Genomic DNA, 72,089 nt, shown 5'->3' with positions numbered 1-72,089 from the left:
GCGACTTGGGTGCCTGCAACCAAAGAAAAATCGTGAGTTTTGTAAAGGGGAAAGGTTAGTTTGTGTCCCCGCTGACTTTGCTTGCCCTGTTCGACTTTGATCTGATGACACGGTATGTATCATAGGGGTAGTGTTGCTGAACAAAGCGATTTCGATAATAAACATGCATGAGTTTGTTAAAGATATGACATAAGTATATATTTAAGAAATAGTTTTTAGATGAACCGATGACTATGACGTGGTTCAGGACATTGCAACCTCTCTTGCTTCGGAATTTTGAGGGTCCTCCTCAAACTTCTGCCCCAGTTTACTGGGCTGCTGCTTCTGACGGTTCCTTACGATGACTGGCTGAAGTTACTTCGGAATTTTGAGGGTCCTCCCCAAAATTCTGCCCCAGTTTCCAATTGCGGGGAGGGGGGGATGAAAATTTTATTGAATTGTGACCGAACCCATAAGGCTGCCTACACATCCTCTCTTAAACGGGAATCAGGTCAGACGTAGTTCAAATTACATCATATAGGAAAGCATAAGATTACACATAGTAACGCTTGACTGCATCTGAATTGATTGGTTTTGGCCAAACTTCTCCGTCCATTTCTGCAATTATAAGGGCTCCTCCTGTCAGAACCCGATGAACCATGTATGGACCCTGCCAATTGGGAGAGAATTTCCCTTTGGCCTCATCTTGATGCGGGAAAATTTTCTTTAACACCAACTAACCCAGTGTGAACCGTCACGGTTTGACTCTCTTGTTGAAAGCTCTGGACATTCTGTTCTGGTAAAGCTGACCGTGGCAAACTACATTCATTCTCTTTCCGTCTATAAGGGCTAATTGCTCTTAACGACTTTTTACCCACTCCGCGTCGTCGAGCTCAGCTTCCTGTATGATTCTTAAGGAAGGGATTTCTACTTCAGCAGGAATGACAGCCTCTGTACCATAAACCAGCATATAGGGGGTTGCCCCGGTTGATGTGCGGACAGTGGTGCGATACCCCAATAGAGCAAATGATAGCTTTTCGTGCCATTGCTTATGCTTCTCTATCATCTTCCTTGGTATCTTCTTGATATTTTTATTGGCGGCTTCCACAGCTCCATTCATCTGGGGCCTGTAGGTTGTGGAATTCTTGTGTTTGATCTTGAAGGTCTCACACATAGCTTTCGTCAAGTTACTATTGAGATTGGAGCCATTATCAGTAATGATTGACTCCGGGATCCCGAATCGACAAACAATATGGTCGCAGACAAAATCTGCCACGACTTTCTTAGTCACTGCTTTGTAAGGTGATGCTTCGACCCATTTGGTGAAATAATCAATTGTTACTAGGATTAACCTGTGCCCGTTTGATGCGGCAGGTTCGATTATCTCGATAACATCCATTCCCAAAGCGGCGAACGGCCATGGTGAGCTTGTTTCATTAAGCTCGTTTGGGGGTACCTTGATTATGTCTGCATGTATCTGGCAGCGGTGGCATTTCCGGACGTATTGGATGCAATCTGTTTCCATAGTCATCCAAAAGTAACCAGCCCGGAGTATCTTCTTGGCTAAGACAAAACCATTCATATGTGGACCGCAAGTCCCAGCATGGATTTCTTCTAGTAGTTTAGATGCTTCTTTCGCATCAACACACCTTAGTAATCCCAAATCCGGAGTCCTCCTATACAGGATTCCTCCGCCGTGAAAGAAATTGTTGGACAATCTTCGAAGGGTGCGCTTTTGAGTAGCATTTGCAAGCCCTGGATACTCTCCTTTTGCCAAATATTCCTTGATGTCGTGAAACCAAGGTTTTCCATCTGCTTCTTCTTCGACATGAGCACAATAAGCTAGATGATCATGGATTTTCACAGGAATAGGATCAATGAAGTTTGTGTCTGGATGTTGTATCATGGACGATAGGGTAGCCAATGCATCGGCAAACTCATTCTGGACTCTGGGAACATGCTGGAACTCTGTCTTTGTGAACCTCTTTCTCAACTCCTATACATAGTGCAGATAAGGGAGTATCTTGGAATTCTTGGTCGCCCTTTCTCCCCGTACCTAATGTATGAGTAGGTCTAAATCCCCAATTACTAGCAACTCTCGTATGTTCATGTCGATGGCCATCCTGAGCCCTAAGATACAGGCTTCGTACTCGGCCATGTTGTTGGTGCACGGGAACCTGAGTTTGGCAGACACCGGATAATGCTGACCGGTTTCTGATACTAGGACTGCTCCTATGCCAACTCCTTTGAAATTTGCTGCTCCGTCGAAAAACATTCTCCAACCGTCATAGGATTCTGCAATATCTTCTCCTATGAATGATACCTCTTCACATGGGAAATACATTTTCAGGGGTTCGTATTCTCCGTCCACAGGGTTTTTAGCAAGGTGGTCTGCTAGTGCCTGTCCCTTGACTGCTTTCTGAGTTACGTAGACAATGTCGAATTCACTCAACAGGATCTGCCACTTGGCGAGCTTGCCGGTGGGCATGGGCTTCTGGAAGATGTATTTCAAAGGATCCATCCTTGATATGAGATATGTAGTATAGGCACTGAAGCAGTGCCTCGGCTTCTGAGCTACCCAAGTTAAAGCACAGCAGGTGCGTTCCAACAGAGAATACCGGGCCTCAAATGGAGTGAACTTCTTGCTGAGGTAGTAAATGGCCTGTCCTTTCTTTCCTGTCTCATCATGCTGCCCAGGATGCAACTGAAGGCACCATCCAACACTACAATGTAGAGTAGCAAAGGTCTACCTGGCTCAGGCGGGACCAAGACTGGTGGCGTTGATAAGTATTCCTTGATTTTGTCGAAAGCTTTTTGGCAGTCATCAGTCCATTCGGTGGCGGCGTCCTTTTTCAACATCTTAAAGATTGGCTCACAGATAACTGTAGATTGTGCTATGAACAGGCTGATGTAGTTAAGTCTCCCCAAGAAACTCATTACATCCTTTTTGTTCCTTGGCGGTGGCAATTCTTGAATGGCTTTGATCTTTGATGGATCCAGCTCTATTCCCCAGCGACTCACAATAAATCCAAGCAACTTTCCAGCTGGAACCCCGAATGCACATTTCGCGGGATTCAGTTTCAGGTTGTACCTTCTCAGTCTATTGAAGAACTTCCCCAGATCTTCCATGTGATCAATGGCTTTCTTGGACTTGATGATGACATCATGTACATATACTTCGATCTCCTTGTGTATCATATCATGGAAAATGGTAGTCATGTCCCTCATATAGTGGCCCCTGCATTCTTTAACCCAAACGGCATCATCTTGTAACAGTACATCCCCCACGGCGTAATGAAAGCCATTTTCTCAGCATCTTCCTCGTCCATCCAGATCTGATGATAACCAGCGATACAGTCCACAAATAACTGCAGCTCGTGCTTGGCGCAATTGTCAATCAGGATGTGTATGTTTAGCAAGGGGAAGTCGTCTTTCGGACTGGCCCGGTTGAGATCCCGGTAGTCGACACAGACCCTGACCTTCCCATCTTTCTTTGGTACTGGCACAATGTTGGCTAACCATGTCAGATACTCTACCACCCTGAGAATCTTAGCCTTGACCTGCTTGGTGACTTCTTCCTTGATTTTCAAACTCATATCCGGCTTGAACTTTCTGAGCTTCTATTTTACCGGCGGACGTGCTGTCTCGGTTGGCAATTTGTGAGCCACAATAGATGTACTCAGACCAGTCATGTCATCGTACGACCAGGCGAATATGTCCTCATATTCTCTTAGAAACTCTGTGTATTCTTCCTTTTCTGATGGTGACAAATGAACGATGATTCGTGTTTCTTTGATGTTTTCTGCATCTCCTAGGTTAACAGTCTCAGTCTCGTCCAGGTTGGACTTAGGTCTGTTCTCAAAATTCTCAACTTCTTTAACAATCTCTTCCGGTATATCATCCTCCTCTGGATCTATGTCCGTTTGTTGCGTTGTCTCGTTGCATGTCACAGTCATTGGTTCATCAAGATAAGTAATGATGTATAAGTAAAGTAATGAGAGAAAATAATAAGAGTAAGATTTATAAGAAAATCGAAATGCTTTGATAAATTCCATAACTGTTTTTGAACATGGGAGCTCTTTCTTGCAGAAAAATAAAATGTGAAAGGAAAGTAAACTAGTAAAATAAAATAGTGCATGACGCTTGTTCAGCCTTGCTACCCCGAGGCTCGCCGGGCTCTGGTGGTTCTGATAGTCCAGCTATTGAGGCATGCTCCTCTGCTTACAGCCTGTATGGAAGGGCCTTCCTCCCCCTCCTCCTCGAAAATGACACAACAATCCATTTCATCGTCTTCTAAGAACAAATTTCTTACTGCTGCCAGTGCTTCCTCTTCTTCTGACCCATAGATAACTTCGGCCGGTTGGAAAGTCTGTTCCAAATGGGGTATTAGCTGCTCCAATGGGTAGTAAGGACCGCGCCATGGTGGCGACTAGTCGTTGAATTCTTTCCAGGTATACTCATACCCTAGCCCGAAAGTGGTGCCATGTTTCTTGAGCTTGATGGGCTTAGCAATTCCTTGAAGGTTTTTGCCAAGTCCCTTGCCAGGTTCATACCCGCTCCAGTTCAATATGCTTTGAGTCTTGTTATCCCACCATTTGTCTTTATCAACGACGTTGACTCGCTCGATGTGGTGGTAAGTTTCTCCGCCTATCATTCTTCTTCCTCCAAATGCTGGAATGGTCTGGCGACTGTATATGGGATTGCTACTGTCGCCGTGAATGATCACCTCTTGGTGATTCCACTCAAACTTCACTGCCTGATGTAGTGTTGACACTACGGCCCCAGCGGCATGAATCCATGGTCATCCCAACAACAGATTGTAAGATGACGGTACGTCCATCACTTGAAAATCAACATCAAACCAAGTAGGCCCCATTTGCAAACACAAGCTAATTTCCCCAATAGTAGACCTTTGGGATCCGTCGAAATCTTTGACGTTGATGGCCCCATCCTTGATCTCATGCAGCCCCTTTCCTAATGTCCTGAGCGTTACCAGCGGGCAAATGTTGAGGCTGGATCCTCCGTCAATCAGGATTCTGGTGATAAAATAATCTTCGCACTGCACGGTGATGTGCAATGCCTTGTTGTGACTCAACCCCTCTGGCGGCAGCTCATCTTCGTGAAAAGTGATCTTGTGACTTTCCAATACCTGCCCTACCATGTTCGCCATCTCTCCACCGGTGATGTTACTTGGTACATATGCCTCACTCAGCACTCTTAACAAGGCATTCTTGTGTGCATCGGAACTTTGTAGCAAAGCAAGGATAGAAATCTGTGCCGGTATTTTGTTCAGCTGATCAATGACTGAGTATTCTTTGGCTTGTATCTTTCTTCAGAGATCGTCGAGCCCAGTTTCAGTGATGGTTGGTCGACTAGAAGCCTGCTTGCTTGACTCAGCCAAATGCTCCGGGGTGTAAACTCTGCCAGTTCTTGTCATACCCTGTGCCGCAACGGCTTCCCCGAACTTGACCTTCCCCTTTCTTCTGGCTTCGGCTGTGTAGTCCCATGGTATAGCCTTTGTATGGAATGGTGTTATGGCTGACATTGCTACTGGAATTGGCCTGGCTATCTTTACTCCGATCGGAGCAGGCCCCTTAGGCGGTAAGACTGCAACTTCAAAGGGTGTAGGTGTGTTTGCCGGTGACATAAACTCAACCTCAATTGGTGCTGGCGTCTTTGCAGAGGGTGGTGCTTCAAACTCGAGTGGCATGGACATGTTTACCTCGGCGTCCCCAGAAGGCTGAATCTGGACCACAATCGGATTGAGGGTGACTACTGGCTTCTTTGGATCGTCGCCTTCTGTGATTAAACCAATTGATCCTTTGGGGTCCCAGTCATCCTCTATCTCGATCATGTGAACACCTCCACCTTTGTGGTCTGGTAGAGGGTTATTGTGGACATTTGGAGCAGGCTCCTTTGCTACAATGATCTTGTTGTCAATCAAAGTCTGGATCTTATCCTTCAGAGAGCGGCATTCATCAATGGTATGTCCTTTCATGCCGGAATGGTATGCACAGGATTTATTTGGATTGACCCACTGAGAAGGGTTTTCTGGGGTTATGGCAGGGATAGGGGTGACATAACCAGCAGCTTTGAGTCTTTTGTACAGCTGGTCAATTGGTTCAGCAATGGCGGTATACTGTTTGGGAGGTCTGCGGTCGAAATTTGGTCGAGGTCTAGGGAACCTTTGACGTGGGGGAGGTGATTGATAGTGGGATGGTTGGGTGTTGTAGGCTTGGTAAACATGTGCTGGTTGGGAGTATTTAGGTGAAGTGGGCTGATATGCGGGAGGTGGAGCTGACTGATAAGTGGGTGGTGGAGTATGGTAAGAAGGTGAGGGTGCTTGGTAATTTGGAGTGGGTTGATATGTGGGTGGAGGCATTGGATAGGTTTGGTATCCGATAGGGGATTTGGTCCTCTGTGCAACCATTACGGCACCTACGTCCCTTTTCTTAGACGTACCGCCATATTGTAAAGCCTTATTGGTAGCCTGCAAGGCTTCAAAGTTCGTAACCACACCACTCTTGATGCCTTCCTCGATCCTTTCTCCTAGCTTGATGATATCAGAAAATTTATGATTCTCGATCAGCATCAGTCTCTCATAATACTGTGGATCTTGGGCCCGAACGAAGAATTTGTTCATTTGCTCTTCTTCTAAAGCAGGCCTAACCTTAGCAGCTTCTGATCTCCATCGAGTAGCATACTCACGGAAGGTCTCTGTGGGTTTCTTCTTCAAGTTTTGAATATAGAACACATCTGGTGCATTCTCCGTGTTGAACCTGAATCTGTCCATAAAATCAGACGCCATGCTTACCCAGCTCGACCACTTCTTCGGATCCTGGCTAATGTACCAAGATAAAGCGTCTCCCTTCAGGCTCCTCATGAAAAGCTTCATGCGGATTTTCTCGTCTCTTCCTACTCCGACCAGCTTGTCACAGTATGTCCTCAAGTGGACCCTTGGATCTCCCGTACCATCAAACATCTCGAACTTGGGAGGTTTGTACCCCTCGGGCAGTTCGACATCGGGCTGTATGCAAAGATCTTCATAATTTAGCCCCTCAATTCCCTTACTACCTTCAACGCCTTGAATTCTGCTAGTCAACTTCTTAAGCTCTTCGGCCACATTTCTGATGAGCAAGTCCTTACCCTCGGACTCGGGTGTGCTTGAGATGGGTTGGGTGGAGTGTGGCACAGTCTCCACGTAGATAGGGGTATTATGTTGGGTGTGGCAGTGGTCATTTGTGGAGTTCTGGAGTTCAGGGATGAGCAGTGAGGTATCATTTGAGGTATGGCAAGTATTGCAGTGGTGGTGAGGAGCGGGATGGTTTTGTTGCTTTGGGATGTTTTGCGGAGGTACAGGATTCTGAGTTTTTGGGAAAGTAACCTCTGGAGTGGTGAGGGAAAATGCCAGATTTGCCAGATTCCGGAATTGATCAGGTTCAACCTGAAACTTCAACAACCTTTGTTCTAGTTGGGATGCATTTTCCTTGGGGACCAGAGTACCATGAGTGACCTCTACCCGTTCAGCTGAGTTGTTCGAATATTCCATTTTTCCTTTGTTTTTGTGTCTGACAGGACTAGGAGGAGGAGTAGGTGGAGGGCCCCTGGATCTCGTAAAATATGATGATGTTGCCAGAGTTCACGAACTAACCTTTGGGGAGGGGAATAAACAAAAAGTAAAACAAAAGGTAACAAGTCAGTAAGGATTATATATAAAAAAAATGTTGCAATATTTAAACACGTAGTGCTGAAATGTAAAGCGTGTACTAATTTAGGGACCTCTTTGTGCCCGAGTTAGGCCTAGCGACAAGTTAATTTGGAGAACTTGTAATGCTAAATGCCTCATTTGATTGATAAAAAGTAGACGAATCCTAAAACGATACTAAATGACAAGAAAATAAAAATCACTAATGGCCATTGGCCTTATTACATCTCATAAAGCGAAAAAATGAAAATTCCTATCTATTTGGTCCCGGAGGGACCTTCCCCAGACTCGGCATTGTTGGCTCCATCGAACAGCTCTCCCAGCTCGCGCAGTCCTAGTAGCAGGTAAGCTCTAGCCAGATGTCCGCCTTCATTTCCTTCAGCAGTCCGGCAATCTTCGACCCTCTTCAGAAACTTCTTTTCCAACTCTACTATACCTCGCTCCAAATAGACCAATCGCTTGTTGGCGCTGACAGCCATATCCTTCCACTCTTCAATTAGTTTTTGATTGGCTTCCTGTATTTCGCGGTGCTCGCTTTCACATTCCCGAATCCTCTTGCGCAGTTGGTTGTACTTGACCTATGCTTCAGCCTTTTCATCGATGATCCTGTGACCTCGAACAAACCCGGGTTGATCCAGACCATTGTGATTGTCCTCCAGCCAGCCTGAATAGTGTGGGTTACAACCAGCATGGTATCTGTCTGGTTCGATGGTGTCCCTTCCCATGACGATCTTGCAGTGCCACATATGCTGAGCTTGGCACTTGTAAGGACTATCGTGAGCCTGGAAGTCAGCCCGGAAATGACTCATCTTGTCGACCCTTGGTATAACCTGCTTCCTACCAGCCTGTCTCATAACTCAGAGAGGGACATAAGGGTAGGTTCCCCTCAAACCGATCAGTATCAGAAATGGCGCACCCCTGGATCGAACGATGAATTCTTCAATAGGGAACCACTCGAACATCCATTGTACTCGGTCCTCAGTCAAATTATCAAAGAGTTCGACCCATTCTCTAGTATTCTCCGGTTGGGCGAACATGTTGGGCATGTAATTCATTCGCTTTGGGTGATGAAAGGCGACTTGATCGTCCCAGTCTCTTCGATGGATTTCCTGTCGGTACTCACCCTTTTGGAGATATTCCATGAGTCAAAGTTGAAGTAGCAGATTACAACCCTCGAAATGTTTGGCTCCTTGTTGACACCTTTCTAGGGCTCGGTATATCTCTACAGTGATCATTGGCACAAGACTGAATGGTTGTCCGTCAATTCCTTCCATTAGAGTTTTGGTGACCATAGCTAGCCTGGTATGTATTCTTGTTTTCTTCATTGGAAACACTATCATCCCCAAGAAACAGAACATGAAGACAAAGACCCTTCGGTGAATATGCCCCAATGATGTAAGGGCGAACTCATCAGGATAAGTACGGTAAGATTTGTTGTGGCCGTACCTCTAGTACAAATAGCAAAAGGGAATATATGACTCCTTCAAACATGTCAAGTCTGGATTCTTCTTTAGACCCATCATTTTGAGAAAACCTCTACCTTTGCGATTTTCCAGCATTAACAAACCCGGAGTTTCCCACGGTATTCCAGTCAGTCCTCCTATTTCCTCGAGCAGGGGTGTCATCTCAATGTCTCCGAAGCGGAACACAGACCTATCACAATCCCAGAATAGGGTAGCAGCCTCTATGATTTTGTTGTTGGGTTGAATTTCCAAGAAAGAAGGTAGGTTTCCCAGGTATTTTCGGACAAGAGTCTGATCACTGGAATGAAGATCCTTCCACCAGCTCAGCAATTCTGGGTGGATGTTGGTGACCATGCCAAATCTAGGGACTTCGTGCCTCATATTTCTGCAAGACAAAAAGGTTAGGCCCTTACCCCCACCAGACTCGACTATTTAATATCAACAATTGGCATAAAAGCATTTTAGTTCTCCAAATAAATGCACAAAATGTGGTAGTGTCCATTTGGGTTTTGGGAAAACCCAGTGGATTTTGGACAAGGCTATCTTAAAGAGTCATTAGGTGGACAACATAACTGACTCGGCTAGGTTTGACCATGATGCATGCACAATTAAACAGAGTAAGGTTTCTATGGGGTTTCAGACTGGTACCCTTGAGCGGACAACTCAAGGGGGAAAGGCACGGAACCGTCGACTACACCGTTGATCGACTGGTTTTACCGCAAATATGTCGTTTCCGGATTTAGGGGGTGATAATATCGGAAGAGCGCAACCACTCATTATAAGCGTTTGTATGGTATTTTGTTTGGCACGAGTGGAATATGATGTTGAAAACATGCTTATGCAATAATTAAAGCAAGTTGTCATGTATTTGCACGTTCATAAAATAATAATTACAATGATTTAAAACAGTAATAAAGGAAGGCAGTAAAAGAAATAAGAGAAAGAAACAAAAGACAAGTTAGTTTTGTAATAGAAGAAGGAATTAAATGCTTAAACGTATTAAACAAATAAAGGCATATAAGAAATGTAAAGTCACAGTAACAGCTTGAAATGGTAAAAGCCTAAAAGAAATCCCCAGCAGAGTCGCCATGCTGTCGCGCCCCCTTTTTCTCGCAAAATCGGGTTTATGACATTTGGAAGGACAACTCGTTCCCTTTTGGGAATTGGGTTTAAGAGAATTGAAGAGTCGCCACCTAATGATTTAAGTGCATTAGGACACTAAGAAGGGTTTGAGTTTGGATAACCAGAGATAGGGTAAGGGCTTGAAATTATTCCAAGGGGAAGGTGTTAGGCACCCCTCAGAATCCACTAGTGTGGTTCCCGGCCAAGCTATTGTTGTGACTTAAGGTACAAATAACATATAGACAAGTAGGAATTCAAATAAGAGGGGATTTTTCACATAAAGGTTAGAAATAAACAAAGTTGGAAAGCATTAAAGAGAGTTGATTTTCTTAAAAGAAACGTTTTAAAAGATTTAAAAAGAAACAAAAAAACAAAGGGAAGGGGGTCCTAGGTTTATTAATAATATGGATCACCCCACACAACATCCGGTAATCACTCTTACGCGTGATGTTATCGCGTGGTCATCATATCCATATCTACCCTTTCCCACCCCTTTAAGGTATTAAAGCGCGGAATGGTCTCGTTTACTTATTGCATGCTATTACCCGCCCCAATCCTATCAGTCCCGGAGGTACTTGGGACTACTAATCCTAAAGGGAGGAGGTGTTGGGCTTATTTGTGGTTTCAAAAGGTAAAAATGCTAAGGCGACAAACAAAACACATATAGCAAGTTTGGGGGAAGAAGCATATAAACAAACAAAAGGCTCAAACAGACCTCCTTTAAGCAAAGAAAAGCACATAGTTTAGCATGTCTTACACGTACTGTTTAAGGGTCTGATTAAAACTTAAAAGCTGGGGCAGGCTGATTTATCACATATTTCCAGATAAGAAGTCCGAATTAGGCTTGCCTGCTGGTCGTAATTGATAAAGACTGATGCAGTTTAAAAACTTTACCCTAAGGCTTGCCTAGGTGTGGGACAAGAGCTCCTATAGACATGATATCTACTGATTTCAGAAAAGAATGAAATAGATTGAATACATACTGATTAAGAGGGGTTACCAGATTATTAAAGAAAAGCAAACTTTAGCAAAAGTTACAGGTTCTGCAAGCATTATTACTGGTTTTAGACTCATAAGCGAGTGGAAACGTTTCAGACTTGGTTGATAGTTCCTATAGGCATGCTTTCTACGCGTTGTTGATTTTAAACACTTTTATAGATATGAAAAAAAAGCAGAAAACCTACAACATGATATCTAGGTGTTACATTTTATTACGAACGTGACATCTGATTACATTTTTTGGTTATTAGGACCTATAGACAAGTTTGCCTAGTGAAAAGCGGGTATGCAAGAATCAGAAGGGACCTATAGGCATATTTTCTACATGCGTGTGCAGAAGCTATAGACATAATATCTACATGAAAGTGCAGGATCCCTATAGTCATGGCATCTAAATGAGAATGCTGAAGTTCTTATAGACATGGTAACTAAATGAGAATGCAGAAGTCCTTATAGACATGGTAACTATAGGCATGAAAAATGCAAAAATCTTATAGGCATGGAAACTACATGAAAAATGCAGAAATCTTATAGGCATGGTAGCTATATGAAAAATGCAGAAATCTTATAGGCATGGTAGCTATATGAAAAATGCTGAAATTAGAGATTCCTATAGGCAAGTTATCTACCCTTTTTACATGCATGGTTACCCCTCCCTTTTCACTAACCATCCCCGAAAGTTTATTACAAAGTTATTACAGTCCAAAGAAAATAAAGAAAATACATCAGAAATTGAAAATTACAACCAAGGAGAGCCTGATTCAGACTTCCTGTCTGAAGTATGAAGTAAACCAACTCCAAAGATCAGATTTCAAAGCCTTTCTCTCATTTGGGGTGTGTCAGAGTTCCCTAAGAGCCTCACATGAACTCCGGGCAGTGCTTACACCCCAAATACATTACCAGACTAGGACATAGTGCAGTGTGGAAGAGCCAGCCCTCAAGTGTCCAAGTTCAGAGGGAACTCAGGGTCCCAAGGCAAGGCTCACAGGAGGGGGGCAGAACCTAGGAACTAAGAGAGAGTGCAAGTGCAGGATTCTGAAAGGGGAAAGGGGAAAGGGAAACAGTTCACATTGATACACATAGGGGTATAGGGAATGGGGAGATAGTAAAGGAAAAGCAACGGCAGGCTGGTGGGGCATACTCAGCAATGAGGAATGCTGGCCTACCCCATAAGCCTGTTAGAATACATTGTTTAGAAGTTAGGATCCTTTAAGGGATCAAGTTCAAACCATAGACAATAACTTGCATATTGCCATGTTTTAAACTGCAACTCACAGCACATAGGGGGGATATGGAGCAAGGGTTCATAGCAGAAACAAACAGAAAAAGATTAACATGCTAGTTTAAATATTTAATTCAGAAGTAGTAAAGTAGGAAGGGATACAAAAGCTGTAAATAAACACATTGTGATGATGCTGAAACTTAAATTAGAACATACTAGTTCCAAAGGAAACAAACAAAGAGAAAGTGCAGTAGTCTTGTGAAAGCCACAGAATAGACAAGAAGAGAGTGCTAGTAAGAGTTCAGAAGAGATTGTAAAGTAGTAGTGGAGGATTGTTAATCCTGTCTGCTTTGTGAAAAAGGGTCGTGTATTTATAGTGTGAAAGTCATGAGGAAATAAGGTAAGAAAATAATTGAAGAATTGATTGTCAATCAATTACACAAGACTCCCTTTAATTAAAGGATTCAGATTCAAACGGGTATAAACCAATTAAGGAAAGAAATTAATCAAACACTTTGTGCAAAGTAGCCAATTAGGGGTGAATACATAAATGTTTTATTTAAAAACAGAATTTTGAAATACACGGTCGTGCAATTAAGGAAATAGAATCAATTAATAGCCAAGAAATCAGAGGTCAGAGATTTGTTATGAATGAATCGAGTCAAAAGATGGGAAAGGTTTTTAACTTAAAGGAAATTAGCAAACATGGAAAGGGAATCAATTAGACCCATATTCAGAGGGGAGTATGGACTAATTACAGATTTAAAAACTACTTTAGAGGGAAGTTCATCATATATAAGGAGCCTACAAACACATTAAGCATGAAAGAAGACTGTAGTGTCATTGTAAAATCAGTAGAAAATCCAGTATGGAAGAGTTTAGCAAAAGGTCAGAGTCATATGAAAACAAAGAAGTCCAAACTCAATTCAAGGACTCGAAGTCATTCTGAAAGAATTAGGGGTTTCGAAATAAGACCCTAATTCAAGCAAACCATAAAGCAAAGATGAGAGGGCAGGCAATTGAATTGAAATCATGTTTAGAAGTTTCAGAAAAGAGCAGGCTTCTTCAGCAACAGAACTCATGAGAAAACATGATAGCAAAGTAACATGCAATCACAGTAGAAGGATTTGATGAACATAATGGCAAATACTGATAAGAACAGTAGAAGAAGCATGCTTAAGAGGATCTTTCAGGAGAAATTCAAACAAGGTTCAGTAGAAGAAAAAAATAGCAAAACCTTAAGAACACAGTAGAAAAAAATATAGGCGAAACATATCAGAACATAGTAGAAGAAAGTACGAGAACATAGTATGGAAAACATGGTAGAAGAACATACAATCATGGAGCATATAAAACTCAGTAGAAGAGTATACAAGAACAGAACAGATACAAGAACATGGTAGAAAAAACACAGGAGCACAATAGAGGCAAATACACAAAAGAAAGGGGAAAGAGAGTCAGAGAAACACTTAAACATTTTTTCAGAAAACCCTAGATCGGAAAGAAAGATTTTAAAAAGTAATTTTCGAAAGAAAAGTTAGGGAAAATTTTTGAAAATTCGAAGAGAGCACAGATACCCCATAGATCTAAAGAAATCGGAGAAAACCTCGAAGGGTTAGGGTTTAAGAAGAACCCTAGAAATGAGAAAGGCTTTGAGAGGTCAACGATTTGAGTCGGAGAGAACGGAATCAGACTCAACAACTATAGTACGCCGGAGCAAAGCCGGAGATGACCAGAGAACCTTGAATCGATAGAGGTCTGGGTGAAAACCTTCGAAGTCAGGCCTCGAATCTTCAGGTATCAAGCACATAGGAGCAATAGGAGGCGAGTATAGGACTCTCACAGCCTGGGAAGCCATGGATTCCGGTGGGTTTCACGGGGGAAGATGATGAGAGGCGGCTAGGGTTAGGGAAGGCTCGAGAGTGTTTGAGGGAGTGAAGGGATTCAGAAGCGGCGTCTTAGGTGAGAATGATTTAGGGTTGGGGGGTTTGGGAAATTAAAAAGGAAAGAAGGGATCGTGGCTGTTGATCATTTTGATCAACGGCATGGATTTATTGGGGAGCTGGGCGGGTTGGATTAAATTGGGTCATGGGCGGGTAGTTTAGGAATTGGGCCGGTCCGATTGAGATTGAAATTGGGTTAATTGGGATGGTCGATTTGGGCTAAAATTGAAATCAATAGGGCTAGATTTTAAATAGCCACTTTTCTCTTTTTATTTTATAAAAATAGTAAAATGATTTCCGAAAACATATTAAAGGTACTAAATTAATAAATAATATATAAATATTAAATTAAAAATACTGGAATCAATTTTACAATTATAAACGCAATTAATTCTTAAAATAGGCTAATATTGCGATTACATGCAATTTAGCTTTAAAATACTAAATAATTTGTAAAAAATGTGCAAAAAATTATCTTAGCTATATTGGTATAAATATGAAAAATACAATAAACGAATCACAAAGATGATCATTGGGGAATAATCATTGATTTTATATTGATAAAATAGGGTAATAAATTGATTTAAAAAAATAATAATAAAACACCTAGGCATATGTATATATGCATACATATGCTATTTGAAAGGTATTTTGCATAAGAAAAATATACGGGGGAAAATTGGGTATCAACAGTTAATATTTCCTTGATAGTTTGAATATGTTTGCTTGATAACTGATGATTAACCCATGATTGCACTTGCAGTTGCCCCAGCCATGAGTAATTATTAAAATTCTGGGAATCACACTTTGTTTATGCAACTTTTCGATGATGCCAAAAGGGGGAAGAGATATTGTACTTTATATATTCTGAATAAGTGATGTTTATAACCTAATGAACCTGGTCCTTCATGATAAGTAAATTTTTCTAACTTTGTATTGATGAATATGCTGAGTCCTTGATGAATATGCTGAGTTCTGACAGGGCCTAAGTGAGTGAAAAGCACAAAGTTTGTCATCATCAAAAAGGAAGAATTTGTTGGCCCAAGTAAAGGTGAAGTTTTGAAGACTGACAAAGGAACTCAGACATGGACAAGGTCCATCTTGTGAAGCATAGTTATAATCAACTCAAACACGTGAGATGCACGTGAATGAGATAAACCTTACTTATAAGAAGTAATATCTCCTGATCATGATCGAAAAGGTTGCATATTGGATAAGGAGAAAGACTCCTTACACAAAGAGAAACACGGCTTAAGAAATGGATAGAATTAGAGGATGAGACCAACTAGAACTCTTCCACCAAGGAAGAGTAGCATCTATATTCTAGTCAATCTCGTTTTACTAACTCCATAAATATTAGTGTTGTTCTCTTTTATAGGTAACGCACATAAGTAGAAGTTAAACATGAACTGAGAGTAAAATAGCAAGGCAATTTTGCAAGCAATTCGTGTGTGATTCAAGCGTGCAAACCTGAAGCTACTTGAACCAGATAGAAGAACCAGTTCCAAGTGTCTATCTTTTATTCTAGTTCAATTGTAGTAGGTGATTTTACATTGTACCTTTCAGCTTATCTAGAAGCAATTATATTAGGTACTTAGAATTTTCAAGTTAGAGTTAACTTGAAGTTGTCACAACAGTTGAGGCTGTGTGCCACAACGGGATTAGAGTTAATCCTAGGTTTACAAAAGAGTTTTTGTAAATGCAGTTTTTGGCTCAGTAATTTTAGTGGAGAGTTTGGGAAAATCCTACTGGAAGGTAGGTCGTGGTTTTTTCACCTTTTGAGCCAGGTGTTTTTCACGTAAAAATCTCTGTGTTCTTTAATTTCTGTATTTATTATTCCGTAACAGTAGTAGTTGGAACACATAGAAGAACCACGTCCTTCTATAATCAAGTTAAGCGAAAATTGGGTACCACACAAATCACCCCGCCTCTTGTGTGGTATTGAAGTATAAAACATCAGCTCTCCTCACACTCCTCGGACCATCTGAACGGAGCACCCTTCTGGGTCAATCTGGTCATGGGTGCAGCAATAGATGAGAAACCCTCTACAAATCGGCGATAATACCCTACCAAACCGAGGAAACACTGTATCTCAGTAGTTGATGATGGCCTGGGCCAAATCTGCACTGCTTCGATTTTCTTCGGATCTACCTGGATCCCCTCGCTTGACACTACATGACCTAAAAATCACATTTAGTCGAGCCAGAATTCGCACTTTGGAAAATTTGCATACAACTTCTTTTCTCTCGATGTCTGAAACACAGTCCTCAGGTGCTGCTAATGATCTTCCTGGCTTCCCTAGTACACCAGAATGTCGTCAATAAACACAATGATGAATGAGTCAAGATAAGGTTGAAATACGGTGTTCATCAAGTGCATAAATGTTGCTGGGGCGTTGGTCAGCCCAAATGAGATTATAAGGAACTCATAATGACCATATCGAGTCATGAAAGTAGTCTTTGGAATATTTGGCTCCCGAATCTTCAACTAATAACACCCTGACCGCAAATCAATTAACACTCTAGCACCCTGTAGTTGATCAAAATAGGTCATCAATGTGAGGCAATGGGTACCTGTTTTTCACTGTAACCTTGTTCAACTGTCGATAATCAATACAGATGCGCATGGAACCATCTTTCTTCCTTACAATCAAGACGAGAGCACCCCAAGGCGATGCACTAGCCGAACAAAACCTTTATCAAGCAACTCCTATAACTACTCTTTTAATTCCTTCAATTCTGTTATGGTGGAATAGAAATGGGCTGAGTGCTTGATAACAAATCAATACCAAAGTCAATATCCCTCTCGGGTGGCATACCCAGCAGATCTACAAGAAACAAATCCGAAAAGTCTCGCACTACCGGAACAGAGTCAATAGTATGAGTGTCATCACCAACATCTCTCACAAAAGCCAAATATGATAAACACCCCTTCCCAACCATTTATTGGGTCTTTAAATATGAAATTACCCTACTAGGAACATAATCTAAGGCACCTCTCCACAATATACGTGGTATACCTGGCATAGCCAGCATTATAGTCTTAGCTTTACAACCAAGAATCGCAGGATAGGGCGACAACCAGTTCATGCCCAAAATAATATTAAAATCTACCATATTTAGCAGCAAGAGATTGGCTTTGGTCTCAAAACCATTAATAAAAATTAAACACGATCGATACACACGGTCAACAATAATGGAATCTCCCATGGGTGTAGAAACATATACAAGAACTCAGAGAATCACGGAATACCCCCAAGTATGGAGCAAAATAAGATGACACATAGGAATAGGTAGAGCCTGGATCAAACAAAGTTGAAGCCTCTCTATGACAAACCGAAATAATACATATGATAACTGAGTCAGATGCAACTGCCTCTGTCCTGGCCAGAAGAGCATAATATTTGTCCTATCATCCCCCTCTAGGACGACCTCTACCTCGAGATAGTTGTGCAGGTGGAGTGGTAACTGGTGCAGTAACCATGGCTTGAGAAGCCTCAGGGCCCTATGGAATAGGTGGGGCCTGAGAAATCTGTGAAGGTGCACCCATCTTGAGTCTGGGGCAATCTTTCACTACATGACGAGTGTCACCACACTCAAAATAAGCCCTCGGAGGACGTGGCTGCTGAGATTGGCTCGAGCCTGATCGGCTAGACTGACCGCTGAAAGCACTACGCATAGGAGGTACAGTACACAATGGCGGTGCATAATAGGGGACCTGAGGTCTAGGAGTAGTCGGAATATCGCTGGAAGCTGGAAGTGCTGAGTGAATAGAAAACTCACAATCTCTACCATGACGGGTTGCAGTTGGGGCACGGGAACTGTTATATGTGCCAGAATCTCGAGGCCTCTTAGCCTCCCTCTCTTCTCTCTCCCGGGTCCGCATACCCTCCAATCTCCTAGCGATTGCCACTACCTATTGGTATGCGATGTCCATCTCTAGCTCTCGAGCCATGCTGAATCTGATACTAGGGTTGAGCTCCTCGATAAATCGACGAACACGTTCTCTGATAGTAGCAACCAAGGCTGGTGCATGCCTGGATAAATCACTAAATCGGACTGCATACCCCAATATTGTCATAGAGCCCTGGCCCAACTGCTCAAACTCTGCGCACCATGCATCTCTGAGACTCTGGGGAACATACTCCCTCAAGAACATATTCGAAAACTGAGTCCAAGTGAGTGAAGTTGCCTCGGTCGGACTACCCAACTCATATGCATGCCACCACTGATAAGCCGCTCCTCTAAGCTGGAATGTAGTGAAAGAAACCCCACTAGACTCCGCAATACCCATAGTACAAAGGATACAGTGGCACTCTTCAAGAAAACCTTGGGCATCCTCTGACGTCAATCCGTTGAAAGTAGGAGGGTGGTACCTCTTGTATCTCTCGAGCCTGGGCCGCTCCCCTTCAGAAACTGCTTCTCTAACCCCAAGCTGTACCGGGACAACCGGCTGCACCAGGACATGGCCAACCTAGACTCGTGGCTATGGGGTATGAGCGGCGGGAGTCTGTGCTCCTCCCCCGGACTGAGATGTGGCAGGAGCAAGTGGAATCAACCCTGTCAGAGCTAGAGTTCTAAACACGCTCAAAAACTGTGCAAGAGTCTCGTGAAGTGCTGGAGTAGTAACAAGCGTCTCAGGTGCCTACTCTCCAACCGGAGCTACTAGTGGCTCCTCTACAGCAACTCGTACAGGTGCTCTGGCTGCACCACGCGGCCAAACCCAACATCTACCTCTGCCTCTGCCTCTCGCAGCTCTACTAGGAGGCACGGGTGTCTGATCATTGGATCCAGTCGTGCGTGTCGTCACCATCTACGAGAGAATATAAAGACATAGATTTAGAGTTTTGAGTTCAATCAATTCGCACGATACAGAATCAAAGAAATGAAGCTTAAGTTCCATATCCTCTCGAAGATAAGTGTAGACGTCTCCATACCGATCCGTGAGACTCTACTAAACCTGCTTGTGACTCATAACACCTATGAACCTAGAGCTCTGATACCAACTTGTCACGATCCAGATTTCCCTCCGTAGGATATCGTGATGGCACCTACTCTCTAAGACTAGGTAAGCCTATCAACATGCGAAATAATTAAAATAACAATAGATACTCTAAAAACTCAACAACTCAGTACATATAGAAATTCCCAAAACCCGATGAAATACAAGTCACAAGCTCTAAGAATTTATTCTGAATGTCTTTATACATTAGAGTCTAACGAAGATAAGGGAAACAACATAATAAAGATAGAGGGAGACTCTAAGGTCTGCGGACGCTGAAGCCTACGGACCTTGGGCATCCTCTAACTCAGCCTCGCTAAATGATAGAGGCTGAAGTCCCTGCATTACCTGCTCTAGAGTACGGACGGTGGGAGTCTGAGTACCTCCCCAGCCTGAGAAGTGGCTGCTGCGGCCAGAACTGAGACCATCTGAGAAAGGCTGGTGCGCACAGTCAAAACCAAAGCCAAAGCCTCCTGAAGGCCTGGAATCACAATGGGCATAACTGGTGCCTGAGCTGGCCCCACTGGCTCAACCGTATCTGGTACATGCTCCTGAGCTGGAGCGACCAGTGGATCTGCAGGTGCTGCTCTACCTACTGTATGAGCTGCACCTTTGCCCCTACCGTGACCTCGACCTCTCATGGCCCTAGCCGGTGGTAATGGTGGCTGTCTGTCCAGTCCGGTAGCATGTGTCCTCACCATCTGTGAGAGAATTGAATAACAGAAGTTTAGTTATCGGAAGCAACAAATCCGAACGACAAGAATACAAGAATGTGAAGATTCCTAAGGGTTCGGCAACCTCTCGAAGATAAGTACAGGTGTCTCCGTACCGATCAGTAAGACTCTACGAAACCTGCTCATGACTCGTGAAACCTATGTAACCTAGGCTCTGATACCAACTTGTCACGACCCAAAACTTAGCCTGTCGTGATGGTGCCTAACGTGGTATTAGGCAAGCCGACAATTCAAAATATTTCCAACACTTTTAAATGAAAATGAGGTAAAATAGTTTAAATAATCAAAGTTCTCATAAACTGGATAGAAAACCAAAACTCAATGCGGAAGTCCCCAAAATCAGGGTGTCACTAAGTACGTGAGCGTCTTTGCAACACAAGTTTGAAAATATTATCTATGAAAAACCGGAACGAAATACATAAAGCTAAAAGATAGGAAAGGAAAGTCAAGGTCTGCGAACTCCAGCCAGCTACCTTGAAATCTCCGGGTGATCAAGTTGTGCAAAGAATTAACACCCACTGTGTCCAAAAATACCTGGATCTGCACACGAAGTTTAGGGTGTAGTGTGAGTGCAACCAACTCAGTAAGTAACAAGACTAAATAATGGACCAAAAGTAGTGACGACCTTCACAAGTATAGTTCAAATACAAAAATTACACATAGGAAGATAGGCATGCTTTTAAGTTCGACAATTAAGGTCAAAGCAGTTAATTCATGTCAAGTTCAATTGAAACATGATATAATATCTCTCAAAAATTACATAACAATGATGTATGCCAGTCGAAGTGCAACAGTAATGAAATCAAGTGCACAATCTCAGAGCAGCAGTCACTCAGTCCTCCCATTCACTCCAACCTCACAGTCACTCATTTCTCCCAGTCACTCAGCACTCACACTCGGCGCACGACACTCGCACTTAGTAGGTACCTGCGCTCACTGGGGTTATACAGACTCCGAAGGGGCTCCTTCATCCCAAGCGCTATAATAAGCCAATCATGGCATAAATCAGTAAAACATGTTGCGGCGTGCAGCCCGATCCCATAAATATCCTCACAATCAGGCTCTTGGCCTCACTCAGTCATCACTCTCTCCAGTCTCTCGGGCTCTCAATAATTAAGATATTCTTCCCAAACAACAATGATATAATGTATCGACAAATAATAATAGAGACTGAGATATAATATACAAGTAAAACTGTGACTAAGTACAAAACAACAATTTAGCAAATAATTCAACATGTAACACGACCTCTATGGGTCCATACGGTACCAACACATAACCTAAACATGATTTCTAACATTATTTGCAGCTCAATTTCTATATCACATGGAGAATATACAGATAACAACAGATTATTCAACTATACAGTTCCATGGAATTGACCAAGTCACAATTCCTACGGTGCAAGCCCATACGCCCGTCACCTAGCATGTGCGTCACCTCAACACCAATCACATGACACGTAGTATGGGGTTTCATACCCTCATAACCAAATTTAGAACTGTTACTTACCTCAAGCCGTGCAAATCTCTACTTCAACATACCTTTGACTCGTGAAACGGCCTTCGAATGCCTCGAATCTAGCCACAAACAATTCGATACAATTAACACGAGCTAAAGGAATCAATTCTATAAGAAAATACTAAGCTCTTAATCAAACGTCAAAAAGTCAACTCAAAAGTTGGTCCTGAGGCCCACGACTCGGAATCGGGTAAAAGTCACAAAATCTGAACACCCATTCGACCACGAGTCCATCCATACCAAAATTACTCAAATCCGATACCAAAATCTCGATCAAAACCTCAAAATTCGGCGTAAGAACTTTCCTCCATTTTACCTAAATTTTCACCCCAAATAACTAATTTAATAATGAAATCAAAGACATAATCATGAAAATTAATCAAAACTAGGTAAATAATCACTTACCCCAGTCACCCACTTAAAAAGCTCTCCAAGAATCGCCTCCCACCAAGATCCCAAAATTAAATTTGTGTTATGTTGGCCCAAGTAAAGGTTAGTTTTGAAGACTGACAAAGGAACTCAGGATGAACCAGGTCCATCCCTCAGGTTCACAAAAACGGGCAGATTCAAGCATGCGGGATGCACGTGAAGGAGATAAGCTTAACTTGGTGTATTTAATATCTCCTGATCGAAAAGGTTGCATAATTGATAAGGGAAGGAGTCCTTAATCAAAGAGAACACAATTCAAGATAGGGAAGAAGTTAGAAGTTGAAATCAACTAGAACTCTTCCACCAAGGAAGAGTTGCATCAGAACTCTAGTTATTTCTTCATCTACTAACTCTATAAATTGCAGGATGTTCTCACATTAAAGTGTTGCACAAAAACGCAGAAGTTAAACGTGAATTGGGAGCAAAATAGCAAGGCTTTTTGCAAGCAGTTCGTGTGTGATTCAAGTGTGCAAACCAGAAGCTACATGAACCAGATTGAAGAACCAGCTCCATAAAGAGTTTTATGTGTCTTTCTTTATTTCTAGTTCAATTGTAGTAGGTGTTTCATATTGTACCTTTCAGCTTTATCTAGAAGCAATTGTAATAGGTATTTTGAGTATTCAAGTTAGAGTTAACTTGAAGTTGTCGCAGCAGTTAGAGGCTGGTTGCCACAACGGGATTAGAGTTTAATCCATAGGTTTACAAGAGTTTTGTAAATGCAGTTTTGGCTCAGTGGTTTTAGTGGAAGTTTGGGAAAATCCAACTGAGTAGTAGGTCGTGGTTTTTTCACCTTTTGAGCCAGGTGTTTTCCACGTAAAAATCTCTGTGTTCTTTATTTATGTACTTTTAATTCTGCAAACAGTAGTAATAAGTACACCTAGAAGAATCAGGTCCTTCCAGAAGCAGTTTAAGCGAAAAATTGAGTACCACACAAATCACCCCCCCCCCCTCTTGTGTGGTATTGACGTGTAGAACATCAATTGGTATCAGAGCAGGTTATCCTTGAAGAGGCTAACACCTTAGGAAAAGATCAACATGAGTGCACCACCTGGGAACTGGGAAGGGCAATCCACTGTTAGGCCTCCACTCTTTAATGGCCAGTACTACTCCTGGTGGAAAACAGGATGAGAGACCACATCATAGGAGAAGACTATGAACTCTGGGACATAGTCACTGATGGTCCCTTGGCTACTACAAAGAAAAATGCTGAAGGAGTGGATGTGCCAAAAACAAGAGCTGACTGCAATGCTGAGGACTTGAGGAAGTGGGAAAAGAATGCAAAGGCCAAGAAATGGCTTGTGTGTGGACTTGGTCCAGACGAGTACAGTAGAATTCAAAGTTGTACTACTGCTAAGGAGATATGTGACACTTTGCAAGTGGCTCATGAAGGAACTCCTCAAGTAAAGAGATCAAGAGGAACACTGCTATATTCTCAATATGAGAATTTCACCATGATGGAAGGAGAAACGATCCAGGAGATGTACACAAGGTTTACAACACTAACAAATGAACTTAAATCTCTTGGAAGGATTATTCTTGAAGAAGACAAAGTTGAGAAGATTTTGACAAGGGTACTGCCAATCTCTTGGGAAAGCAAAATCACAGCTATTCAGGAATCAAAGAACATTGCCACTCTCAAGTTGGATGAGCTAATTGGAAATCTCACTGCCTATGAACTTAGAAGGCAAACCATGAAGATGGATGCACCTAAGAAGGAAAGGAGCCTGGCATTCAGAATCACTGAAGGTGTTGATCTAGATGAAGATGAAATGACCATGATCACAAAGGATTTTAAGAAGACCTAATGAGAGAAAATGGTCCTTCAAGAAGTGGAAGCTACAACAAACCAAGGGTTCCTGAAAAACAAACCAATGAGGGGTGTTACAAGTGTGGGAAGACTGATCACCACATCAAAAATTGCCCTCAATGGGAAATTGAATGGAAGAAGGAAAGAGCTGAACGAAGGAACAGAAAGAAGGAACAGGTTCATCCCAAGAAGAACAAAGGATCAACAAAGGCTATGGTTGCTGCTTGGGGTGAAAGCTCAGATGATGACTCAGAAGACGAAGATGGAGATGAACAAGCACTTATGGCAATTGGGAAATCCGATGAGGAATCTAAAGTAAGTATAATTCATCTCAAAGACAAGATTAAGTTTTTGTCTAAAGAAAGTCTATCTGAATTACTTCTAGATTTCATTGATGAATTTGAAGTTATAAACAATGAAAAGGAACAGTTGTCTAAGGAGTGTGTGATTCTGAAAGCTAAGTGCAAAAACCTGGAACTTAGGGCTAATGAGAGTGATAGTAAAAATGCTGAGTTGAAGAACCAGGTTCATGAACTTGACACCACAGTCCTAGAGCTTAAATCTGAAAATCTAAAATTGAAATTAGGAACTGGTAAAAGGAAATCTGATCACACACAACTCACTTTAGAAGAAAATGTAGGAAAAATGAAAGATGAGCTGTACAAAAGAGATGAGCAGGTTAAGAGTCCTTAAAGAAGATCTAGGAAAGGTGAAACATGAATTAGACAGAACTTGTAAATGGAACAAGGCCTCTGATGCACTCTCTTGGTTGCAAGAGCATCACAGTAGCAACAAAAGAGGACTTGGCTATGGGACTCAAGCACCAAAGTGGGACCCCAAAAGCAAGTACCTCACACTTCCTGAGAACAAAATTTGCACACACTGTGGTAAAACTGGTCACTATAAAAGTGAATGTATTGCAAAAGAAAAGGCTAGTCAAAAGAATGAAGAATTTGTTCAAGGGAAAAATAGGCTGCCAGGTTGGGCTAAACAGAATTTGATTCACCCTTTTGCCTATAGAAAGGGACCCAAACTAGTTTGGGTTCCTAAGACTAACCCCTGATTTCCTTTTATGGGTCCAAGTGAAAGGGAGCAGCCAAATATTGTACATGGATAGTGGCTGTTCAAAGCATATGACATGAAGCAAGAACCAGTTCCTTTCACTTGAGAACCTCAAAGGAGGTAATGTCTCCTTTGGAAATGGGAAGAAAGGTGAGATCATTGGGGTTGGAAAGGTAGGTAAGACTGATTCTCACTCTATTGAGAATGTCTACTTGATAGATGGCCTAAAGTACAGTCTAATCAGTGTATCACAATTATGTGATAAAGGTAACTTGGTAGCATTCACCACTACCAAATATTTTGTGATTAATCTTACCATTGACAAGATTGTTTTGCAGGGAAAAAGAGTAAACAATACATGCATTGTAGTTTTGTCCACACTTTCAGAAAATGAACTCACTTGCTTAAGTGTGTTGGACAATGATCCCCTCCTTTGGCACAAGAGACTTGGACATGCAAGTCTGAGTCAACTCAACAAATTAGTCTCCAAGGATCTGGTGATAGGGCTGCCTAACATCAAGTTCAAGGAAGACAAAGTTTGTGAGGCTTGTGCAAGGGGGAAGCAAGTAAGATCCTCTTTTAAATGCAAGAAAATGGTAAGCACCACCAGACGATGGAACTGGTCCATATGGATCTCTGTGGTCCAATGAGAACATTAAGCAGAGGTGGTAAAAGACATGTGATGGTGCTTGTTGATGATTACTCTAGGTTTACTTGGACATTATTTCTAACATCTAAGATGAAGCATTTGACATGTTTACTTCTTTTGTTAGAAAACTCAGAAACAACTAGGTAATCAACTTGCATCAATTAGGTCTGATCATGGAACTAAATTTGAAAATGCTAAGTTTGCTGAATTTTTTGCATGCTACAACATAAATAGTTGCATGACTAAATTTTNGAAAAGACCACCCGCACCATTTCCGCAAAGGCTGGCCAAGCATCAAAAGGAGGAGCAGTATAAAAAGTTCCTGGAGATGCTCAAACAAATCCAGGTAAACATTCCACTGATTGAAGCTTTAAAGGAGATGCCGGGATATGCTAAAATGATGAAGGACTTGATGTCTCGGAAATTTGACTTTCAAGACTTGTCGACAGTGACACTTACTCAGACCTGTAGTGCAGTGGTATCTAGACTTGTTGCTGAAAAGCTATCTGATCCAGGTAGTTTGACAATTCCATGCACTATTGGGAACTATGCCTTTGCTAAGGCACTCTGTGATTTAGGGGCCAGCATTAATCTCATGCCCCTGGTTATTTATAAGAGGTTAGGCGTTGGGAGAGCTAAACCTACCTCTATGTTGTTACAGCTGGCCGACAGAACTGTTAAGCGTCCATTTGGGATCCTTGATGATGTGCTTATTCAGGTGGGGAAATTCGTGTTCCCTGCAGATTTTGTAATCTTGGATTACAAAGTGGATGAAGAAATTCCTATAATCTTAGGACGACCATTCTTGGCCACGGGGAGAGCTTTGATTGATTGCGAGACTGGGGAACTCAAGATGAGGCTCAATGATGAAGAAATTATATTCAATGTGCAGAAATCGATGAGGCGACCAAGTGAGTTCGCAAATTGTTCTCTTATTGATGCAGTGGATGTAATTGTAGAGTCTGATGATGAGGCGTTGACGGTTGAGGATCCCCTTACTGCATGCTTGACAAATTTGGATGAAGTGAATGGTGAGGATTTGGCGGAATGGGTGTTGGCACTGGAAGGTAGAGGGTTCTGGGAGAGAAATCTAGAGTTTGAGCCCTTACACTTAGAAAAGAGAGAGACCCCTCTAGCTAAGCCATCCATCGAGGAACCCCCTAAGCTGGAACTAAAGCCATTGCCAACCCACCTCAGGTATGAATTTCTGGGTCCTGACTCCACATTACCTGTTATTATTTCATCTGGTTTGTTAGATGTGCAGGTTCAACAGCTTCTACAGGTACTAAGGGAGTGCAAAACTGCCATTGGGTGGACCATGGCAGACATCAAGGGGATCAGCCCCGCCTATTGCATGCACGCCTATTGCATGCACAAGATTCTGCTGGAAGAGGGGCACAAACCTTCCAGGGAACATCAGAGAAGGATGAACCCGAATATGAAGGAAGTGGTGAAGAAGGAAGTGATAAAGTGGTTGGATGCGGGAATCATTTTCCCAATCTCTGACAGTAGCTGGGTTAGCCCAGTTCAATGTGTGCCTAAAAAGGGTGGCATGACGGTGGTGAAGAATGACAACAATGAACTTATCTCAACAAGAACCGTAACAGGCTGGAGAATCTGCATGGATTACAGAAAGTTGAATCTAGCCACCCGGAAAGACCACTTCCCACTTCCCTTCATTGATCAAATGCTGGATAGATTGGCAGGGAGGTCACACTTTTGCTTCTTGGATGGGTACTCAGGGTACAATCAGATCTCCATTGCCCCTGAGGATAGAGAAAAGACCTCCTTCACATGCCCGTACGGAATTTATGCCTTCAGGAGGATGCCCTTTGGCCTATGCAATGCACCCGCCACATTCAAACGGTGCATGATGGCCATATTCGCTGACATGGTAGAAGATATAATGGAGGTGTTCATGGATGACTTCTCAGTGGTGGGGAACTCATTTGAGGATTGCCTAGTGAATCTGACGCGTGTGCTGAAACGGTGCATCGAGACTAACTTGGTTCTAAATTGGGAAAAGTGCCATTTCATGGTACAAGAAGGAATAGTCTTGGGGCACCGGGTGTCAAGCAAAGGAATAGAGGTTGATAGAGCAAAGGTTGATGTCATAGCAAAGCTGCCGCCACCAACTTCAGTCAAAGCCATAAGAAGCTTTCTTGGACATGCCGGGTTCTACCGGAGGTTCATTAAGGACTTCTCCAAAATCGCCAACCCTCTCTGTAAGTTGTTAGAGAAAAATCACCCTTTTGTATTTTCTGATGATTGCAGGGTAGCTTTTGAGGATTTGAAGCAAAGGCTGGTCACAGCACCCGTAATCGTTGCCCCCAACTGGGAGCAACCGTTCGAATTAATGTATGACGCTAGTGACTACGCGGTGGGGCAGTGTTGGGCCAGTGGAAGGACAAATTGATGCACCCAATCTACTATGCTAGTAGGACACTGAGTGGAGCCCAGTTGAACTACACAGTGACAGAAAACGAGATGCTAGCTGTGGTATTTGCTTTTGACAAGTTCCGGTCCTATCTGATAGGATCCAAGGTAATCGTATACACTGACCATGAAGCTCTTAGATACTTAATAGAAAAGAAGGACTCTAAGCCACGCCTGATTCGTTGGGTGTTGCTACTGCAAGAGTTCGATCTTGAAATTCGTGACCGCAAGGGCACTGAAAATCAAGTCGCTGATCACCTATCACGACTTGAAGGAGCTGAAAATGTAGTAGAAGTGGAGGAAATTCTGGAAACTTTTCCAGATGAGCAGCTGCTCGTTACCACTCATCAGGAGGCGCCTTGGTATGCAGACTATGCTAATTACCTGGCCAGTGGCATTGTTCCTCACGACCTGTCATCGGTCCAGAGGAAGAGATTCTTTCGTGAAAGTCAATCGTATTACTGGGATGATCCCTACTTGTTTAGAATATGCCTTGATAACATGATCCGGAGATGCGTCCCCGAGATCGAACAATCTTCTGTCTTGCAGGCTTGTCACGCTTCGGCGTATGGCGGTCACTTTGGAGGAATCAGGACAGCAGCTAAGGTGCTAAAGGCCGGATTTTTCTGGCCAACGGTGTTCAAGGATGCTCACTTATGGGTCAAGAGCTGTAATGAATGTCAACGCACCGGGAACATTTCCCGGCGTCACGAGATGCCCATGAACCCAGTTCAAGAGGTGGAAGTGTTTGATGTTTGGGGGATAGATTTCATGGGTCCCTCTGTCAGCTCCTATGGCAATAAATACATTCTGTTGCTGTAGACTATGTGTCCAAGTGGGTGGAAGCTGCAGCATTACCCACCNAGACCTCTTGTTAAGAAGATTCCCTATGAGTCACTTAAAGGGAGAAAGCTAAATATATCCCATCTTAGGGCAATTATATGCAAGTGCTTTGTGCACAATAATGGCAAAGACTCCCTAGGTAAGTATGATCCCAGAAGTGATGAGGGAGTATTCTCGGGATATTCTTCACATAGTAAAGCTATAAGATATACAGTAAAAGAACTATGTGTGTAGAAAAAATATATATGTTATTTAAAACTAACATTCTTTCTGAGAAGCAGGAACAAGATAATGAAGAGATTGGGCTGATAAGAAATTCAAATGGTGAAACCATAGTCTAGCCTGAAGAAGCATCACAGGAAGGAACATGTGATGGAACAGGTCCCTCCACCCAGGGCAAAATGACAGGGGGAACTTACTAGAGAGGAACTGATCCTCTAACCTCGAGGGAACCTGTCCATGAACCTATTCCTCAGTAACAAAACCAGGAAGGAACATCCAAAGAAATTGACACTCCTATTGCAATATCCACGAAATTGGATATAGATGAACCTGGTTCATCTGTTGATCAGAAGTTGTATAGGGGAATGATTGGTTCTCTTTTATATCTCACTACTAGCAGACCTGACATTGTGTTCAGTGTAGGTCTTTGTGCTCGATTTCAGGCAAATTCAAAGGAGTCCCACTTGACTAATGTAAAGAGAATATTAAGATACTTGAAAGGCACCACTGACCTTTGCCTTTGGTATCCAAAAGGTAGTATTTTTAATCTAGTGGGATATGATGACGCTGATTATGCAGGTTTCCTAGTGGATTGGAAGAGCACCTCAGGTATGGCACACTTCCTTGTTCATGTCTTGTGTCATGGGCTACTAAAAAGCAAAATTCAGTGGCCTTATCTACTGCTGAAGCTAAGTATGTTGTTGCTGCTTCATGATTGTGCTCAATTGTTGTGGATCAAGGAGCAGTTGATGGATTTTGGTATTGAAGTTGGTTGCATCCCTATTTCTTTATGATAACACTAGTGCTATTAGTATGACAAAGAACCCGATTCATCATAAGAGAGCTAAGCACATAGTTGTTAGGCACCATTTTTGAGGAACAACTATGAGAAAAGCTTGATCACTGTGGAGTTTTATGCTACTAACAAGCAAATTGCTGACATCTTCACAAAAGCCTTAAGTAGAGATCACTTTGAGAGGAACAGGTTGGAATTAGGGATGATTAAGATCACCTAAAAGGACCAGTTCAAGGTAAAACGAAAAAAAATGGAAAAAAAATAAAAAAAATTTTTTTGGTTAGAAAGTCTGTGAATTGTGTATAAGTAGATTAAATCTTGCTCAGTCTCATACTTTACATAGTATACTCTTGTGCCATGTGTTAAAATGACTCATTAATCTCTAATGATATTTTCTCTATTTTGGCAAATTTAGACTCACACAAGAGAATTACCAGTGAAGAACCCGGTTCATCAAGATAACATGGTATGTTTTCTACACCTTGCATAGTTTGAAATAACTATATTTGGATCATGAGCAGAGTCCTACCAAATACCAAACTCCTTTTGGACTTATCCGTTACAAGTGAACTAGTCCCATTCAAAAGAGTCCCAACCGAATGGAAGTATCTAGATTCTAGGGATACACTCCGACGTTTCTTCAAAACTGAATTTCAGTTTGATTAAACTTCTAAGAGTCTGAAAAGTTGTAGTTACCCCATCAATTATTCCTCTATATATTGAACATCTTTAGTGTATTTCTTATTTCATCTCTCTCAAGCCGTCAAAAACATTCATTCTTCTTTCATATTTCAAACACAATCTAATTCTCTTCTCTTCCATACCCTAGCCCAGATATGTCAAACACCTCAGAAAATCCTTCATCACCACCACGGGAAACCACTTGCATACCTTCTACCACTCCTTCAAACACACCAATCTCTAAGAAAATTAGAGTAAAGATGAGGACTTGTAAGATTGTCGCTGAAGGAGAGCAGATCAAGAAAATAAACAAGCAATTGAAAGCAAGTTGGGAAGAAGAATTCCAGAAATCTGAAGATTCATTAGGTGTGCTACTAAGGGGGAAGAAAGTAGGCCTTCTGAAACCGAACAAGTATCTTCTGATTCTAAAGTTACTCCTGAGACAATTTCTGAAGTTGCTGCAAATTTAGAGAATAGATTTGTACTGGTAGGATCTATAGCAGGTGTTGAGACTACAAAATCTGGAGAAGTTGGTGGTAAAAATAAAAAGGGAAAAGAAAAAGAGAGCAAGGGTGCAATGGTTGTTTGGGGAGAGGAATTTACTGAAATAGAAGAGAGTGTGAGCAAAACAGGGGGAAGTGGGTCTGGCAAAGCTGCTGAGGGGTTGGTTCAACTTGGAAAAATATAGATGAACATGTTCCATCTGAACAGGAAACCCTTTTGGACCTACTGATAGGGTTATCAATGGCACCAAAACTCATGCCATTCCCTATGGTTTCATTCTCACAATTGTCCTTGCATATTTCAAGGTACAAGCAAGGATCATTTCGGGGTTAATACTCTGCTTGCTTGCGATTATGAAGTCAATGTCATTCTTAATGAACCTGGTTCATCTAAAAGAACACCTATCAATAGCAAGGTCAGAGCTCTATTACAGAAGAGTGAGGCAAAGGATGCTGAGATAGCAAGGCTGAAGACACGATTGGTTGAGCTACAATCTGAGAGAGATGTTCTCAGAACTGAACTTGCAAGGAAAAAGGAGAAGAACGATGGAATTCTTCAAGACATGATGAAACTTCTCCAAGCAAATAACCCAGCCACTACCTCTTCCAAGCCTTAAATCCTAACCCAGTGTAGATCAACCAGTGAACCAATTCGGGACTTTGTTTCTTTTGCTCATGTTTTCAGTATTTTTATTTCTTCTTATGCTTTGTGGTAGAATCTTATCAATCATCAATGAAATTCACTGTCTTTTGCTCTAACTGTTTGTTTATATTTCTTTGATGGTTGAAATTCTTAGCTTGATCTATGATGATTAATTCATGTTTGCATTTGAAGTAGCCCCAGTGGCCATGAGTAAGCTTTAAAATCTGGTTATCTTACATTTTTTATGCAACTTTTCGATGATGCCAGCAGGGGAAAAAGGTTACGCTTTAAACAAGTGATGTTTACACTTTGAACAGTGATATTTATAACCTAATGTACCTGGTCCTTGATGATAAGTGATAAAAAGGAAAAATATTTCTAACATTGTGTTGATGTTGAGCTGAGTTGAAACAGGGCCTAAGCGTATGAAAAGCACTGAGTTTGTCATCATCAAAAAGGGAGAATTTGTTGGCCCAAGTAAAGGTTAGTTTTGAAGACTGACAAAGGAACTCAGGATGAACCAGGTCCATCCCTCAAGTTCACAAAAACGGGAAGATTCAAGCATGCGGGATGCACGTGAAAGAGATAAGCTTAACTTGGTGTATTTAATATCTCCTGATCGAAAAGGTTGCATAATTGATAAGAAGAAGGAGTCCTTAATCAAAGAGAACACAATTCAAGATAGGGAAGGAGTTAGAAGTTGAAATCAACTAGAACTCTTCCACCAAGGAAGAGTTGCATCAGAACTCTAGTTATTTCTTCATCTACTAACTCTATAAATTGCAGGATGTTCTCACATTTAAGTGTTGCACAAAAACGCAGAAGTTAAACTTGAATTGGGAGCAAAATAGCAAGGCTTTTTGCAAGCAGTTCGTGTGTGATTCAAGTGTACAAACCAGAAGCTACATGAACCAGATTGAAGAACCAGCTCCATAAAGAGTTTTATGTGTCTTTCTTTATTTCTAGTTCAATTGTAGTAGGTGTTTGATAATAGGTGAATTTGACTATAATCACACCTTAAATAATCACCTTCTTGTGTAGTTTTAATGCTAAAAGTGATAACAAAATGCTCTTATTAGTGCTTTTCATGATTTGCAGGTGATATATGTATAAGGAAGGCTAAGGAGCAGATTTGGAGTTAAAATTGTTGAAAAAGAGGCCAACTGTGAAATTTCCCAAGTGAACCATGCAAAACAGGCCGAAGATTCAGAGCACTGGGTCCACCGCGGTTCCACCGCGACCGCAGCAGAACCGCGGTGGAAAGCAGCTGCAGAACTTCAGGGATTCCGCGAGGGTGTTTGGCCGCGGTTCTACCGCGACCGTGGCAGAACCGCGGCAGGCGCAGAATTTTCAGGGACCAAAGTGTCAATTACGGGAATTTTAGACCTAAACCCTATTTAAAACATTAGACTTCGCCCAAGAGAGGCATGTATTGATTTTTAAGGTTTCTTAGCAAGAAAAACCATTGTGAGAGAATACTCCAACCATCTTTCTTCTTTTCTTTTGATTTTTATGATGAATTCAATCTTAGTTTATTTTCCCATAGCCATGAGTAGCTAAATTCCTTGTCTAAGGTTTTGATGGAACCTAATGGGTGATGAACTTCTTGTTTATGTGATACAAATTGCTAGTTTAATCTCTATTTGTTCAACTTCGTGTTCGTTGTAGTTAATTGACAGGATCCTCAATTAGCTGTGCCTATTTAGTGTGCATAACATGGAAAAGAGTGCATATTTAGGGTATTGTTGAACAACACCACTCCTATATTATTAGAGGAATCTATAATTGCGGGTTTAAAGGCGGGATTAGGGATAACGAAGCCTTGGGTGTAATCTAAAGTGAATCGTGCTAAATAAAGTAAGCTAGTGTATCTCGGGAGAGTGCAATAGTAAATTACTGTGATTACTCTGGAGAGATTTGCAGTAAGATTAGCATTCATGATTGATAGAGAGGTGTTGGTAAATTTGTATGAGCATAAACAGAAGGGATTCCATCAATAGGGGAAGTCATTGCCTTAGCTTTTCCTCATAATTGTTTACAACCTCATTAGTTTAGTTTACAGCTATTTAGTTACTTGCAAGCTAGTCGTTAAAGAACACTCAACTGAGATTTGAATATTTGGGAAGCTGGTTCTGAAGAATTAGTGGCTCTGAAGATAGTGGTTGATAGGTTAACTCTCTGTGGATTCGACCCTGGGCGTAATACTCGGGTTATATTTGCAACGTCCGCAGAGTCCTTTTTCTAAGGCAATAGTTGGGCGTGATCAAATTTTGGCGCCGTTGCCGGGGAGTTAACGGAATTATCAATTGCCATTGACAGAAATACAAAGATTCTTATTGTAGTCAGTTTTCTCTCTACCAACTTTTTCATTGAAAATTTGACGGTTGTTGATCTGGGTGCACAGGTGTATGCCTAGAAACTCTACGAGGACTGGAGAACTACTTGAAGGACTTTCAGACCCCGAGAAAACATTCCGGGCATTGAATCGTGCTAACAAAAGACTTCAACAACCCCAACAAACACACAAATTCGAAATTGACATGGGCGACATAAACGACCCCAACGTAAATGTCAGGAATGAGCAATTGGCACCTCCCGTGCCTGAGGGTGCACTATATGACTGGGCACAACCCACAGCTGACAATCTGGCCACTGCCATTGTTGTGCCCGCAATACAAGCTGAATCGTTCCAGATCACAAATAACATGCTACACTTGTTGTAGAATAAGGGACTCTTTTCTGGGACACAAACAGAAGATCCTCAACAGCACTTGAAGAACTTCCTGTCTATATGCAAAACTCAAAGGCAACCCAACGTGACTCCGGAAGCAATCAGGCTATTATTGTTTCCATTCTCGGTGACAGGAGCTGCTCAGGTTTGGATAAACTCGCTCCCCATAAACTCTATAGAAACTTGGGATGAGTTAGTCAAGCAATTTCACAACAAGTTCCATCCGCCCAACAAAACTGCTCAACAAATTGATGAGATTGTGAGTTTCAAACAGAAACCAATGGAGACACTACACGAGACATGGGGCAGGTTTAAAGGAATGTTGGTTATGTGTCCCCACCATGGTGTTCCAGAACAGATGTTGGGACAACGGTTTTACATGGGACTGTCAGACAGCATGAAGAATATCGTTGATGCCTCTGCTGGTGGGGCATTCTTGAGCAAGACTTGGAGAGAAGGTCAGAATTTGCTCGACAAGATGGCGCAGAATTCGGGTTGGACAACTAGGAACGCACCTATCACTCCAGTGGTGCATTCANCTTCTCTCTCTCTAATTCTTTCTCTTTTAAGTAGTGTAATTTGTTAAATTATTAGTCTTACTTAAACCCTAGTTAGGATTAGTGTAGTAAGTTGAATTTTTTGCTTTCTTTTATGTTTACCTTTGTTGTAGTTGTTGTATTTGATGTTATTAGGTTGTTTGGTGCTAAATTCATTGGTTCTCCATTATTAAATGACTGTGAAGTTGTTTTGGTGATTTGGAGGCCTAAACTAGATTTTTGTGGTGTATTATGGTATTGGGTCATGTGTTGGCCGAAAATTGTGGTACTATGTTGTATATTTTTGTGGTGTTTAAGCCCAACCTAGGTTTAGGATGTTGTAGTTGATGGTTGTTGATGTGTAGTTGATTGTTGGTATAGTGGTATTTGTTATATGGTGGTGTTGTATGTCATGTGTAACATTGAAAGGAGTAAGTGTGGGGTGTATTATGCCGGAAGTGGTAAGAAAATTATGAGGCTATTGTGGGGGTTGTTATGAATGAAGTAAGGGGAAATATTTTGTGTCATCGGGTGGTGAAGTCTGAGTAACCATCTTATTGGCACTAGCTTGGGCATATGTTGATGGTTTGTTGATTATTTGCAGGTCACATGGCTCCCAAAAGGCAAAGGCGCTCTGGAGGCACATCCCAACGACCTGCTTATGATGAGTCCAGATTCCAATCGGAACTGGCAGAGGACGACTTCAACGCCAAGTCTACAAAAACCTTTATCCATGAGATCCCGATTGATCGGGTAGCCCTCCGAGCCGAAAAAGTGGAGATGTATGAAGAAATACGGAGGCGGGAAATGGAATTCCTATTTACTGACCCTGCACCAGTTAACAAGATGCTGGTTCGTGAATTTTATGCCAACTGCCCATTGAACTTGGGTAGGGAGGTGATTGTTCGGGGTATGGTGGTCAGTGCTCAAATTCAAACAATTCGCCGGGTGTTGCGGCTGCCTCCGTTCACCAGTGACGTCGACTATTACCATGACAGGCCAGGGGGGTGACATGGGAGGTCATGACGGATGTACTTTGCACAGGGGGGCGACCCTTTTGGATACGTGACCAAATAACCCTCAATTCTAACTCTTTCACTCACTTGGCCAAGTGTTGGTTGACTGTTATCTGTAGCAGGTTCCTGCCTTCCAGCAATACCACGGACGTGAACTTCAATAGCGCACTGTTGACTTGGTGTTTTGTGACAGGGAAGGATTTTGATGCGGCACGGGTAATTGGAGATGAAATGGTCTTACGGGGACCGCTGCTGACAAAGGGATTCTATTTCCCTTCCTTGGTAACCACATTGTGCTTGATGAGAAACACCCCCACCAACCCTGCAGATGGCGATTTGCCTCCCAGAGCAGCTTTCAAAGCTTCTAGCATCAGAGTGGGCAGGGGTACCCGCACCACAATTGAGATTGATGATGAGGAGGATGATCCAGTTCCTTTGGCACCATCCAGGCGGTCTGTTGACAGTGCCGGGCCTTCTCGGCGCCCCCATTCTGGAGCAGACCTATCACGCTCACAATCCTCACGGCCTATGCTGCGCTCCTTGGAGGAAGAGGTCGCGGATCTTCGCACCTCGGTGGATGGTCTACACACACGGATGGACGCCATGTCACAGAGACAGGCTAGATCTGAGAGCCGGTTTATGGCTTGGTTACGTGCTTTGGGGAGGGCCTGCCATGTAGACCCCAGCACCGTCTCCGACTCGGATTGAGTCTCAGGGAAGTCTTCTCACCCTTCTGCTCTTTACTTTATTGATATGACATGGGGACATGCCATGATTTTAAGTGTGGGGTGGGAGACTTGCTCTAACTGTGTATTGTAATGTATATAGATGTTGTTGTGCTGTAGCATTAGATGTGTTGTATATATGTGAGTGTGTTATATTAGGAGTAGCTGACTTGGCCCAACGACGGACACTTGTTGACGGGTCTCTTGAGGGTCAAAGTCAGATATATATATAAAATAAAAAATATAAAAAAAAACTTGTCGAGGACTCTTCCTGATGACGGACTAGGTGGACAATACTCTTGAGGGAAGTAGTCCATGTAGAATTTTTTATTTTATTTTCTTCTTTTAGGTAGTGTAGTGCCTCCCCCTTGTTTTTTCTTTTGACCACGGTTCTTTTCCAAGGGTTTTTCTTGAATCGGGTTAGGTAGATTTTTTCTTTTGTAGTTTTAGGATTAGATGGGTGAAGGTCAGAATGTAACCCCAAATGTGCACACTTACAAAGAAAAGAACTTGAGAGTGGGCGTCTAAGCTTGTTTGTGGACTCATAATATATGCCTTAATTTTGCACATCTTGTCTGGCTTGAACACTCGTATAATGATGTTGATGAACTGATTCGGAATGAGTTACATGCTAAGTGTGTGTGAGTTGTTACTTGCATCCTATGCTTGCATATGATACCTAGAACTTGCCCTGTGTGTTTGCAAAGCGAAATAGAAGTCGTTTGGTTTTAGAGATGATTGAGGTATTTCTTTGTGCAAACCTCTATACTTGAGAATCCACCTGTGCATATTACCATAGTTACCCCCTTGAGCCTGAAGCATGTTCTTTGATAACCCTGTAATGATCTAAATCGCTGTGTTTGAATAAGCTAATTGTTTGAACCTTTACCTCATAGAAGCACTTGAATCACTAAAGAATATACAAAAGTCAAAGTGTGGGGTGGGAGAGAGTTAGTGAAAAAAAAAAGGGGAATCAAGAATGAAGGTTCTGGTTGGTGAACTGGCAGTGTACAATAAATCTGAAAAAAAAGAGAAAAGAAAAGAAAAAGAAGAAGCCAGTTGTACCTAAAGAAAAGTGGGGGTCACAAGTGAAACAAAATGTGGAATAATGATCGGGTTGAACATGAAGGTGAAACAAAAGGAAGTGTGTATTAAAAGTGCTTAGGGAGGTTAGTCACTATATCCAAATATATCCTCCCCGTCCCTTAGCCTACATTACAACCTATAAAGACCTCTTGATCTTTGACAGAATGGCTCGATTAGTGGAGTATTACACTAGGGGCAAGCTTATGGTGTGTCTGTGTGGCATGTGAATGCTCTTTGTTGAGAGTGAGTGAATTCTTTCTATATATGGTTCCTTGTTGTTGAATTTTGTGTGTGTGGAACTTCTCTCAAATTTTGTTTATGTGAGGGCATGTGACTCAGGAAGAAAAAGTGAGTCTTCACTTCTGTTAGAGTAATTAGAGTGAGCACAAGCGTGTCTTGGCATGAGAGTTTGCATTTGAGATATGATTGTGCACCGCTTAGGTCGATCTTTGACAATAGCAGGTGTGACATAAATTGGGGCAATGCATTGAACAGTTAGGCCTAGAAGTGTGGTTTACTTTGCTTGAGGACGAGCAAAGGTTTAAGTGTGGGGTGTTGATAATAGGTGAATTTGACTATAATCACACCTTAAATAATCACCTTCTTGTGTAGTTTTAATGCTAAAAGTGATAACAAAATGCTCTTATTAGTGCTTTTCATGATTTGCAGGTGATATATGTATAAGGAAGGCTAAGGAGCAGTTTTGGAGTTAAAATTGTTGAAAAAGAGGCCAACTGTGAAATTTCCCAAGTGAACCATGCAAAACAGGCCGAAGATTCAGAGCACTGGGTCCACCGCGGTTCCACCGCGACCGCGGCAGAACCGCGGTGGAAAGCAGCTGCAGAACTTCAGGGATTCCGCGCAGGCGCAGAAACTTCAGGGACCAAAGTGTCAATTACGGGATTTTTAGACCTAAACCCTATTTACTACATTAGACTTCGCCCAAGAGAGGCATGTATTGATTTTTAAGGTTTCTTAGCAGGAAAAACCATTGTGAGAGAATACTCCAACCATCTTTCTTCTTTTCTTTTGATTTTTATGATGAATTCAATCTTAGTTTATTTTCCCATAGCCATGAGTAGCTAAATTTCTTGTCTAAGGTTTTGATGGAACCTATTGGGTGATGAACTTCTTGTTTATGTGAATACAAATTGCTAGTTTAATCTCTATTTGTTCAACTTCGTGTTCGTTGTAGTTAATTGACAGGATCCTCAATTAGCTGTGCCTATTTAGTGTGCATAACTTGGAAAAGAGTGCATATTTAGGGTATTGTTGAACAACACCACTCCTAGATTATTAGAGGAATCTATAATTGCGGGTTTAAAGGCGGGATTAGGGATAACGAAGCCTTGGGTGTAATCTAAAGTGAATCGTGCTAAATAAAGTAAGCTAGTGTATCTCGGGAGAGTGCAATAGTAAATTACTGTGATTACTCGGGAGAGATTTGTAGTAAGATTAGCGTTCATGATTGATAGAGAGGTGTTGGTAAATTTGTATGAGCATAAACATAAGTGATTCCATCAATAGGGGAAATCATTGCCTTAGCTTTTTCTCATAATTGTTTACAACCTCATTAGTTTAGTTTACAGCTATTTAGTTACTTGCAAGCTAGTCGTTAAAGAACACTCAACTGAGATTTGAATATTTGGGAAGGTGGTTCTGAAGAATTAGTGGGTCTGAAGATAGTGGTTGATTGGTTAACTCTCTGTGGATTCGACCCTGGGCATAATACTCGGGTTATATTTGCAACTTCCGCAGAGTCCTTTTTCTAAGGCATAGTTGGGCATGATCAGTGTTTCATATTGTACCTTTCAGCTTTATCTAGAAGCAATTGTAATAGGTATTTTGAGTATTCAAGTTAGAGTTAACTTGAAGTTGTCGCAGCAGTTAGAGGCTGGTTGCCACAACGGGATTTGAGTTTAATCCTTAGGTTTACAAGAGTTTTGTAAATGCAGTTTTGGCTCAGTGATTTTAGTGGAAGTTTGGAAAAATCCTACTGAGTAGTAGGTCGTGGTTTTTTCACCTTTTGAGCCAGGTATTTTCCACGTAAAAATCTCTGTGTTCTTTATTTTATGCACTCTTAATTCCGCAAACAGTAATAATTAGTACACCTAGAAGAACCAGGTTCTTCTAGAGCGAAAATTAGGTACCACACAACTCACCCCCCCCCCCCCCTCTTGTGTGGTATTGACGTGTAGAACATCATGTTATGAACTCAAACCTTCATTTTTGAAATTTAACACTGCTGCCCAGTTATCCTTCATCGTGAACGCGACCATCTTCCCACGTTCGCGTAGCACAAAACATTCTGCCCCTCTAACTTACCTTACGTGAATGCGGAGACCTCCACGCGAACGAGAACCAGTTCTTCCTCAAACCTACGCGATCGCGTAGAACAAACGCGTGACCCCAGCTTCTGCCTCCTATACCCTATGCGAACGCGACCTTAGCCACCCGTTCGCAAATCACAACATCCCATTACTACGCGATCACAGCCTCCTTCTCGCGAACGCGCAGAACAAAGTCCTCCACTGCCCAGCTAAGCCTACGCGATCGCGGACCTTCCCACGCTATCGCGTATAAGGAAACCAGATCAGAGACACCAGAAAACTTCAGCCCATCCCTAAGTCCAAAAATTGATCCTTTAACCATCCGAAACTCACCCGAGGCCCCCGGGACCTCAACCAAGCATACCGTCAAGTCCTAAAACATCATACAAACTTAGTCGAGCCCTCAAATCACATCAAACAATGCTAAAACCACGAATCGCGCATTGATTCAAGCCTAATAAATTTTGAACTTCTAAATTCTACATTCGATGCCGAAACCTATCAAATCACGTCCGATTGACCTCAAATTTTGCACACAAGTCAAAAAAGACACCACGAGCCTATTCCAACTCCTGGAACCTCAATCCGAGCCCAGTAACCATAAAGTCTACTCTCGGTCAAACTTCCAAATTTCCAACTTTCGCTATTTCAAGCCTAATTCCACTACGGACCTCCAAATCACAATCCAGACACACTCCTAAGTCCAAAATCACCCAACGAAGCTCACGAAACCATCAAAACTCCATTTCGAAGTCGTTTACACACAAATCAACATCCGGTCAACCTTTTTAACTTAAGCTTTCAACCTTGAGACTAAGTGTCTCAACTCATCCCGAAACCTCTCTGGACCCGAACCAACTGCCCCGGCAAGTCACATAATAACCGTAAAGCATAAAATAAGCAGTAAATGGGGGGAGCGGGGCTACAACTCTCAAAACGACCGGCCGGGTCGTTACGATTTTAGAGGTAGTTCTAATTGGCTCTAATTGGGCGGTAGAGACGTGTCTAGAATAGTTTTAGGAACCTGATCTATTTAATTATGCATGAAGGAAATCATGATTATGGGATATGATCAAGTGACTCGGAACTTGGTCTTCATGACGCGAAAATTTAACAGTTCGTTACAACTATCTATTGTAAAGGAGGTAAATACCAAGGTGCCAAGCAACTAGATTCATTGATTGATTTTCTAAATGCGACCAAAAGGCCTTTTTAGATTAAGGATATTTTTATCATATTAAATATCTAATCTCTTGTCATCATGCCATTAGAAAAGTTAGATATTTTCACACTTAGACTAACTACACACTTAATTAAAATATAACCAATCATTGAGGAAAACCATAGATGTCTTAAATCATCTTGATCAAACCGAGCGGTTTCTCACATATTTTACCAACAAATGACATGAGATTGAGACACAATTAATTGTGTGAGAACTTATAAAGGCGCTAAATAAAAAGAAAAATAAGATAAAGGTTGTTCGATAAATAACCTTTTCATCTTTCATTGGGGAAGGAGTGATTACAGTTTACAAGGACATTTTGAAAAAAAAAATATAAAATATTTCTCAATTCTAGACTTCTAGATAGAGAAAAATAGAACCCATAAGTGGCAGTATAAACAGTGGTAGTAACAGTGATAAGGGCGTAAATGCAAACCAAAACATAAGAGGGACAAACATGGATAAAGCAACAAAAAATGAAGGACATGAAAGCAAAAAGATACACATAAAATAATAGCAGTATCAGCGAGAAGTTAGGGTTTTTATTCACATTTGCACGCAGACATTTTTATTCCTTCAAAATTCCACTTTCAGTCTGCAAAAATTCCAATCATCAAAACCCAATAATTTAATCAATTGTAAGTTTCACTCAATTCCCTTTTAGCTACTTTATTTTTATGTCCAAATTTTTACTTCCATGCATACATTTTATAATTTTGATATTAGGGTTTTGGGAATTTCATTTTAGGTAAAGATTGTGTCTTTTTTGCTTTTTTATTGGTTCTTGAGGTTTCAGATATGTTTTTGAAGTGTTTTTGGAGTTGGGGTTGTTATTACTATGTGGGGTTTTAAATTTGTATTGGGTCTGAAATAATTGGTAGTACTAAAGAAGGAAGTAATAAATATGTTTTGATAAGGTCACTATTCTTGTTTCTAGTAGTTTTGGTATTTCCTTTTTGTTTCAATCTTAGTTTTGATGGCTTTGTATATTTTTGTGGTTGACTTGTAATTATTGTGTCTCTCTATATGAAGTTGTTTACTGTTTAATGTTACCTGTGAAACAAAAATGACAAATGCATTATGATAATTTGTATCTCACTGCAGAGACTTAAGCACCATATAAACTAGTACTTGCCTTCTCGAATGTCGGTTTTCCACTTTGTTTTTGAGTGAAGTAATGGATGATGGATTTCCCGGAGCTTGTCTGATTTGTAATTGAGGCGTAGTTATTTATTGATTGATTGAGTGAAGTGAGAGTACAGCCCACTATGGCAAGACAGAGTTGTGAATGGTCATGCTAAATACGATGTATCTTACATCTTAATTTTGGGGATATTAATTACGAAGATATCCACATTTTTGGAAGAATATAACAATTATGATTACCTTCCTCTTGTTGTCAATTGAACCGAATTAGCTCCCCAGCCTTGTCAATTGGGCCAAAGCTTCATCCGCTTTCTGCATCACCTTAAAGAAGAGTTTTTATGCAATATATTACCTTCATTTTATGCATGTTGGTGTTATTTGAATTTACTTTGCTAAGTTAGTTGCTCTTAATGCTTTCCCTTTTTTTGGTCAAGCCTTCTACCCATGACTCCTGATGGTAACCTTCTATATTGTGTCCTAACGTTTTCCTTCTCATGAATGTAGATTGGTGATTGTCAAGTAGTGAAGAATAATACTATTATCAACACTTCGTGCATGGTATTTTCTTGCTTCCATATAGTTAAGCTCCGTCTGAGTTTTCTGCAGGTGTAATCATGCCATGCTTGTACTCGTTTTAGTGGAATTGTTGTATATAATTGATTTTTGCACTTACCAGGTGCATTTCCGAAGGACATGTGGAGTAGTCCGAAGTAGCGAGGCAAAAAGTCAATCTCTTGGAACTAGACATGGAAAAAATGGAGTAGTTACTTGAATTGCCCCTTTTACTTTGAAATTGAGAATTGGCAAATGCAGGGGTCCTTTTGTTGTGGGGCCAAATGGAGTAATTACTGTAGCTTCCTCGTTTATTTTGAAAATTGAGAATTGATATAAGCCAGCACCAATAAAATACCTTGTGAGTCTTGTGAAACATAGCTAAGACGGGGTCCCTTTGTTGTGTGGCTGCAAGGCCACATGGGTCCACTGCAGCTAGCGGAGAATGGTCCATGGGCCCACACGAGCCCTACTGGCGGACTAATTCAAGCTTCTCGCCAGCACCATCAAGATGGGATTTCCGCTTCCAACCTGAAGCATTATCTTTTGGGTCTAATGATGGAGTTCAATTGTATGGATCTTCCGCGTCGTCAAACAGTAGAGAGAGTAGAGGTTGGGTGAGGGGAAACCAATTGGCCAATCACCAATATCTCGTATCAGATGGTGGTGTTGGTGCATACTATAGTAGTCCGTCAGATATCTCTCCTGCACAACAGTGGACTCCACCAGCTATCCAAGAAATCAATGTTGATGATTATGGTACTTCAAGGAGGGGTAAGCGTATTACTTCTGCATTTTCTTTTGTATATGAGTTAAACTTCTAAGAATGCTTAGCTGGGTTTTTACTCTCTTACTCTCATGCTCTGTTTGTTCTCTCATTACTTGCTCTACTTGTGTTGACTGATTAATCAGCTGATGTTTTTTTCTCGTGTATATGTATATCTTTTTTTTTTCATAGTTTATGGCTTTTGTTTGGAGTTTGATACAAGGTTCTTATTTGTTTACTTGTGCTATCCTGTATTGCTTGTGCATTGGGGTTTTCTATGAGACACTGTGATGCAAGCTAATTTTGGACTGACTTGGTGTCAATCTAAAAAGCCCCAAAATAAATAAATAGATTTAGGTAGATTAAGCCCATCAGCAAACCAAACAGTACATGACTAGTTCTACTCCTAGGTGAAGGGATTTAGCTGTAGGATTTGTAGGTGAAAGATGGGGGAAATGCAAGGGGATTGAAAGTATTTCCTGAGATGCTATGGAACAGAGGACATTTGTCCAACCTTCCAACTTTGGAAAGATGACAAATAGGGTAGTACATGAAATTTCAAAGCATCAGGGGTTGGAAAGGCTAGTATCATTGTATCAATGAGGGATCCCCATTCAGGCTGCAAAAGGAAAAGCGAGAGAACACTTTTTCTTCTTTTCATTACCATTGACAATTGACATGTGGACATATTTCTTGAATAAGAGTATCTCATTGATGTGGTAGTATCCACCTCTAGAATCTTTTGGTATCTCGCCCTGGAAATTTTGTGAGCACATTTTCTAAAATCCATAAGATGGGTTCAGCCATCACTGGGCACCCTAGGTAGAAGGCACAATGCTCGATTGCTTGTGCAAAACTAATTTTGGTATCCTCCAGCCCCCTTTTCGAGTTTTGATGTACCCTTTAGTTGTTTTTCGGGGTGAAGTTTATGAACCAATTTTCTTAGTTTTACATCCTTGGTATTTTGTTGAAATGATGTCTAATTGATGATGAAATAAGGTAGCGATTTTGTGCTATTGATCTGAATTCTTGAGGATAATAAGCTTTGCCATTTAGGGTTCGAGGTGCTAATTGGGATGCGGTTAGAAGGAAAAATTGCCCTAACACATTAGGAGAGAATCATGTCCTTTGGTTAAGTAAATTGGCGCTAGTAGTGCACTTCTTTGCTGAAGGCACGCTCAGGAGTTTGGTCCATACATATGGGTCACTAGAAGAATTGTAGGAATAAGCTAAGATTGAAAATTAGTTTTCCTTAGAATTCCTGGATTCTTTGTAGGATGACAATAGTTTTGATTTTCCGTATTGTGATTCTTTAGTGGATTAATTGACTGGCCTTTGGTTTGGGCATTTTTACCTAAAGTTCCTTATTACCTGCAATCTTTACTCAGTTAAATTTCATGAACATTGACTTTTCCTATGTTCTTATGCACAGCATGTTTTTGAAAATTATTTATCATCCATAATATTGTGCAAGATATTGTTTTTGGACTCATTAAGATGCAAAAACAATTATGCCTGGCTATATCAATCCTCTATATTATTTTGAGCTGTATTTGGGTTAGTCTCATTCTGATCATGCTCCAGCACGTCCAATACTATGAAGATTCATCTTGATTTGACTTTTTCTACGGCGACCTTAAACATATTGCAACCTTCATCTTTATCCGTGCTTGCAGTACTTAAGATGAATGAAGGAAAAATGAGTACATTTGCTCAGTATTCAGTCTGAGAACTTCCATCCGAAGGATTCTCCTTTTCCCTTCTCTCTCTTTTTCATTGTAATAAATCTTTCGATAGCCACCGTCATGAAAGAAAAGGTTGTGTAGGGCAGTAGTGTTCTGAGTGAGCTTTTGCTCGTCTGCCACAACTGTTGCTAACAAGTATTTTGTGGCAGTTTTGTAAAATACAGAACCTTCAGGCGATATGCTTTAGGTGTGAGTGATTCATTTTTGTAATAATTTTGATTCAACCATTTATGCATTTATTTGTCAAGGGAACTTTGACCGAGCGAGCAATCCCTTACCAGTAATTCCTCCATAGTATTCCTGTACTAGGGTGACTACTGGATGTTGGCTTCTAGGCAAATAAAGATCCGTGCTCTCCATTCTTTCCTGCACGGAAACAACTGGGTTATAATTCTTGTCCACCATTGGTGAATGGTGCCAAATCCTTTAGGTGCTTCTTTTCGCTTCTTTTTCTGACTAACATCCTATACTCTGGTATATAAGAATATGGCAGGTGGATGTCTTTGTCAAAAATTAGCTGTAAACAGGTTCGGGGCTTGGCACATTCCATAATGCCCCAAATGGAACACTGAGTTTTAGAAAATTTTGGTAGATTTCTTTCTCCTGGCTTCCCTTTACCTTTTTGCACATTCTCTAGGTTTATGATGTTAATTAAAAAATTAAAACTTTGTTTGTGATACTAATTTATTTTTGAAACGTTAGTTAAATAAGTCTTAGTTGGGCTCTCAAAAATGTGTTGACAGCTAATTTACAAAAACATAGTCAACTTGATACTGAAGCAATGTAACTTTAATCTGTTGCCTTGTAGTTATGCTCTATCTGAAATTAATATTTCTGCTAACTGAAGGTCATCGGTTAACAAGATACAGGTAAGGAGTGTAGGAGTTACTCTTCATCGTGATATATGGACTATCTGGAGTAGACAAAAAGACAATCGAATGTGTAAAATCAAAGACTTATCTAAAGAGACACCCCCCCTCCCCCACCAATGAGGTTGTAGTTTAAAAGAAATTGGTCCGTTGTGGTTTCAAAATACACCTGCTTTCTTTAAGTCTTATGTAGCAAACATGTTGCAGCCTTAGTTGTTTGTTTGCCTTGCACAAATTAGTTTGTTCTTTCTTGGTTTTGTGTAACAGAACTTTCTTCTCTCAGTCTTTTATCCCTCAAGTTAATCTTACAATTCTATATAAAGTGGCAACTCTTGATAACTTGGAGAGAAAAAAGAGATGTTGACAAGGAAGAGGAAGAAGGTATTAGGTCGGGTTAATTATGTGTCACAAGTGTTGAAAATTTGTACCGACATGCGACAGTGTAGGGTTGAGATGAAATCTTGGATAATTTGGGAGATACAAGACCATCATATAAGGTGGCAACTCTAAATAACATATATACTTATTTCCAAAAAAAAAAAAAAGAAGAAAAACTCTAAGTAACATATTAGATATATTTCACAAGTCATAATACGCTTAAACACCAAAAAGTTGACTCAAAAATAATTACCAATGCCTCCTGGGCTTTGGTTCAAGGGCAGTGCATTGCAACACAAGATGCGTTGTAGGCGACATCACAAGTTCGAACCCTGCTAAGGAATGTAACTAAGTTTGTTTTTAAGGTAGATAGAGGACTCATTATCCACTGAGTTTTGAAGCTGGAAGCTGTGTTCTCGATTATTTCTATGAAAGGACAGTTACCAACATCATATAGGATAGAAAGCCAGTCTATCTTAACATGATATTGAATTAGTTTTTCATTACATTGTAATAATATGGACTGAAACTCTATGGTTGACCATGCTCCCTTTTCCGATGTCTAAGTTTATGGTAATTTCACGTTGAGCGCTGTCAAAGGTAGCAAGTTAATGTGCTTAAAGAATCAATTCTGTTACTGCTTCTGAAACATTTGGCTTATTGGTTTCAGCCAATACTCTTTTACTAATGCCACCGTTCTGGATACTTCATATCTACTGCTAATTTTGCTTACTTTTTGCTTGGTAGATGCAATCTTGAGGCCATTTTCATTTTCACCCACAATGGAGGTATGCATTTGCTGTTCTCCGCTGTCTGCATTCTTTTGATGTTTGTTAGTTTAAATCCAGCTTTCTCATGACATGAATTTCTTTATAGGGAACATCAACTGCTAGGGATGGTGGAGGCTCAACTTCATCCCGATCTGACAATAGTGATTGTGATTCAATCACCAAGTCCCATTCGTCTCATCGTAGCTTCCCAAGTCGCCGTTTCTTTATGTCTAAACCCATACATCCTCTGTCATTTCCAACTGAAACACCTAGAAGAGAAGCTATTGACAGCCTCTCACCTGGTTTTTTAGAACTTGATACCTCAACACCACAAAGAGATAAACACCGCTTGAGCAGTGCTAGTGGCAGTCTTGACCTGACAGAGGCTTCAGAATCCTTTCAATCTGAATTCCTAAGTAAACCTTGTAACCCTTCAGATGGCTTCAGATGCGGGTTATGCGAGAGGCTTCTCTCGCAGAGATCGCCTTGGAGTTCTCGACGAATTGTGAGAAGTGGAGATATGCCAGTTGCTGGGGTTCTTTCATGTCTCCATGTATTTCATGCTGAATGTTTGGAGCAAACTACACCAAAATCATGTAAAAGTGACCCTCCGTGCCCCATATGCGCCAAGCTCGAAGATGGTAGTTCTCCGGAGCAGCGACCTTTTTCCAAGTTCTTTCCTAGGCTTAAAACGTTCAATGAAGACGGACCATCCAAGCCTTGGGGCTGTTCTTATTCCGGAGATTGTGTTGAAGGGGCCTTGCAAGCACCATCTCGGAGCACTATGCTCTCACTAAACAAGAACCGGTTTAGGAAGAATCTTTCTTTGAAGGGTAATTTGGGAAAGGAATTTCCAGGGAAATTAAGAAAAACTAATACATTTTCATCACAGCTATTTATTGGGTCAGTTGATCAGGCAATGGTGGGATCTTCAAAAGCAACAGCAAGTTCTGGGAAGAAGTAATAACGGAATTTTGTATATAATTGCAGGCTGATTTCCATGGCCTTCGGCCGTGGTTCTCCTAAAGCTAATCCTGTTTATTGAATCAGAATGTTTAATGGCTTAATCATGTTGTAAAATGTAATGTAGAGGAAATTTTATTTGCACTTAAAGGGCATCAAACAAATTGCATGTTTTGTTGTAAGTTTAAAACTGGTCTTGATCATTGTATCAGAATTTGTATACCTAATGTGGCGAAAATTGTGATTTGCAAGTTGTAGGCATCAATTGACTTATCTTTTGTGCATCAAGTGCATGATTTTTGTAAAATCTAGGTCTTCCATGGTTTGCAAATTTTGCCATGAAACTCTGGTTAGAATTCCACTTGGATTGTGGTTAACTGGTCATGCAGTTTCAGTTGGCTGATTGATTGACTTGTTATTTTCCATATACAAAGTTGCACTTAATGATGGTTGCATAGCATTGATGCAAGGTGACTGAAAGCTTCAATTCCGTGTGAGATTGGGGTGAATGATAACATAGTGATTTTAGGTGTAAATTTCAGTTTTAACACTCAGTGTAAGATCATATGTTCCAGTTTTGCACTATTCATTAACAGAGGTACACACCACTGTTACGACAACAATAAATGTGTGCTCTTCTTGTACGACTTGCCATCATTATTTGTGGGAACCTCATGGTACATTGTGAGATCGTATGTTCTAGCTTCACACGATTCATTAGTAGAGGTACGTACAAGCTGGCTTGAACCACTGTTGTGTCAACAATAAATGTGCGCTCTTCTTGTATGACTTACCATCATTATTTGTGGGAACCTCATGGTACAGTGTGAGATCGTATGTTCCAGCTTCACACGATTCATTGGTACATTGTGAGATCGTATGTTCTAGCTTCACACGATTCATTAGTAGAGGTACGTACAAGCTGGCTTGAACAACTGTTGTGTCAATAATAAATGTGCGCTCTTCTTGTATGACTTACCATCATTATTTGTGGGAACCTCATGGTACAGTGTTAGATCGTATGTTCCAGCTTCACACGATTCATTAGTAGAGGTGTGAGATCGTATGTTCCAGCTTCACACGATTCATTAGTAGAGGTACGTACAAGCTGGCTTGACACCATTGTTACGACAACAATAAATGTGCGCTCTTCTTGTAGTGCGCTCTTCTTGTATGACTTGCCATCATTATTTGTGGGAAACTCATGGTCCACTTTCATGTTTTATATCGTGTTATTTATTAGCTCTGAAGTTTTCTACGAAAAGACCATCGTGTTCAACAGTGAAAATGCTGCCTTTTGCAACTTTTGATGCTAAGTCCAACTCCAATATTCAACCTTTCCACTTCTCTTATGCTTGTTTGAGCTTTGTCAAGAATAACAACACAACAATCATTATCTGGGCCAAAGAAAGCTCCTCTTGCAGTAAAGTTCCTCTCTTGCAATAAAGTCCATGTTGGCCATTTTTTATGGCCATTCATTTTCACAAAAATGGAAATAGTTGCATGAGAGGTTTGAGGATTTAGAGGGGAGGAGTAAAGAAGGGGGACCAATTAAATGTATAGCCCACTCTCATGTGCTATGTCCGTGTGACATAAGACAATTGTATCGTACCGAGGGATCCGGTGGAATAGCGAAATTCCGTCGTCCTTAATCAGAGGTATCGAGTTCAAGGCCCGTAAATGTAGAACTTCTTGATAGGGAGCGTTTTATCTCCTTAGTGGGCCTATCTGGCGCAAACTCAAATTAATCAGACCGATATTCGAATGTCCAAAAAATAAAAATAAAAAATTAGACAAGTGCACCTGTATTTAGAAACAGGACACCAGCTGGTGCTTAATCTTTGGTCTATTTTTTCTCCAATCTCAACTCCACATTATCTATATGCCAAGTTGCTCCATTTTAACAAATTTTGACAAACTTTTCTATCTTTTCTTTAGTATGTTCAAAACCTTGTCATATTCCATCAATTTGCTCCATTGAGATAAACCCTTTATCTAGATGATAAATTTACGGTGAAAATGCCACCATAATTAATTGTTTTTTTCTCCTTTTTTAAATATTCAAAATACAGTTGATATTGCTTATTCCTTTCTAGTGGACAAAGCTAGTCGAATGTCTAATGGAAGAATTTTGGAGTGTGAAAGGCATTTAAGGATTTGCTAAGTGAAATGGTCCTCAACAAATTGCCAACACATTTGAACCAAATATGTGTATAAAATATGATGAGCTATGGGACATAACAATCTCTCTTTTATTATCCGAAAGACCCCATTTATCACTGAGGGTCGTGGTAGGATGAATAAGATTCCTTCGCCCTTAATTAGACGTCTCATGTTCTAATGAAAAAAAAAATCATGTAGGAAGCATTTACTCCTTTAATGAGCTTTACACGGTTGCGAATTTGAATTGGTCAGAATTCTAATACGGGTAACCGACACCAGGTAGAAACCGCGAAACAGAAGTCTGCTTGCGTTTGAGGCAATTGTAACGTAGGATTCCTCCCTTCGTTCAAAAGGTTCTTTTGCTTACTACGTAACTTTAAAAACGTAATAATCAAGCAAAGGATAATATGTTGAAAGGTCGAATCTTCTCAAGAAAAATCTTAGTTCTTCAATTCTTTGGAGCCCAATTGCTTTGTTAATTAAAAAAGATAGGTTTAATTTCTAAGCACGCTTAGCATACTTTTCTTTACACTATTAGGTCAATTTAAAGGTTTTTGTTTCACCTGATGTCCGGTATCCGCACGGTAGTCTCGACTAATCCGTATTCACGTAGCATAAGGCCTATTAAATGGGGAAAACGCTCCTTAGCAAGATTTTTTTTATACCAAATCGTGAATCTCAAACCTCTGATTAAGGGTGGAGACGAAATCCTATCTATCTTACCACAATTATTGATGGTAAGTTAAAGGTAATTAAAGGTAACACCTATAAATAATGAAATTATTGACCTTATTCGGTAGCATTTACACTATGGTTAAATATAAGATAAATCCAAAGAATGAAGAGAAAAATATGATAAGTAATTCTAGTACAAGGTTGTTATCTGCGTTATAAATGTGCCATTGAAGTTTGAATGGCCCCATATCATATTGTGGTCCAAATAGTTTCAGTACACAACAAAGTCCTATACTTAAACCCTTAAATTTATATGTTTTTTTTTTTTTAATTGTAGACAAAGGAAAAGGTTGAGGTATAAAAATTGGGTTTTCCTTCTTTAAGGTAAATAGTACAGTATATGATACATTAAGAAGTTCTTGGCTGACAAGAGTGGGTTGCTCTAGTGGTGAGCACCCTCCACTTCCAAGCAAGATGTTGTGAGTTCAGGTCTTCGGAAACAGACTTTCTACCTCAGGGTAAGGGTAAAGTCTGCGTACAATATACCTCACAGAATAACTACACAAATTGGTATTATAAGATTACAAAGGCCAATTTTACCAAAAACTATTGCAATGTGAAATGAGTACACAAATTGGTTGTATAATATTACAAAAAACTATCTGTCTTGCTTTTGTTTCCTTCTTTTTGAACAACCTTCATTTGATATTTCTTCCCCCAAAATTAAAATAAGAAAAGGTGAAGAAATTTCAGGGGGATTCTTTCTATTTTTCCAATCTTTGGTGGGCAGATTTACTCGGTACCTGTGTTGGTAGGCGATAGCAGGTGCACGGTTAAATAGACGAGATGTGTGCAAGCTAGTCCAGACACCAACATAAAAGAAAGAAACGGTTAGGCATCCTTAGACGAAAAAGTGGTCTTTCAGGATTGGTCGTTCTGTGTCGCCACCTCTCACTTATCCTACACATTCGATTAAGGTTGTCACTGCGAAGCTACAATTGAGGTGCACGGGGTCTTACCGTCTAGCCGTTAGTACTCCGTATCTTCCCAGAGAATTCAATTTCACCGAGTCCATGATTTGTTAACAACTCGAATTTTAAGAAAAAGGAAAATAAAGGGGTTGTTAGTGTTAGTTGGAACATTAGATAGGAGAAGTTATTATGTACATTCAGCTAAGTACACTGAGAAAAGCTCTTTTCTTGATGCAAAGTGTAAATAATGCATGTGGCTACATGTGACAATGGGGCCATTGTGCTATTAATTGAGCAAACAAAAAAGGCAACAAAAACCATTCAAAATTGACTTGTTCATGGGCTCAAACATGCTGGCCCTTACATGTGAAAAACTGTTCTCAAGCAACAATTGTTGCCTAAATCATATTAAATTCTACTGTTGCAATGTTTGAATATTTATCTATGCTACATTAATTTTTCATTCGACTTGATATAAACGAGTCACACTGATATAGCACGGATATTGATACTTTATGACTATTCTTCAAAATGTACTATTTTATAAGTTAGTCAAAGATTATAGAGATATACATTATCCGGACATAGTAGCGGATCCAACAATGAGTTTGCCGATCTAGTAGAATCTAGCGTTTCTAGTCGAACCATGTATACATGCGCGAAAAAAAGTATATATAGAATTAGATGTGCATTTCAGAACTCTCTCTCCAAACTTAGAAATCACAACGTTTAAATTTTGAATCGACCAATGATCATATGCATGTAACATATATGTATTTTCTAACCTTAGTGCAATTCTTTGAAAAGTGCTAATCAGGTTTTGTCAAACAAGTGGGCTATTGCTTATGTTAGTGCTTACTTGTTTCATGAATGTGTGAGTTGTGCATTAACCCATTAACAATAGTAATTTGATTTTCTTTTCCTTAGATATCTATTGCTATTTATGTATGCTTATTTTAAGTCGAGAGTCTATCAGAAGTAGCTTTTCTATCTACATAAGGTACGAGTAATGTTTCGTACTCACTACTCTCCTCAAACTGCACTCGTAAGATTACACTAAATTACCTATTGTTATTTCCTCTTTGTAAGGGTGATGCCAAAATCAAATTTATTATAGAGAATTGATGATTTCAAGCATAGTTTTAATTTGGGCCACTCATCCCATGTGCATACTATTGTTGATATATCTTCTTCGGTGAGAGCCTATAGGTTGTTGTCACTTTAATAGAATAGGTGAAACCTAGCCAGTTGTTAGCCATCATACAACTTTAATAAGTCTTTAACCCACCGAGAAATTTTTAAAAAAATACTAAAGTTTTTATGAAAAAGAAACTTCAAAAGGACTTTCTTCATATTACATTTCATACGATGCCCTTTAGTTTGATATCAATATATATTTGGGAAAATTTCACATAAGAACAATTGGGATCCCTACTTTTTAATTTTATAGCCTATATTTCAATTTATAACCAACTAGCCCAAAAATAATTGGCTAAGACTCAACAATCAACTCCAATAAATTCTTGGAACTACTATTTAATTTTAAAAAAAGATTGCTCAAGTTTTTAAGTTAATTTTCGAATCAGCAACTGTAACTCAAATATTAGTTCAACAAACTGAATCCATTTGAATAGTGAAAATTAGATTTTTAACAAGGTTAAATATGTGGGTTTAGATTCCGCATTTGATTTTGTGAGAAATTTGGAGTGGGTGTTATTAAGAATTGTTAGAAATAGCATAAGGAGGTTGCATATAAAATTTGAAGTCATTTAATGGAGATTTGGACTGGTTTTGAACAAGAATTGCAACTGAAAATCGTGGAAGAAGTTCGTCTACAAATGCGTGTATAAAGGTGTATAAAGGTGTATAAAAGTGTATAATAGCGTATAAGATGTGTTTATACACTCATATACACTATTATACAAAATTATACATAATTATACAAAAAACTGACTTCGTCTTCTTCCTTGCGTCTTTTCTGAAATTTAACTCAAATCTTGCTCAAATATACTCAAAATCACTTCAAATTTAATTTTTGAACTCCTTTTGATATTTTCAATCAATTAGAACAACACTTAATCCAAACAACTAACAAACTCAAAAAATCATATTTTCGAAAGCAAAGCTTTGAATAGCCTTCAATGGTGGACGTCTACTCTTCAATTTTCTTACATTGCAACCAGGTGACACAAGCGGAGAAGCAGTAATGGCGGACGGCCCCTTGAAGCATATGTAGAAGATGTAAGAAGAAAATAGAGTGAAAGCAATGGTTGTGAGAACACAAATTTAACTCTATAGCTTTTAGAAGCAATGGTTGTAAGGACACAAATTTTGAATTTGCTAGTGCTTTCAAAATATGTACAATATGGGCTAGGTTGGGTAAAACGTAAAAACATGAACCATTTTTTGTTATGGTGTGATGTCAAGTGTATTTTCTTGTAATTCTTTCTATATATTTTGCACTGGTATTACTTGTGGTAAGTACTTCTTTCATCTTCCTTTTTGTTATCTTGGATTTAGTTTTCTAAATATCCTGTATTGTTATTACTTGCTATCAGTGCTTCTTACATCTTCTCTTTAGCCGAGGGTCTTTCGGAAACAACCTCTTTGCCCTACCAGGATAGGTGTAAGGCTGCGTACATCCTACCTTAGATCCCCAGACCCCACTTGTTGGAATATACTGGAATGTTGTTGTTGCTGTACATTTCATACGATGCAATTTGATTGAATTTAAAGTTATAAATATTAATTTGACTTGTTGATTAAACAACAAGTAGTAGTTGAAGAAAATATTTAAATGTATTATAGAGTGAGTTTGACGGAAAATATTTAAATGTATTATATTTACCCATATCTACGTATATGCAAAGGCGAAGACATAATTTAAAAGTCATAGGTTCTAAAATTTAGAATAGTGCTATTAGGTGTCAGTAACTATGTTCTAAAATTTTTTTTTAAAATATATATTTAGTGAATTTTTAACACAAATATAGAGTTTTGATTAAAGTTAATGAATTCCGCCTAACGCTTAACTTGCCTTCTAGCTTCGGCCTACGCGTAGACATATATATCTATATCTATATCTATATATATATATATATTTGTACTGTAAACGATTTGAATGGATGAAGTTACTATTTGTTGTTAAGCTTTGGATAATTGTTTGGTTGGCAAGCAGATGCAAAGGAATTAAAAGTTGCTTATAGTATAACTTTTGGTAGACAAAATGTAGCACGAAAAGTCTAGGTGCATGTGCCTCGAAGATTTTCCAAATGGGAAAAGTTTTTCAAGTCTCCCGGCTGCATCAAAAAGATAGTTCGGTACACAAAATATTCTGTGTTCACGCATGGTCTGAAAAAGGACCGCACGCACCTCAAAGGATGTGATTAGTGTTGACAAAATGGTAAAAAGAAAATAATTAATCACCCATATTATTCACTAAAATATAGGTTGGATAATGAACTTTTTAAAAACGTATCAAATATGGATAAGAACTATATTATCCATTTAGAAATTGATAACAATGGGTCTAACTTTTACATTTGTAAAGCTTCAAATTGAGGGTTCCTCAAGTTAGGAAGACTAGGAATTCTCCCAAAGGTGATCATATGTAAGAAGTCATGGATAATATGGTTACCCACATTATCTGCCGGTTAACTTATTTTTTATCCGTATTAAATATGAGTCGGATTGGATAATTTATCTTTTTTTATTACCCGTTTTGACCCAAACCATATTTGACCTGACCGGACCGTTTGTCACTCCTAGACGTGATGTAGGCAGCTTACCATATACAAGAGTATAAATGAATGGTTTCACGGTTCGAACTTGAAACCGATAAATACGAAATCAAATTTACTGCTGCTCCAAAGCTCTCCTTCAAGTCTCCCAGCTGCATGCTCTATTATATTGCTTCTTCACTTCACGTGTAGATCCCCATCACTCATTTTTCAACTTAATGATTATACCTCTTTTTCTTTTCTTTATCTGGATGTCATGGCAGACATGGAAAATTCTTCACCTATTTTATTCGATTATACTTGTCCAAAGTTCTCTCTCTTAATTCTTTTCTTTATCGTTGGATGAATTTGGTTTTGAACAGGGTGGGAGAATAATTGTACACAAAAAAGACTAGAGCGACAAGTGTGTTGGAGATTAAAAAAATACTTATTGAACTCGATATTTACACCACGAATAAATATATATGTATGACATATGCATATACTTATATCACTTTATCATAGTTAATTAATTGATGGGAGTACTACTTTAATACCTTATTTTACACGTGATCGTTGTAATTTAAAGTGATTTGACATAAACATCGAGTATGAATAATTTTTTTTATATTTATAAACAACTGATTTTTGGTGAAATAAGACGTCACACGTTACTGATGGAAGGATGAAATAAATTCCAACAGTTGGTATGCAACAACTTGAGATTATACCTATCTACAACGATAAAAAATGTTCTTTTCCTTTTTTGATTTTTTGGGAGAACGACTAGGTGGGAACTTCCTCTCTTTTTTGAGGTAATTGTCCAAAATTAAATATTGGAAATGACAAGAGTGTTCAGGAAAATGAGATTAGTGGACCTAAAACGACATAAAATATCAAAGATAATTACTATTAATCCACAATTAAAGGTAATTAGTATTCGTCAAATCAGGCATTTAGTTCTTTTCGTTTTCATCTGAATCATGATATTATTATATGAAAGGGATTTGAAGGAAAAAAAATGTATCAACATTAAATTCCGATGCAACATGCATAATTGACTAATTTAGCCCCATCATTTAAAAAGAAAAAAATTGAAAAAAATTGAAAAGCGAAAAATCATAAACAAATATAATAGTATGTTTTTTTCATATCTATTTTAGACCTTATTCAGAATAAAGAAAGCTTTAACTAATCGAAAAGCTTGAATTATATAATTTACCTTTCTTCTTCAGGCATGACCTACTTACAAGTCTCTTTAACTCTTTTCATTGTGATTAAATTGATTAATTACTGTTTATCTTCGTATTTAATATTTTTTTAATTGATAAAGTACTAACATTAATTAGCCATCAACATTTGATTTTTTCTTTTCGAATTTTCAATGAAAGACCATAAAGGAAAAAGAAAGCACATAATTTGAAGAATTACGTAGTGGAATAACTTTTATCAGTTTGGAGTCATAATCAACGTGAATAATACTTCTGATAAATCTTTGACCTAATCTTATAAATGGACCCAAAAAATATACTTGGAACCGACTTATCGTGTATCAGTTTGGATATTATCTAATGGTGTCATTTTCAGTATTACTAGATAAATTAATGAAGAAACTCTTATATACAATTTTTGATAAGAAAAAGGGGTTTGACTTCAATAAGTAGTTGGATTCACTATTTTTTTTAGCTTGTATATATTGATTATATATTAATTATACACGACTATACGTATATTAAGCATGAATTACCCATATTTTATACATCACTGACAATTTTTAGTTGAAGAATTAACCCAATTAGCCTCTTAACCAACCGTTTGAACGAAAAATAGTCGATGGATATATAATATATGTATAATTAATGTATGATTTATGTTACCCGCTAGGAAAAATAAAGAGAAATTTTCATAAAGCACTATAGTTTAGGGACTCGTAACTATAGTTTGCCTAATTAATTGTAACCAAGAATACAAGGTGCATACAAAGAATACAACTTGTATCGATTGTGCGTATGGGTGTATACAAACTGTATTCGTTCAAATACTACTAAGGCGAAATACATAAATACAGAAAAATAAAATGCTCACGTTGAGAGTCGAATTCAAGACCTTCACTAACTAAGCACGCCCTTTAACCAACTAAGCTATGAGAGCTTGCTGCTCTCTTATTCAGCTCAAAATAATTAATCTCTTGTTTCATAAATTTGCTATAAAATTCAAATATAGCTCCGCATGGTAAATTTGCTGAAAGTATAGCTACGAATGATAAATAAAGTGTAAATATTTGAATCATCGATCGACTATTTGTGGAAAGATTCCTTTTTAGTTTAGATGGTTGGGTGGACCGTTATTGAAAATGACATTGTATAGCCGCTATCAAAATAATAGCCGAAAAATGTGTATTTTTTGTGTATATATATATATATTCTGTATGTTATATACAAAAATTATACAAATTTTATATACTTTTTTGGCTTTCAAATATTAATAGTATCTGGCACGGGGTAAAAGTGAAAAAAGCCCATGGTTATTTCGATTAATTCTTCTATTTTATTTTTATTTTTTTTACTATCTAAGTCTCGTTACAAATAATAAAAGGCATTTATGTACCAATAATAAGTAGACGTTTCGTTTTTCACACTGGTTAGATGGTAACTGTAACGACCCGATCGGTCATTTTGAGCTCTAGCGCGTCGTTCGGCGGTTTGAGGCCATGAGTAGCTTCACTTCAAGTAATATGACTTGTACGCGTGGTCGGAATTTAATTTCGGAAAGTTCGGAGTTGATTTGGAAAAAAATTCCTCATTTCGAAAGCTTTAAGTTGGAGGAATTGACTAAGATTGGATTTTTGAGAAAATGACCTCGGAATCGGGATTTGAAGGTTCCAGCAGGTTCGTATGATTATTTCGAACTTGGGCGTATGTTCGGATCGGGTTTTGGATGACCCGGGAGCGTTTCGGCGCCTATTGTGGAAGTTAGCATTTTGGAAGAGTTTCATGAATTTGAGGTGGAGGTGCATTTTTATGTTATCGATTTCCGCTTGGGATTCTGAGTCCGGAAATAGCTCTGTATGGTGATTTTGGTATTGAGAGCGCATCCGTAAGTAGATTTGGAGGTCCATAGGTCATTTTTGGAGTCGTTTGGCTAAAGTTAGAAATTTGAAGGTTTTTGAGAAATTTGACCAAAAGTGGACTTTTTGATATCGAGGTCGGATTCTGATTTCGGAAGTTGGAGTAGGCCCGTAATGTCTAATGTGACTTGTGTGCAAAATTTGAGGTCAATCGGACATGTTTATGGGTTTCGGCATCGAAAGTAGAAATTGAAGTTTCAAGTTCTTTAAGTTTGAATTGGAGGGTGATTCGTGATTTTAGCGTTGTTTGATATGATTTGAGGGCTCAATTAAGTTCATATGGTATTTTAAGATTTTTTGGTATGTTTGGTTGAGGTCCCGGTTGCCTCGGGTTGATTTCGGATGGTTAATGGATCAAGGTTTGAAGTTGAAGAGCTGCTGAAGTTGAGAGCTGCTAGTGTAATCGCACCTCCGGAGTGGGCACCGCACATGCGAGCCCGTAGAAGCGGGAAGCTAGCCGTAGAAGCGGAATTGGACTAGGCTTGGCTGGGGCGCAGGTGCAACACAGCTCCCGCAGAAGCGAGACCGAAGGAGCGGTCGGGGCTCCGCAGGAGCGGATTCAGCCCGCAGAAGCGGGCATGGTTGAGTTTGGTTGAAACCACACATGCGATGGGAATTTCCGTAGGTGCGGAGCCGCAGAAGCGGCTAGTGGACCGCAGGTGCGAGAGGTCGGGTTGGGCAGTGTGTTTTTAAGAAAGGGGGTTTTGGCTCATTTTTCTCACATTTTCACTTTGGTTGGGCAATTTTTGATGCCTTTGAAGAGGAGATTTCATCATCTATTATGAAGTAAGTAATTCCCGCACATAGTGAGTTAAATACATGGCTTGTATATGGAATTATACATATAAAGTTTGTGAAGATTTGGGATTTTGGTAGAAAATCTAGAAATATGTATTTTTGGATTTTAACCACGAGTTTGGAAATGAAATTTGGAATAATCGTATATTTGAGTTCGTAATGTTATGGGTATTGATTATCATAAAAAAATTCGAAATCCAGGCACGTGGCCCGAGGGTGATTTTATCGACTTTCCGAACGGAGTTAGAAATTGTTGTAAATAGGATTATAATGAGTATGTAAGTTTATATTTATGGATTTGCTCATTTATTGACCAGTTTTGGGGCTTTGGGCATGGTTTGAATTATTGGAAAGGTTTGGGAGCCGGCTAAGGAACTTCGGAGCGAGGTAAGTCTCCTTTCTAACTTTGTAAGAGGGATTTAACCCCATTGGTGAACTAAATTATTATGTGCTTCTATTTGGGGGGAGGGGGGGGGGTACGTAGGCACGAGGTGATGAGAGTCCGTACTTAGCTACTAGCTATGCCTATGTCCGGGTAGTTTTAGGCTTACATCATGCCTTGTTGATATTGTTACTGATTTATGTTTATTGTTTGCCTTGAGATGGAGCAAGATTGAGTTTGCTTATTAAATGTTTTGAAAGGAGTTGAAATTGAGGAAAAGTTGGAATCTGAAAAGTTTTCATTTAAACTTCGTATTTTGAAAAGAATGGAAGAATACTATAATAACTTAAGAAATCTATGTGTGACCGCGTCGCAAGTATGATCCGCGAGCGAGATAATTCCTTAAATTTATATTTGACGCATCGCAAGTATGATTCGCGAGCGGGGTAATTCCTTAAATTTATATTTGATCGCATCGCATGTATGATTCGCGAGCGGGGTAATAGATGCATCTATGGTTCGCGTCGTTCGACCCTCGGCAATGCTCAGTTTACATTTATGTTGGATCGGGCCGAACGTCCTCAGTGGAATTCATGTGTGGCAATAGAACTGGAAGTCCTTTTCATAATTGGTATAGATTCATTGTTTGTGTGATCATATGTTTTAACAGAAGGAAGTGATTTAGGTTCTTAAATATGGTGAAGACTTGTTCAGTTATTTCTTGTACTGAGTCTTATTGTTGTATATCATGCTTTATTAGAATTTCATATTATCATATTATTGGACCACTAGTAAGTGTCGGTGTCGACCTCTCGTCACTACTTCTTCGAGGTTAGACTGGATACTTACTAGGTAAGCGTTGTTTTCGTACTCATACTACACTTGCTGTACATTTTGTTGTACAGGCACATGTGTGTTCAGTGGTCTTATGGGCGCAACGGCGCGGTTGATATAGGGACTTAGGTGAGTTGCATCTTATGAGACGATCCACAGCCAGCACAGTCTCCTTCAGAGTACTTGTATTTTCTTTCCTATCCAAATTTGTATTCCAGACAATTATTGCATTTCATTTTATTTCCTAGTAAATTCTCATTCACTTGTGACACCGGGTTCTGGGATGATTATGGGATATTCAGTACTAGAATTGGAAAACATTTTTAATTGTTTTGTAAAGTTCACCTTTTACTAGTTAAATTGAAAGAAATTTATGATTTCAAATATATTAAAATGCGACTTAATTAACTATTTAGTGTTGGCTTGCCTGACACCGACGCCATCACGACCTTTAACGAATTTTGGGTCGTGACAATAACTAGTAGCGTATGAAACTTTAATATAACCAATAGGATTTTGAACATAATTATAGTAAATCCATTTATTAGATATTTCCTTTATTCAATTGTATAATTATTCTTTTTTCTTTTAATTCAAGTTTCATCTATCTAATATAAGCACAATCATGGCTTGTGTAGGAGCAAAATGATGACTAAACAACATAAATAAATTAAGTACACTTAGCGAACACTTCAAATTATTGAAAGTTAAAGAGATTCTGATAACTCTTTTCACGCTAACTTAAAGATGGAGCATCAACTTTAATTGCCAGCGAAGTCAAGATAGAAAGCAAATGACAATGTAACATAGAAACCATGCATAACTAGTTGGAATGTCGGCAATTAATGAAGTCATTACAATGATTAATCAAAGATTATCTAAAACCCAATCAAAATGATCTTAGTTGGGCATGATTTGGTTTTGCCCCTATGTATATATTTATGTTTGTCAAAACTGTTCAACAATAACTCTTAAAATTTAAATTTTGTGTAAAAACTGTCAAGATCGACATTGAACGAGCTCGATCATACTTGCAATGGTGGAGAGATGAAGCTTCTAGAACTCAACGTGAGAGCAGGGAAGAAGAGAGAGTGAAATTGGTGAAATAAAGCTTAAGATTTCATTGATATTAGTACACAGTATATATATGCACATGCTGCCAGCTGGCACTAAAACTATTACACTAACTACTAACTAATTGACATAACCAACTATAACAGTGCCTAACTAATTATTAAATAATATATCTCAATATCCCCCCCCCCCCCCCCCTTCCCCTCCCCTCAAGTTGGAGGTAGTGAAAACACTGCTAACTTGCCCAAAACACTAGAATGCTTGATGCATGTGAGAGCTTTTGTAAGGAATCTACGAGTTGATGGTCAGTAGTAATATGATACAAATAAATGAGGCACTCTTGTAGCTATTTCTTCACAGTGGCAATCAATTTTGATGTGTTTTGTACGTTCATGAAATACATGATTCTTAGCTATGTGTAGGGCTGACAAACTGTTACAAAACATTGCAATTGGAATAATGGAAGGAACTCTTAGCTCAGTTAGTAGCCTACTCAATTCGACTAATTCACCAACCACTTTCCTAAGTGACCTGTACTCTGCCTCTGCTGGGGATAGTGACACAATCTCCTGCTTTTTAGATTGCCAGCTGAGAGAACTGTTTCCTAATAAAAGAATGTATCCACTCACGGACCTTCTTAAGTCAGGAATCAGAATCACAAAATGCTCTATCAGACCAGTCTGCAGTGTTGTACATAAAGACTCCCAAAGTAGGATCACCCTTGAGATATCTCAGTAAGTGATAGGCTGCCTTTAGGTGAGGTTCCCTAGGGTCTTGCATGAATTGGCTCAAGTATTTTACTCCAAAGGCTATATCAAGTCTTGTGTTGGTAAGGAAGTTTAATTTGCCTATCAACTTTCCGTAGGAAGTGGGATCATCTAATGGTTCGCCCTCCTTAGCCTTTAACTTTTCATTAGGATCAAGTGTAGAACTCAAAGCACTATACTGCAAACAGTTGTACTCTTTTCGTAAATCTAAAACAAACTTTCTCTAAGAGATAATTACACCATCAAGCTTGTATAGGACTTCCAGACCTAAGAAGTAATGCAAGTTGCCTAAGTCCTTTATCTTAAACTTATCATGAAGGAAAGCTTTCAACTGACTTATTTCCTCCTGATCTGTACTTATGACCAAGACATCATCTACATACACTACCACATAAACCACTGAATCTCTTTGTTGCTTGTAAAACAATAAATAGTCATTCATGGAGTGGTTGAAACCTTTGGAGCATAAAGCCTCAGTTAACTTCTCAAACCACTGCATATTTGCTTGCTCCAAACCATAAAGGGATTTATTTAATTTGCAAACCAAAGATTGATCTTTCACCATAAGACCTAGTGGAATCTGCATATATACTTCCTCACGCAAATCTACATGGAGAAAAGCATTGTTTACATCCAATTGAAATGCTGGCCTGTTATTCTTCACTGCAACTGCAATAAGTGTTCTCACTGTTGTCATCTTTACTACTAGAGAGAATGCCTCTGTGAAGTCTACACCCTCCTGCTGAGTATAATCTTTTACAATCAACCCGGCTTTGAAATTTCTATAGTACCATCAGACTTGTGCTTTACTTTATTAACCCATCTATAACATATTGCCTTCTTATCAAGAGGGAGTGGTACTAGATTCCAGGTGTTGTTAGCACAGAGTGCCTCAATTTCCTAAACTATGGCTGCCTTCCAAGCTTCCTCAAAAGAAAATGGTTCACTATCATTGCAAATACTATTTACCAAAGCCTACTATTAAGAGTTATTGATTCAGGGGCTATGTGGTGATGATTAGAAAATAAAGTGTTAACAGAGAATGAGTGCTTATCAAAATTGCTAATATTATATAGATAGTCTTTTAGATAGGTATGAGTTTTGTGTTCCTTTGTGACCTTCTTAAAGGCTCGGAAGAGTGATGTACTGGAGGAGAACTAAGAGAGGGAGATTAGCATGGAGGAAAAAGTATAGAAGCATCAAGGTGGGAAGTTGAAAAAGGAGGTACAGAAGGTAAAGAAGGAGAAGAAGATACATGATCAACAAGATAAGATGATCTTATATATGAGAGTTAGGTAATAAGTCATTAGTGGACATACTAGTGACACTATCATTACTAGCAATCACAGGTTTACTAGAAGAGACAGTATAAAAAAATGTAGGGAAAGACACAGACACAGACTTAGAGCAGATGTCAAATAAAAATATAAACTCATGGAACATTATGTCTCTGGTAAAGTGTATTTTCCTTGTTAACAAATCCATAACTTTGTAGCCTTTCACACCAAAAGGATAGCCCAAAAATACACGTGGAACTGTTCTTGACTCAAATTTGTTTATGTGAATCTTAGGTGTTGTGAGGAAACATAAACAGCCAAAGCTTCTTAGCTATGTGTAGTCTGGTTTCTTACAATATAGGACTTCAAAGGGAGACTTATTTTGGAAATATGTAGTGGGTAACCTGTTTATAATGTGAGTGGTTGTTAGAACACATTCCCCCCAATACTTTAAAGGTAGTTTAGACTGAAAAAGTAGGGCCCTGGCTATTTTATGAAGATATATGTGTTTCCTCTCTACCACTCCATTTCATTGTGATGTGTAGGGACAAGTTCTTTGGTGGATAATTCCTTTTGACTGAAAGAAAACGGTGGCTTCAAGATTGTTAAATTCCAATCCATGGTCAGATCTAATGGGCTTGATATTGGTTTTGAACTGGTTTTCAACTAAGGAGATGAATGCCTTGATTGCCTGTAGTGCATTGCTTTTGCATGCCAGCAACTGAGTCCAAGTAGTTCAACTATAGATATCTACCATGGTGATGAAGTATCTATATTTATCATGTGTGTGTTCATGGTCCCCACAAGTCTACATGGAGTAATTCAAAAACTTTGGAAGAGGTACTGACTATTTGGAGAAAGGACAGTCTGGTTTGTCTGGCCATGGGGCAGATTGTGCATATAAAAGGTTGTTTAGGGGAGAATTCAACAGGTATAGTGGAGATACCTTTCACATTTACAAATGGCACATGTCCAAGCCTATTGTGCCATAAAAGTTCACATTGTTGTCCTTGGAAACACAAGAATTAGAACCAGAACAAAAAACATCAACATTCAAAGATGAAGTATTAACATTTGAAAAGGAAAGGTTCTGCATTTGATTCAGAGGTGACTTATTTACAAGTGAAGGTGAATGACATTATAGATTATTCAAAATGGAACTATTTACATCACAACAGTGATCAGAAACTACAGTGAAAGAGTTGTTGTCTCTCAAACACTTGGAGAAAAGCAGGTACAAGCCATCTCTTACTCTACCAATCTCCAGAGTCCTCTTCACTGAAGGGGCCTACAGAAGACAAGTATCATCGGTAAAGGATGCCATGCCTTTAAGATGTTTTGTTAACCAATAGAGTGAAACAAGATTGAATTTGAAAGAGGGAACTAAAAGGACTTTGTACAAGACTATTTTTGATGTGAGAACAACATCACCAATCTCCGATATTTTGACTTTATAGCCATTAGGCAGGACTACTAGGAGAGGGTAAGGTAAGATCTTGATGTTAGACAGTAAGATCTATTAAAAGTCTTGTGATTGGAAGCCTCTGAATCTAGTATCTATGTATCAATTTTGGATTCAAAGCATTTGCATGAAAGTTTGCCAAAATCTGTGGAGGAAGTACATACTATCATACCTGCAAAGTTGACAACATTGGCATTAGAGGAATTTGAACTTCCCAGGGATCTCCCAACATCTCCATTCCCCACATGAAACTGTTGAAGTAGGCTCACAAGCTGTCCATACAATTCTTCAGTCAGGTTCACATTCCTTCCATTATCTTGGGCTCTGTTTTCATTTTCCTTAGTGATCAAAGCTTCATTAAAGGCTCATTGTACACTTGCACCTACTCTTTTGCCTTTATTGTATCTAGAGTTTTAGACATGGTTCTGGCCATTTGGGAAGTGCCTGGGAGTGAAGTTTTGACCAGAATTCTAACTATTCTATGGGTAACCGTATAACTTGTAACATCTCTCCTTACATTGCCTTGGCTCCTTGCATAAATCACATATGAGTCAAGCTCTCTGAATGCCATTGTAATTGTTATTTGCCGGGAAACTATTCTTGAATGAACCCTGTCCTAATGCATTCACATTCAGTGAGGTTGACTCAATGGACAATTGGTTGGTTGGCCTAATCTATCTTTGTTTCTCATCATGAACTAGGAGTGAAAAGGCCTGTGCTAGGCTTGGCAATGGGTTTATCATAAGTATGTTGCCTCGAACTACAGTGTAAACCCCATTCAATCCCATAAGGAATAGTATCAGTCTCCTATCTTGCTCAGATTTTTACATACTCTCTTTTGCAGCATAATTACATGTACAATACATTGTGTCTTCTTGTTCAGACTAGTAAGTTCCGCCCAGAGTTTTTTCAGCTTAGTATAATAGGCAGTAATATCGAAGTTCCTTGAGAAAGGTCATTGATTTCCTTCTAAATTCGATACAACCTAGCTCCATTGGTTTGTTCATAACGATCCTCCAATTCCTTCCAAAGCTCAACAACATCATTCACATATTCTACACTGTCTGCAATTTCCTTAGAAAGTGAATTTAGGATCCAAGACGTCACCATATTATCACATCGCTCCCATTGACGAAACTGTGGTGATAGAGGATCTGGTTAATTGCACTCACCACTTATGAAACCTAATATGTTCTTCACAGACAACCCCCTCAATACACTTCTCCTCTAAGACCTGTACCTTATTCCATCAAAGGTAGATGAAACGAGCATAACTCCGGGATTGTCAGATGGATAAAGATACAAAGGATCACTTGGATCGATCCATGTGCTTGGCGCAATAACAATGGCAATAGTTTCCACTTCAATCGAATTCTCTTGGTCGACAACGGCCATGATTGAGTGAAATTAAAATAGATGAATTTCAATTATAACAATTTGATCACGCCCAACTATGCCTTATAAAAAGGACTCTGCGGACGTTGCAAATATAACCCGAGTATTACGCCCAGGGTCGAATCCACAGAGAGTTAACCTATCAACCACTATCTTCAGACCCACTAATTCTTCAGAACAAGCTTCCCAAATATTCAAATCTCAGTTGAATGTTCTTTAACAACTACGCTTGCAAGTAACTAAATAGCTGTAAACTAAACTAATACGGTTGTAAACAATTATGAGAAAAAGCTAAGGCAATGATTTTCCCTATTGATGGAATCCCTTCTGTTTATGCTCATACAAATTTACCAACACATCTCTATCAATCATGAACGTTAATCTCACCGTAAATCTCTCCCGAGTAATCACAGTAATTTACTATTGCTCTCTCCCGAGATACACTAGCTTACTTTATTTAGCACGATTCACTTTAGATTACACCCAAGGCTTTGTTATCCCTAGTCCCGCCTTTAAACCCGCAATTATAGATTCCTCTAATAATCTAGGAGTGATGTTGTTCAACAAAACCCTAAATATGCACTCTTTTCCAAGTTATGCACACTAAATAGGCATAGCTAATTGAGGATCCTCTCAATTAACTACAACAAACACGAAGTTGAACAAATAGAGATTAAACTAGCAATTTGTATTCACATAAACAAGAAGTTCATCACCCAATAGGTTCCATCAAAACCTTAGACAAGGAATTTAGCTACTCATGGCTATGGAAAAATAAACTAAGATTGAATTCATCATAAAAATCAAAAGTAAAGAAGAAAGATGTTTTGAGTATTCTCTCACAATGTTTTTCCTTGCTAAGAAACCTTAAAAATCAATACATGCCTCTCTTGGGCGAAGTCTAATGTTTTAAATAGGGTTTAGATCTAAAAATCCCGTGTTTTCCACTTTAGTCCCTGAAGTTTTCTGCGTCCGCCGCGGTTCTGCCGCGGTCGCGGTCAAACCGCGGCCAAAAGCCTTCTCTGAATCTGAATTTATCCGCAACTATCTTCCACTGCGGTTCTACCGCGGTCGCGGTGGAACCGCGGTCAAACCAGTTCTCTGAATCTTCAGGCCTGTTTTGCGTGGTGTACTTGGGGAATTTGACAGTTGGCCTCTTTTTCTTCAATTTTGACTCCAAAACTGCTCCTTAGCCTTCCTTATACATATATCACCTGCCAATCATGAAAAGCACTAATAAGAGCATTTTGTTATCACTTTTAGCATTAAAACTACACAAGAAGGTGATTATTTAAGGTGTGATTATAGTCAAATTCACCTATTATCAACACCCCACACTTAAACCTTTGCTCGTCCTCGAGCAAACTAAACCACACTTCTAGGCCTAACTGCTCAATGCATTGCCCTAATTTATGTCACACCTGCTATTATTAATGATCGACTTAAGCAGTGCACAATCATATCTCAAATGCAGACTCTCATGCCAAGACACACTTGTGCTCACTCTAATTACTCTAACAGAAATGAAGACTCACTTTTTCTTCCTGAGTCACATGCCCTTACATAAACAAAATCTGAGAGAAGTTCCACACACATAAAATTCAACAACAAGGAACCATATATAGAAAGAATTCACTCACTCTCAGCAAAGAGCATTCACATGCCACACAGACACACCATAAGCTTGCCCCTAGTGTAATACTCTACTAATCGAGCCATTCAGTCAAAGATCAAGAGGTCTTTATAGGTTGTAATGTAGGCTAAGGGACGGGTAGGATATATTTGGATATAGTGACTAACCTCCCTAAGCACTTTTAATACACACTTCCTTTTATTTCACCTTTATGTTCAACCCAATCATTATTCCACATTTTGTTTCACTTGTGACCCCCACTTTTCTTTAGGTACAACTGGCTTCTTCTCTCTTTTTTTTTTTTAATATATCTGACTTTTATTGTACACTGTCAGTTCACCAATCAAAACCTTCATCCTTGATTCCCCCCCCCCCCCTTTTTTAACTCTCTCCCACCCCACACTTTGACTTTTGTATATTCTTTAGTGATTCAAGTGCTTCTAGGAGGTAAAGGTTCAAACAATTAAGTTTATTCAAACACAGCGATTTAGATCGTTATAGGGTTATCANATTCCCTTAAACCTAGCCCCATGTCTCGTGTAGTGTCTCCATTGGTTTCTGTTTGAAACTCACAATCTCATCAATTTGTTGAGCAATTTGTTGGGCGGATGGAACTTGTTGTGAAATTGCTTGACTAACTCATTCCAAGTTTCTATAGAGTTTATGGGGAGCGAGTTTAGCCAAACCTGAGCAGCTCCTGTCACCGAGAATGGAAACAATAATAGCCTGATTGCTTCCGGAGTCACGTTGGGTTGCCTTTGAGTTTTGCATATAGACAGGATGTTCTTCAAGTGCTGCTGGGGATCTTCTGTTTGTGTTCCAGAAAAAAGTCTCTTGTTCTGCAACAAGTGTAGCATGTTATTTGTGATCTGGAACGATTCAGCTTGTATTGCGGGCACAACAATGGCAGTAGCCAGATTGTCAGCTGTGGGTTGTGCCCAGTCATATAGTGCACCCTCAGGCACGGGAGGTGCCAATTGCTCATTCCTGACGTTTCCGTTGGGGTCGTTTATGTCGCCCATGTCAATTTCGAATTTGTGTGTTTGTTGGGGTTGTTGAAGTCTTTTGTTGGCACGATTCAATGCCCGGAATGTTTTCTCGGGGTCTGAGAGTCCTTCAAGTAGTTCTCCAGTCCTCATAGAATTTCTAGGCATACACCTGTGCACCCAGATCAACAACCGTCAAATTTTCAATGAAAAAGTTGGTAGAGAGAAAACTGACTACAATAAGAATCTTTGTATTTCTGTCAATGGCAATTGATAGTTCCGTTAACTCCCCGGCAGCGGCGCCAAAATTTGATCACGCCCAACTATGCCTTACAAAAAGGACTCTGCGGACGTTGCAAATATAACCCGAGTATTACGCCCAGGGTCTAATCCATAGAGAGTTAACCTATCAACCACTATCTTCAGACCCACTAATTCTTCAGAACCAGCTTCCCAAATATTCAAATCTCAGTTGAATGTTCTTTAACAACTACGCTTGCAAGTAACTAAATAGCTGTAAACTAAACTAATACGGTTGTAAACAATTATGAGAAAAAGCTAAGGCAATGATTTCCCTTATTGATGGAATCCCTTCTGTCTATGCTCATACAAATTTACCAACACATCTCTATCAATCATGAACGCTAATCTTACCGTAAATCTCTCCCGAGTAATCACAGTAATTTACTATTGCTCTCTCCCGAGATACACTAGCTTACTTTATTTAGCATGATTCACTTTAGATTACACCCAAGGCTTCGTTATCCCTAATCCCGCCTTTAAACCCGCAATTATAGATTTCTCTAATAATCTAGGAGTGGTGTTGTTCAACAATACCCTAAATATGCACTCTTTTCCATGCTATGCACACTAAATAGGCACAGCTAATTGAGGATCCTGTCAATTAACTACAACAAACACGAAGTTGAACAAATAGAGATTAAACTAGCAATTTGTATTCACATAAACAAGAAGTTCATCACCCAATAGGTTCCATCAAAACCTTAGACAAGGAATTTAGCTACTCATGGCTATGGAAAAATAAACTAAGATTGAATTCATCATAAAAATCAAAGAAGAAAGATGTTTTGAGTATTCTCTCACAATATTTTTCCTTGCTAAGAAACCTTAAAAATCAATACATGCCTCTCTTAGGCGAAGTCTAATGTTTTAAATAGGGTTTAGATCTAAAAATCCCGTGTTTTCCACTTTAGTCCCTGAAGTTTTCTGCGTCCGTCGCGGTTCTGCCGCGGTCGCGGTCAAACCGCGGCCAAAAGCCTTCTCTGAATCTGAATTTATCCGCAGCTATCTTCCACCGCGGTTCTACCGCGGTCGCAGTGGAACCGCGGTCAAACCAGTTCTCTGAATCTTCAGGCCTATTTTGCGTGGTGTACTTGGGGAATTTCACAGTTGGCCTCTTTTTCTTCAATTTTGACTCCAAAACTGCTCCTTAGCCTTCCTTATACATATATCACCTGCCAATCATGAAAAGCACTAATAAGAGCATTTTGTTATCACTTTTAGCATTAAAACTACACAAGAAGGTGATTATTTAAGGTGTGATTATAGTCAAATTCACCTATTATCACAATTTCTGACGGAAAATCACTAACATGTAAATGAAAACCCCAACGAGAATCAAAATGAATATGCAAGGAAAGATAATGTGCATGATTAACCTCGCTATGATACCATGCCAAGATTGACACTAAGAATCAGTAGGAACGAGATTGACCATACCTGCAATGCTGGAGAGATGAAGCTTCTAGAACTCAGCGTGAGAGAAGGGAAGAAGAGAGAGTGAAATTGGTGAAATGAAGCTTAAGCTTTCATTGATATCAGTACTGAATATATATACACACGCTGTCAGTTGACACTAAAACTATTACACTAACTACTAACTAACCATCATAACCAACTATAATAGTGTCTAACTAATTATTAAATAATATATCTCAATAAAAACAAATAATTAATTTTTAAGTAATTTTAAAATATAATTTATTTCTTAAATAAATTGTATATTTAATAGATAATTTATATAAAAAAAATTCAACAAAAGCTCTCTACATACGCCAAACCCTCTTGACTCTCTCTTTCTTTTGGTTTTATGCTTATTTTTATTAGTAAAATTTATATTGTTGTCTTTTTTATGTTAGTTGTTATAGTTCTATTACAAGTATTTTATTGTTTAACTAAATGTAGCGTAGTTTAATTATTGATTTTCT

General features: G+C 39.6%; 1 protein-coding gene across 4 annotated transcripts; it reads left to right on the top strand.

The window, feature by feature from the left end:
* Positions 1–41,921: 41,921 nt before the first annotated feature.
* Positions 41,922–48,886, top strand: LOC109214472. Of its 4 annotated transcripts, none has more exons than XM_019378388.1 (5): positions 41,922–42,047; positions 43,060–43,113; positions 43,232–43,881; positions 47,613–47,653; positions 47,742–48,886. In XM_019378388.1, the coding sequence occupies exons 3-5, from the start codon at positions 43,560–43,562 to the stop codon at positions 48,597–48,599; spliced, it is 1,221 nt and encodes a 406-aa protein (XP_019233933.1). In that variant the 5' UTR covers positions 41,922–42,047; positions 43,060–43,113; positions 43,232–43,559; the 3' UTR covers positions 48,600–48,886. The 4 variants fall into 4 exon arrangements, with proteins under 4 accessions (XP_019233933.1, XP_019233934.1, XP_019233936.1 ...); XM_019378389.1 differs by having other exon boundaries at positions 43,060–43,134; XM_019378391.1 differs by lacking the exon at positions 43,060–43,113.
* Positions 48,887–72,089: the final 23,203 nt, after the last annotated feature.

The sequence above is a fragment of the Nicotiana attenuata genome, unplaced genomic scaffold (assembly GCF_001879085.1).
Source record: "Nicotiana attenuata strain UT unplaced genomic scaffold, NIATTr2, whole genome shotgun sequence".
Classification (NCBI taxonomy): domain Eukaryota; kingdom Viridiplantae; phylum Streptophyta; class Magnoliopsida; order Solanales; family Solanaceae; genus Nicotiana; species Nicotiana attenuata.
Note: the sequence above shows the minus strand (reverse complement) of the source record. Positions and strands in the feature narration are given on the sequence as shown.

What these genes read in the sequence shown, in the direction of transcription:
- LOC109214472 (XM_019378391.1), top strand. Translation starts at nt 43,560, where the DNA reads ATGGGCCCACACGAGCCCTACTGGCGGACTAATTCAAGCTTCTCGCCA. An exon ending in TTATGGTACTTCAAGGAGGG is followed by an intron (nt 43,882 to 47,612) that starts GTAAGCGTATTA and finishes TTTGCTTGGTAG; the next exon opens with ATGCAATCTTGAGGCCATTT. An exon ending in CATTTTCACCCACAATGGAG is followed by an intron (nt 47,654 to 47,741) that starts GTATGCATTTGC and finishes ATTTCTTTATAG; the next exon opens with GGAACATCAACTGCTAGGGA.